The sequence below is a fragment of the Macrobrachium rosenbergii genome, chromosome 12, assembly GCF_040412425.1.
Source record: "Macrobrachium rosenbergii isolate ZJJX-2024 chromosome 12, ASM4041242v1, whole genome shotgun sequence".
Classification (NCBI taxonomy): domain Eukaryota; kingdom Metazoa; phylum Arthropoda; class Malacostraca; order Decapoda; family Palaemonidae; genus Macrobrachium; species Macrobrachium rosenbergii.
Genome location: NC_089752.1, coordinates 12,948,990 through 13,018,000, shown reverse-complemented (window position 1 = coordinate 13,018,000; position 69,011 = coordinate 12,948,990). Strand labels below are relative to the sequence as shown.

The following is a 69,011-nucleotide window of genomic DNA, read 5'->3' as shown; positions in this document are numbered from 1 at the left end:
TCATTAACATTACTACCCTCGTACTGTGTTTACAAATATGATAATCCTATTTTCATACATCTCTACTGCCTACCTTAAAGTTTAAACAATTTATAAATTTCTTTTGATATTAAAGGATCAAGTTTATACATTCCTTTGACTGATATTCATATTATGGTTGTAACTTTCTTTATGAAGCTTGATTCAATGATGTTCCTTTCCAGTGCATTATTAGAATATACAATCCTTTTGCCCTTCCCAGTTGATAGCATGATTGTTCTCACTAACATGTACAAATATACGCCACTGTTCCCTTTGCATATCTCACACATTTTATGTTGTTCAATTCTTTTTTCCAGTGCTTTCCGGTTTGGCCAATATAAAAGTTGTCTACAAGACTCATACGGAATTTTATATACACACCCTTTAATATTGTCTGGGGAGTTCTTGATAAGTACATTTTTCATTGTTGTATTGTTCTTAAATGCGACATTAACACCAAAATTCTTAAGAAGATGAGGGATATCTTCATACTATTATTATAAGGCAGAACAAGCAAATTTTTGTGTTGTAAGGTTCTTTCTGGTTTTGATACATTAGTCTTTTTGCCGCTTCAAATGCACTGTTTAATACACTATCAGGATATTTCAATTTTTGCCTGCATTCCTAATCTTATCTATTTCATCATCAATATATTCAGGCTACATACCCGTAATGCTCTTAAAACATAGATGAAAACACTGACTTTAACCTTATTGCTTTGTCCAGAATAGAAATGCACATAGGAAGAAATATTAGTGGGTTTTCTATACACACTATATTTAAACCCACTACTATTTCTTCGTATGAGGACATCCAGAAACGGTAAGCACCTATCATTTTCATTTCCATCGTGAATTTAATTGATGGTACTAATTGATTTAACTTAGCAAAAGTTTTTTACATCTTGGTTCCTGGCCATACACAAATTATGTCGTCAACATACCTAAACCATGTTACATTACGTGGGATTATGTTGTTTAATATCTTCTTTTCAAAAATTCCATATATAAGTTACTTAACACTGGGGATAGAGGGTTTCCCATTGCCATACCAAAATTTTGTGAGTAAAATTTACCATTAAATTCAAATTTACAATCTTACACATAATTTAATCAGTTCAATCAAAGTACTTTTAGAAAATGGGATATCCAGTTGTGTGTCTCTAACAATTCAGATAAAAACTTCATCAGATCATCTATTGGCACCTTTGTGAATAGTGATACAACATCAAAACTTACAAGCCTGGATTCACTATTAATCTCTACACTATTTAGTTTATTTATCAGGTCCACATTATTCTTGATATTTGCATTTGAGATGGTACCTACTAATGGGTTGAGAATATCTACTAAGTACTTCGCTAGCTTGTATGATGCGGAACCAACTGAACTGATAATTGGCCTGGCAGGAAAGTTTGCTTTGTGAGTTTTTATTGTACCATACATGTATGGTAGCGATGGAGAGGTCACACACAACTTCTTTATAAGGCTTTCGTTACCTTTTAACAGGTTTTTCACTTTCTTATTGAAACCACTATTCACATTGTCTATCGGGTTCTTATTTAATTCTTTATAGGTGTTATCATCACCTAAAAAGATTTTGCATTTTTTCTATATATTCACTTTTATTTAAAATTACAAGGGCGCCTGATTTATCTGCTTTTGTCATGTGTATATTTTTTATCTTTTCAGTTCATTAATAGCAACCATAAATCTTTTGGGGACGTTTGTGGTGTCTGATTTTTCATACTTCCATAAATAAATCACTCCCTTAATCATGTTCACTTCTTCATTCGTTAAATCACTATATTTTCCAAATTACACAGTCCTTTAGTTATTTCCACACTGTTCCTTCCGCCAGAGATAAAGCAAAGTTTAAAACCGTAGCCTAAGGCACTAGTTACATTTCTATCCAGCTGTTTGTTTGATAAGTTGACGACACATTCATGATTGGCGTTGTTGGTCCAAGGGCTTCTTTCAATCAACAGTTTCATTTTATTATCGTGTTTCCGTTTCAGTTTCCGATATACTTGATTCCCTCATCTTCACATGACAATATTCACGTAGGGAATCTCTCCAATCTGGTGGTATTGAAGCTTCAAAATGTCGTCTTTTCCTCGTAAGATCTTTCAAAATTCTTTTGGTTTCCAATGTTTTGATGTTGATATGTTTTCCAATATGGCACGTTGTATTTCACCGAAGGGTTGGTCTTCTAATTTCAGCAAGGAATTGGTTATGAACGATCTTGGTATCACTTGTTCATCCCGACATTCACGTAAAACCGCAGGTGTTCCTTGTTGGTATGAGCTTGAGGAGGGCGTCGGCAAATTCTCTGACGGCATATTCCAAGATGGGGAAAAGAACGCAGAAAGATCGGAAGGAGCGCGTGGTATCCATTGATGATTATTATCACTTTTGTACGTGATTCATTTATCACACATTACCACAGGTGAAAAATAAGAAACGGGGTGTAGGTCCTGACCGGTTTCGACTTTATTTCAAGCCATTGACGAAGGACTGATACAGAGGTGAGAAGTCACAAATATATATACTACAAGAACAGTACTGACGAACATACAAAAAACCGTTAGAGGCTCCATATCCCCACTCAGGCCGGTGTCGAGGTAGGAGTGAGTTCTAAAAACTCATTTGGCTAAAAATCACAATAGACTCTCAGGGACATTGCTGATAAACAGACCATACCCCACCTCAGATCCACACCTGACAGGTGTCATGGAGGCGGAGGTTGGAAACTCATTAACATTACTACCTCGTACTGTGTTTACAAATATGATAATCCTATTTTCCATACATCTCTACTGCCTACCTTAAAGTTTAAACAATTTACAAATTTCTTTTGATATTAAAGGATCAAGTTTATACATTCCTTGACTGATATTCATATTATGGTTGTAACTTTCTTTTATGAAGCTAGATTCAATGATGTTCCTTTCCAGTGCATTATTAGAATATACAATCCTTTTGCCCTTCCCAGTTGGATAGCATGATTGTTCTCACTAACATGTACAAATATACCACTGTTCCCTTTGTGCATATCTCACACATTTCTTATGTTGTTCAATTCTTTTTTTCCAGTGCTTTCCCGGTTTGGCCAATATAAAAGTTGTCACAAGACTTACACGGAATTTTATATACACACCCTTTAATATTGTCTGGGGAGTTCTTGATAAGTACATTTTTCATTGTTGTATTGTTCTTAAATGCGACATTAACACCAAAATTCTTAAGAAGATGAGGGATATCTTTCATACTATTATTATAAGGCAGAACAAGCAAATTTTTTGTTGTAAGGTTCTTTTCTGGTTTTGATACATAGGTTTTTTGCCCTTCAAATGCACTGTTTAATACACTATCAGGATATTTCAATTTTTTGCCTGCATTCCTAATCTTATCTATTTCATCATCAATATATTCAGGGCTACATACCCGTAATGCTCTTAAAAACATAGATGAAAACACTGACTTTTAACCTTATTGCTTTGTCCAGAATAGAATGTACATTAGGAAGAAATATTAGTGGGTTTTCTTATACACACTATATTTAAACCCACTACTATTTCTTCGTATGAGGACATCCAGAAACGGTAAGCACCCATCATTTTCCATTTCCATCGTGAATTTAATTTGATGGTACTAATTGATTTAACTTAGCAAAAGTTTTTTACATCTTGGTTCCCTGGCTATACACAAATTATGTCGTCAACATACCTAAACCATGTTACATTACGTGATTATGTTGTTTAATATCTTCTTTCAAAAAATTCCATATATAAGTTACTTAACACTGGGATAGAGGGTTTCCCATTGCCATACCAAAATTTTGTGAGTAAAATTTACCATTAAATTCAAATTTACAATCTTTTATATATATATATATATATTATATATATATTATATATATATATATATATATATATATATATATATATATATATATATATATATATATATATATATATATATATATATATATATATATATATTTTTACAAATATTACTGCTGTTCGTATCGTAACTTTTGATTGTAAAAATATCAGCCTGACTGAGACCGGGAAAAGACGTTGTCTATATAGAGCGTCTTCAGTTCAAACCTTAACGTCCGTTGAGAACGGAGCAGGTAAGTTAGGGCCTTTTACCCTATAGGAAAATCTCCCTATCAGCCTTAAGAATAGTGGTCCTAAGGTCCTTTTTTCCTTCCTACCTGTCTCTTGGCGAGATGTTTTTAACAAGAACGGACACCTGGGGTGACTGTTTTGACCCAGGGCCGGTCAGGAACTTCAGAGAGAAACTAGCCGCCGTCTCGGCAGACGCCTGGAAGGTGGCCCTGTCCCTTTCTTTTCTATTATTCTATTAGTGAAGTGAAGAAGCATTGCGAAGCCCCTCTCAGCGGTGTTGGTGCGCACAACGTTCGTCCTAAGGTAAATGCTTTTGTTCAAAACTTAGCCCATTCTTTTATCTTTTTCTGTATTTCGCGTTTTCTTTGTTTCCTCCTTCATCCCCACTTACTGTATATGTGTTTACGAAGTCTAGATTAAGCCCTAATTATTATATTGTTAGCTTCAACCCCATTATTCCAGTAAAATACCTAGGATTAGGGTAAGCAAAATCAGGTTAAATTCCTCGATGCTTTTGTATGCCCTCAAGGCGTCGAATGTTTGGAAGAACCGCTATGCTTAAAATCAAATTCATCTCAAATATTCTTTAAGGTTAATTACCCTAACTGGCGACCTTTGGCTAATTAACGATCATCTTTGGTTAACTTTTGGCTTCAAGTGGCAGGTTACGTGTAATCTTGGTTTGCAGGGCCGTAAAATTACGTAAATTGAATAATACATGATCAGCCAAGACCTCACATCAATAACATTGGCGACCTTGCCAGGATCTAAAGTACATTTTAGAGAAAGAATCTGGAAGAAAATTAAAATTACATTAATTCCAAAAATAAAAGTCAGATATCGAACTCCATTTCATTCTTCCAAACAAGGAATGAGGCATAATAATAAGCAGTAAAGAGAATAGTTATAACAAGTGTAGCGAGAATTAGCGTAGGGTAGGAAGGGTGCGACTTTCGAGCAGAGCCGTAATCACAATTTTGTAATCGTTACTAAGGCCGAGAAAAGCGGAGCCCAGTTCATACACAAAAAGTAATGTAGAAATCGCGTTGGCAATTCCGATCGTTATTGTTGGCACATAGCGGGAATCATTCAAAACCGTGTCAGCGAAGTAGCAACGAACTGAAATAGTAATTTTACAATAAAGGTACCGTTCAACAACGTAAATTTACGCAGGCAGGCTAGCATTTCTCTTTTCATTCTTTTGTTTAATGTCCGGTGAGGAGGTCGATAACAAAAGACAAAGTTGTTTGGTAATTTAGTTTTCCATCCGTGAACGTTAAACGCTATGCATGATTGGTATATTTAAAGTAAAATCTGGATACCTGCATTTGTTTTATACGTTGTTTTTGGTGGTGCTAGAAATACCTCATCTTGGATTCCTCCGCGTGTTCGCAGTTGTTTTGAAATTGTTCGAACTGTTTGTGAGAGAAACCGCCATTTGATGTTGTCGCCGCCAAGGTTTTATGAAATTTAGGCCTAACAGGACTTTCCGCCATCTTAAGACCTTTGTTATTGTCATCTGCTGTTGTGACCAGACTCTGCCCGAAACCTCTTGGTCATTTTTTCTTTTTCCTTTCGCAGTGAACCCACCTCCTAATGTCTTAGCTAGACGGACTTCGTAGACAAAAAACCAAAAGATAATTTAGGCAGGGAAAGATAGGCCTTAGTTAGAGAGTACCATAACAAGTTTCCTATACAACCTGCTATAAAATCATATAAAGAGAATTTAAAATTTTACGATAAACTTTTGTGACGCGCTCCCAGGAAAATTAAGATAATAAAGTAATCCCTAAAGGAAGCCAAGACGACGCATCTATATCATTTTATTAAGATCCATGCCATTGTGCATGTATAAAATCTTTGTTTTATGTTCTCGGCAGCAAGAAATTCACTTTGATTGAAATCTCTCTCTCTCTCTCTCTCTCTCTCTCTCTCTCTCTCTCTCTCTCGTCATTTCAAGTAAGCATTCCCACCTAAGTGTACATGACCCTCTTCAAAGAAAGAACAGCCGGAAACAGCTAAATTAATTCGAATACAATAAACCAAATAAAAGAAACACCTCTGTCCCACAATAGATGAGGACAAGTTAAGAGTAATTACAATACAGTGATAAACTCATGGTCACGAGTGAGGCCTGCCATTCAGACCGAAGCAAACAGTAGTTTTCACCCTCTGAAAAAGAAGGCTACACTGGGGCCGAGGTACTGGGACCAGCCACCACGAGGATCTTTGAAAAAAAAAAAAAAAAAAAAACTCACTTTATTCCAGTGCCAATAATTTGCAGCACTGTCATCACTTGAATAGCTTACTTCTCTCTCTCTCTCTCTCTCTCTCTCTCTCTCTCTCTCTCTCTCTCTCTCTCTCTCTCTCTCTTTACCTTTCCTTTCTCTCTCATTCGATTGTTGCACTCTGCAGGGTGTAGAGTGCCTTCTCCCATATAGCCTAAGTTGGACTCCAGTAGAGGTCCCTAGGAACACATTGGCACCATAAGTGCCATAACAAACATCCAGAAAAATAAATAAAACAAAAACAAAGGGAACACAGAAGAGAAAAGTTCTTCTGAGACCTAACCTGCACCAGTGCCTTGGGATACTGAGGCCACCAGTGACCTGTACACGCACACCCATAAACTACAGTGCCACCTTTTGAAAGTGGGTGCACCCGTCATTATTGAAGAGACACTTCCTCGCTGCCCAAGTACGCCCATCGACCCGGTTAGACGCCCTTCCCCACCAGAAACCATGGCAGCAGAGCATTATAAAACTTTCCTGGGGCTGGGGACAGCGTGGTAGGTCTCACGGCTTCGGAACTTACTACCTGGGCCAAGGAGCAAGTGGACGACTTGGCCAAGCGGGAGAAGGAAGAAAAGACTGAGCAAAGGCAATATGAAGAGGAAAGAGAAGAAAGAAGAAGACAGCATGAGTTAGCCTGCAAGGAAACTGAGTTAGCCCTAGCGGAAGGAGCTCGAGCTTGAGAGCGAAATGAGAATGCTTGAAGCTGGCTGTATCGACCTCCAGTCCTACACCTGCTGCATCAAACGCTCCAATTTCGAGCATCAATTCCCTAGTCCCCAAGTGGATTGAGGACGAGCCAGAAGCATGGCTGGAGGGGAGATCGAGGCTCTTTCGATAACTACAGCACCACGGAGACGGAGAAGGCCTTAATACTAGCCAAGCATGGAGAAAAGCCAAGGCAGCGCTCGCTCACTGGAGAAGAGCCAGAGAGGCGACATGGCGGAAGTTCGTGGGAGAGTCGTACAAAGGCCTACGAGATAACCCCAGAAAAATGGAGACAACGGTTCCGAGTCTTGCCAAGGAAGTCGGCTGGTCTTGGACGGAATGGGCATGTCACAAAACCCAGTCCGGTACGCAGCTGGTTCGACTCCTTGGCCTGCACGACGCTTGAGGATCTTTTCAATCGACCATGCTAGAAGACTTTTCCAATGTGTTGCCTGGGCCTTGCTGTATATCTTAATGATAAACAGCCCTCCACACTTATGGAAGCTTGTCGCATGGCTGATCTGTGGGAAACCTTCAATCAGTCGATAGCACCTCTCAGAAGCGAATCATCCTCCGCCTACCTCTCGAACTCCACTCGCCCGAAGAATGGACTATGTAAGACCCTGTGCAACTGTAAAGAAGGGGGCCACGCAGAACTGAATGCCTATACAAACTCGGCACTTAAGCAGCCTAACCCTACCAGCCAGAACTCTGTCCGATTCATCCGCTCAGCCCTCTCCTCCAACAGTTACTGCAGGCCAATCGAGCCATCCAAAAGGCCCGCGGCAAATCCTGTGGGGCTGCTAGCCACTACAATGCTGGATCTCCGGCCTGTCCACATCATGTCCCCACCACCAAATTTGTCACCTAATCAGCACTTCATTCTCTGCTGCTGGTCCGCTCGGATCCTTTACCCCAGAGACTGGAAACCCAGTTCATCCGGTGGCCCCTCTTCAGAGCACTAGCCTGCCCGTGACCCTTCGGTCACAGACACTGCGCAGATATTAGCCTGATTGCCAGGGCCCAGAGTGCCAGCCGGTGCTGTGGTTGAGCATGAAGAAAACACTGTGGGAAATGAAGTGGATAGAGGGCCACACCATTACGTTCCTACGGTCCAACCTCCGGTAATGACACCTTGGGGCACGATACCCCACCGCCTTGGCGTGGTAGGTGGAATTCCGGCCCGTGGTCTTCTTGTTGGGTCAGGATCTTCTCTGTGGAAGCCCGCCACCAACGCCACTCCGCAGCCACGTTGCCTCCTCCACGGAGGCCCCAGTTATAACTCCCAATAATGACAAACCTCCACCTTCCGCCCCACCAAAGTGGTCCCGTGGAAGGCGCCACCCAAACTATTCCAGGCCTAGCTCTCCAATTGAAGGGCTGGCCCACCAAGAGGTCTTCCCCTCCCAAGAGAGATTCAGGGAGGAGCAGTACGCTGCAGGACATGCAAGCGGGCAGACCACTCAAATTGGGAGGGCTGCCCAACAAGCAATGCCAGCGGACGCCTTAACAAAACTCTAGAGAGGCTACGATCTCCTGCTGGGGCAGGAATCTCTGCCGCAGCCAAACCCAAGTCGTACGAGGTATTGCACCTCTGACCTTGTCAGGCATGCCTGACCCTCAACTGCTGCCAGTGGAAAGGCCCCCATGCCGGGTCTAAATCATGAGGCGAATCTCCTCCGGGAGATTTAGGATTCCCCCATGCAGCTGATCACGTGACTGGAGAGCCTCCAGCACCCGAACCTTCTTCTTCGCAAATTTGACTCCAGGGATGAACTGGAGGATCGAAATGGTACCTTCCTTGGAAGACCAGGAACTGGCATCCTCGGATGCCGAAGTCGATCGCCTGCTCCGGTTGTCGCAGCAGCCTCCCGGATAGGGCGCCCTCCCGCAGCTTTTGCTGTTGCTCCTGACTTCGCGCCCTTAGCCCTTCTGGCCTGTCCCCCCGAGTCGTGCTCTCATCACCTGCTGGGCCAGCTACTGATAGGCCTTGGAGGAACCCGAAGAAGAAGAAGAAGGGCGGAAGGCCCAGTAGTTGCCAGCTATACGCTCATCCTGGCACTAGTGCCCTCTCGGCACAGTGCCCGAACATCTAAGAGTGATCCTGGCCCCTTGCCCAGAGAAGGTAGCCAGTGTGATCTCTTCCTTTTATTTGGTACCTAGCCTAGGCCGCCTTAAAGTAAAAAAATTACATCAATTTATAACCTTGTTCCTTCCACTTACCACCGTAGCCGCAGTAATCATGTGTAAGTAGCATAACTAATTTCAGTAATCACTTAACTATTGTACTGAACGAGCCACGATGCTCGTGACACGCATGGCCTAAGACCTCAGTGAGGCACTCCATTTATCATATGAGGCAACCCTCATGAATTAACTAGTAAATTTTAATTGTATTAAACATAAAACCATGTTGTAATTTAGTTAGAATATTAACTTTTATGTTGGTACTACGGTCAGTTAGGATAGGTTAGGGCTAGGGAATCTCATAGAATGTACCACTAGGCTAGGTCTAAAACACATCATGATTAGGAAGTAGCCTATAATAATGTGGCACCTTCCAGTACTATTAGAATTAGGTAAAGTAGTGAATATAGCTCGTATTATCCCTATCTAGGGTTAGGTAGTTCTGTAGTTAGGTAGGCTAACCAGGACTAATCTGCTGAGGGGAAGGAGAGTAACCTACGAGAGGCGAACAGCTTGTTAGGTATAGACCTTCACGCCGAAAAGGGGAGGAAGGCCCTTAAGGGGGAGCTTTTACAAATATTCCTGCTGTTTAGCCCTCAGAATCTTTTGATTGTAAAAATATCAGCCTGACTGAGACCGGGAAAAGACGTTGTCTATATAGGAGCCGTCTTCAGTTCAAACTCTTAACGTCCGTTGAGAACGGGATAGGTAAAGTCAGGCCCACACCCTATAGAAAATCTCCTATCAGCCTTACATAGGTGGTCCTAAGGTCCCATTTTCCCTTCCTACCTGTCTCTTGGCGAATGTTTTTAACAAGAACGTGGACACCTGGGGTGACTGTTTTTGGACCCAGGGCCGGTCAGGGAACTTCAGAGAGAAACTAGCCGCCGTCTCAGGCAGACGTCTGGAAGGTGGCTGTCCCTTTCTTTTCTATTATTCTATTAGTGAAGTGAAGAAGCGGTGCGCAAGCCTCTCTATGTGTTACAGTCGCACAATGTTCGTCCTAAGGTAAAGTCGCTTTTGTTCAAAACTTCCCATTCTCATCTTTCTGTATTTCGCATTTCTTTTGTTTCTCCTTCATCCCCACTTACTGTATATGTGTTTGACGAAGTCTAGATTAAACTCTAATTATTATATTGTTAGCTTCAACCCTGTTATTCCAGTAAATACCTAGGATTTAGGTAAGCAAAATCAGGTTAAATCTCGATGCTTTGTATGCCTCGCGTCCGAATGTTTGGAGAAGAACCGTTACGTTTAAAATCAAAATTCATCTCAAATATTTTGTTAAGGTTAATTACCCTTAACTGGCGACCTTTGGCTAATTAACGACTGTCTTTGAGGTTAATTTTGGCTTTAGTGGCAGGTTACGTAATCTTGGTTTGCAGGGCCGTAAAAATTACGTAAATTGAATAATACATGATCAGCAAGACCCTCACACGTAACATATATATATATATATATATATATATATATATATATATATATATATATATATATATAAATTCATCAGAATATTGTACGTTAGATTTAATGCACTTTTTATATAATTCTAAGCGTCAGATTTTTAGCAAGAACCGAGCAAAAGAGAAAAGCATTCGCACGTGAATGTTTAGTATTCAGAACAAAATATAGGCTGAAAATATTTTTGTTTTCCTTTTTAAAAGCCCTTGGTAAGAGTAAAAAAAGTTTAGTATTTATCTGATACTTTGTTATTACATAAGAACTGGTAATCCTTACCTTTTCATTTCATTTCCTCTTCAGATTTATTTATTTTTTAATATTGTTTTAAGAACAATTTTATTGTTGATTCTATGAAAAATCAACAAAAAAAAGAGAGAGAGAGAGAGAGAGAGAGAGAGAGAGAGAGAGCTCGCGGTGTAAAGAGAACGGCAGTAAGTGAAGCTACCGTTATTATATTGACCGCCTTTCCAATAATTTACCTTAATAGCTATATTCTCTGATTTAGGTCTCTCTTCCAACTTGATGGTACCATTAACAGTTCTCCCGATAACGTTCTTTGTAGCTATTTTCAATTAATTTCAAGACAGCTGGAGAGTCAAATATTTCCCTAGATAATTACTTGAACGCGTTGGACGAAACATGTCGTCCGTTATTTTCTGCCAAATTTCATAATCAAAATACGTGTATGGATGTATATTTACTTTGTACTGCCGTTCTCTCTATATTTACTTTGTACTGGCACACACACACACACACACACTCATGCTAATATACGTATGTTTACAAGAATGTATGCTTGTATATATGAAACCGTTCAGTGGGATGGAAACGAGAAGACGGAGGAAGAAAAATGGGTACCTCTCTTGAAACAGGGAGAGAATCCCAAAGTTTGGCGGTGGAGGGAAAGAAATATCCGTCAGACTGACCAGTCGTAGGGTTTATGACTTATACACAGTAAATATAGCGGACTGATACGGTGGAGAGAGAAAATATAGATAAATGATGGTGGAGTCTTTGATTAACTTGGACGAATTGTCTTCGATTCAAACAGCAAAAAGGGAAACGAAGAGAAAAAGCACTCCTGATAAAGTCGTATTTGAAGTAATGTGATGTTAGTTATTATTTTGTGTGTGTGTGTGTGTTTGTGTGTGTTTAATGGCGAAGCGGAACTGTACAATTGTCGGGCCAGAATTGTAAAGTAATCTAAACACCTTAAGCTAGGGGTTGGCAACTTTTTGAACTCAATTCCAGTACCAAAGTGAAGTCTTAATCTTGACTGTCTTGCGTGCCAGCTGTAAATTTCATTGTGTGTACTACACTCAGTAAATCAGTGAATCCTGATTGTGTATTTACTATTTACTAGATATTTGTTGGTAAATAAAATATAAAAAATTGTATGAAAAAGAAAATATATTCACAATTTCTAGTGTATATTTGGACACCTTGAGCTGCGAAACCATGTGAATGATCGTTATGTGCTTGCTGTGTTGGGGTCGTAGGATGTGTTTCATGTGTTTAGATGTCTATTCACATTGATAAACTTGAATACTGCGAGGTCACGTTTTACTGGCGAGGATCGGGCGGGCACAGAATATATTGGTTTCGATTCAAACATTGTATCAAGCTCATGCAGAATCTTTTAACATTTATTAGGAAAATGTTTTTCTTAAGGTTTTTCAAGTTGGCTTTCTCCCATTCATTCTTTCATTTATTATTTTTTCGGTTTTTTAAGTTGACGTGGCGTGCCATGGTCAGTAGCAACACGTGCCACTTTTGGCACGCATGGCCGAAGTTGTCGACCCTCTAAGTAAAAAGCTAAAGCTGGCAAGACTTTTAATGTATTCATCGGACAGTATGGAAGAAAACGATGAGAGAGTGGAAGAGAAAGTGAGCAGCAGGGTCCTTTTTCAGTTATAGTACGGTATGAAGCTTGATATTTACGGATAAAACAAGAATAATTCGTTGTAGAGTACAAATGGCGGAATGGCTAGGTAGCGGAAGAACAAAATCAGTTTAGTTAATAGGATAACCATGATGAAGAGAAGAGGCAGAGCGCAGAAGAACATTAAAATAAGGAAGGGAGTAGGACTTGAGAAAAGGCAGCACTTAAGAAGTACAAGGAATGGCGAAGCGTACAGAGGAAGCACCTTTAGTAACACCGGGTCCAAAGCCTGTTGATAATACTTTTGAGATGTAATACGAGAAAAGACTAATAAAAGCAAAAGGATGTTTGAACAACATTCCTCAACCAGTCTTATGCAAATGCAACTAAGACAACAAGAGTAATTACAAGTCTCTTAAAATACTATCACCCAGAGACGAAGACCTAACATTAACAAGCAAGAAAACTTGGATACTTCTTGGTACCAAGTGTTTTAGTTTTTCAGTTTAGTTTTCGTGGCTCCTAGTTCAGGTTGTCAGAATGGCAGGTACATAATTCCCGTGAAATGAACTAAAAAAAAAAAAAGCAAGTACATTAAATTATAGAATTAAAAAATGGAACTTATGATCAAAACTAAAACACAAAAAAAGAAACGAAGAGGATAATGCAAAACAACAGTGCTCCAAGCTTTATGTTTAAGTATAGTAGTCATTTATATATATATATATATATATATATATATATATATATATATATATATATATATATATATATATATATTTATTTATATATATATATATATATATATGTATATATATATATATATATATATATATAATATGTATATATATATATATATATATATATATATATATATATATATATATATATATATATATATATATAATACACACACATACGTAGCCTATATGTATATATATTCCAAATATACATGAAACGGCAGAGTGGAGAATTTTCAGCTTTAATGTAAGGCATTTTCAAGCAAACTTTATACAGGATTAGAAAGAACTCGATTTTACTGGAAAGAACCCTAACATTAATGTAATATAAAACCATTCAGTATATTTTAAGGGTCATGACATTTGAGGTTGATCGTTAGATGTGGAACAGCAGTCGTAGTTTAGCCAAGAGAGACTAAGGGCATTATCACGAATAACTGATAATCTGTAATTTATATTTTAAGCCCCTTCGGCCATCTGCTGAAGAATGGCGTCAAGCGTATGTAGACCTAGGCTTGAATTGATATTAATTTCATTTCTTAGCATTGTTAATGCAAATTGTAAGAGTTATAAATATAGTACTACATATTGTAATAATATTTCTACGCGACTAGTGAATTATAAGTAATTTGTTTTACTAAGGTGTATAAAAAGACCGATACTCTTTTGCACAGTTCAAGCAGAATATTTGTTTTATATATTCTGGTATTCAGTTCCTTATTTGCTCAGCTCAAACAAAATGAATCGTAACTCATACATGGGTTTTATAATTAATGTTCCTACTGTTTTCAGTGTTTTTATCGGAGAACATTACATTAACATTGAATATTTTTTCATTAATGTGATTGACTCAACCCGGCGAAACAAGGCAAACAAAGGGTGGTCTTAGGTTATTATTTCTTTCTGTTACTTATGTTATAAAATGTCGCCTCTGAATAACAATTCCCTACCAGTTTTTCTAATGTTTTCGTCTACATTCGCTGCTGTGCTTCTCATAAGACCATCTTCAGTTTTTTTGGAACTTGGGAGAAACATGGCTTGATTTTCATTCGCTGGAATCTTTAAATTAAAGTGAAGAAGTATGAAATTTCATCATATTCGTGATTAGGGAGTGGCGCAAAGGTTTAGAGGTTCTTATTGTTCAAAATGCGATTCATGTTTACTTTCATTTATAACTGTAAAGTTATTCCTGCTCGTACCATGTATTGTAGTGCAACACGGTAAAAGTCTTGGACTTAACATGTTGAGTGCTGTATTTCTGTACTTAACTGCAGTAAAGTGGGAGAGTGTATTCATAAAATTATTCTGTAGTAGTTTTGATAATTTAATCTGCTTGTTAAGAGTCAAATCCATGTGTTTTATTTTGAAGGAAACGTTCTCCAAGTACAACGTTGCACAAATATACATGCGAGCTATTGACGTTCCTTAGGGGATGCTTCCTATGTCTGATTCGGTATCAGGCAGCTTCTAGGGAGCAGGAAGTTAAAAAAGCAATTTGAAAGTTAGTTAAGAACTTATTAGAGTCCCAACCAGTGCTCCATACAGTTATCGAGCATTTGGCAAGATTCGTTCTCTGCTTACGGTCGTTGACGTGTCATCCAACCTGTTTGTGAGGTATATGTGATAAGTTTTCAAAGTGTATTTATGACATGTTTTACTGTAGTGTGGACGGACCCATAGGTAAAATTTATTTAAAGAAACAGTCTGTCACATACAACGAAATAACAAATTGACACATTTTTTTGTATACCTCGGGAAGTAGTGACGGCAGATCCGCTTCGTACTGACAAACAAGTCTTGAAATTCTGAACAGGAACACATTCCAATAGTTGACTTGCGTAGTTGTGAAGGTGATTATATATGTTGGAGAGAGAGAAGTGGATGGTTACATGTAATTAGTAGTCACCTCCGTACGCGAAAAGAACATTTTCCCGAGTAAGCTGAATTGCAACGGAGAGAGGAAGGTAAAGGGTGACATAATCATCGTGATACACTACTTCTGTGAACTACTTGTAACAGTGATCCTTTATAGGTAAAACATAGATACAGCATTATAGAAAAACCAGAACAGTTAATAATTTTTGGATGAGAAGAGGAAGGATAAAAGAAAAGCACAGGCAACTAAACGAGGGGAAGGGCCGCTGCGAAGGAGTAAAGCCTTTCAACTTCATTCCTGGAGCTAGCAAAATAGGGTCCTTTCACACCAAGAATGAAACTTGGGCCAAGTTCCTGAATAAGTTGGTTGAAGAGCTTGAGATGAGGTAGAATGAAGGGCGAGGAAGAATCTGTTAATTTCGTTAATTCATATTGAGGGACTGAGTTACTTCAAAAGTGGTGGGGAATTGTCATTGTTTCATTACGTAGCGCTGCCAGAACGTCAATCCTATGAAATTAATTTTATGTCTAAATGATGCCTTTGCTTTTATGTTTATATAGAAGCATTTTTGTTGTCTGCGCGCCACCTCTTCTCACGTTTACCCCGCGGAAATCTCTAATTTTGGGATGGCACTATTGGTGATTATTTATTTTCCTCCACTGACGACATTGGAGTTTCGTTCTTGGTCCTGTTCTTCTTTACTGTTATCATCGTTCATTCTTTAGATGCCTTTCCCCATCCTGTTTCTTTCGCTGTGGCCTGGATAAGGGCATTTTTGCCCGTCTCATCTTCTGCATTACACCACCCACTGGCGTGCAAGGTACAAGTTCAATACTGTTGTGTTTACCAAGAACCCTCCTCTCCTGTGTGGCGATGTCTGAGTTTGCTTTTTTGTTTGTAAGTGCCAATGAGAAAGAAAAATTGTCCTCTCTCTCTCTCTCTCTCTCTCTCTCTCTCTCTCTCTCTCTCTCTCTCTCTCTCAGAGAGATGTCATTCTAGTAATTATTCTTTCAATAACAATACTTGCAACTTAGAGACATGGGATAAACCAAGGAAGATTCCCTATCATAAGCCATTCTAATTTTTGCAGCAAAATCAATGAGGAATTCCTTATTTTTCCAGCATTTTTGTCTGATATACGAGAAAAGACATCAAACCTGACACTGAGTTCACAAATGAAGATAACTGTAGGATTTGTGACATGGTTACCAACCATTGATCATGTGTGGTCTTGAGAGATATATCAATATGACGGTCCAGATTGATGCTTTGAAGGCAGACGTATCTCGAGAATCAGCCAGTGCATTAACGGGGTAGATTGGTTTTCGGGATGAGACTCCAGGTAGGTTATCCTGTTTGTGTTTCGAGAATGGGTCTGCAGGATTCCGTGGGACACTTGATCATCCCTGCATGATGGGCTCGCTCGTCTAAGCAAGGTTATTTTGTGCCTTGAAGATAGCATTGGTTATGAAGATTTGAAAATCATTACCTCTTGTGTCTTTATAGGAGAACTTCATAAGATGCTCTAGACTTTTTGTAATTCTTAAAGTATTACTTTCTCTCTCTCCTCTCTCTCTCTCTCTCTCTCTCTCTCTCTCTCTCTCTCTCTCTGAAACCTACAGGGACTGTAACGATAAGAACACCTGTTCTGCCGAGCCTCTTGACATTTCGGAGACAAGGTTATAACTCATAACAAAGTTAGAGATGAAATGGCGTCTACCTATTGTTTGATTTACACATAATGAAGAAATAAACTCAACGTGCTCTTAAAAGTGTAACTTGAGTCCGTTATGTTTATGAAAATTAATGATAGAAAATCGTCCGAGACTACTTCTTTGGCCCGAACTTACGGAATAGATATTATTGGATTTTTTCCTGTTCAGAAAATTATTTTAGTGTTTGGATACAGCCAGAAGAATGATCAGGTATTGGAGGTTTGATGTTATTGGAAGTAAACTTGCCAGAAGGAAGCGTTAAATTGTCATCACCTCACACACACACACACACACACACACCAACTTGAATATGTGTTTGTAGGAGAGAGAGAGAAAGAGAGAGAGAATCTTATGATGTAAGGATTAACTTACGAGGCCTTCCCGTTTTGGGTCTACTCTTTTATGGAGCAGTGAAACAGTCTAGAGTTTTTTTTTTTTTTCTTTCTCTTTTCTTTCTCTTCAGCTCTCTCATTTTCCACGCTAGTAGCGACACGAAACGAAAGAGGAACAGCCGGGTACTTAATTCAGTGCTTTGAACTTCAGAAACGTAATGGATTTTAGGGTAATCTTCCATTCGTCCTGTCTGTCCGGTTCGGGCGTCACGACAGAGTTCATGTCCACAAAGGTGGTGTATTTTTGACGTGAAATTTGAACACAAGGCAGCTGACTAAGAATAAATATTGGTTTGGTATATTTTATAAGGAGTCAAGGCTGCGTTCGATCATTTTAGGAACCCATGCTAAACGGATTGTGTAAAGCAAATAATACTGCAATACTTCCATTATGTCAGCCAACACTAAACCATACAAACGACCCGATGAAATACTAAATCTTGACTTGTTCTTCTTATAAATTAATGTCAGTTATTAAAGAAAACAATAAAGCTGTCACTAGAGGGTGTTCAGCTTAGTTCCCCGTAAGCAAAGCAAGCAAGCACAACGTGGAGAAAAAGTTAACATTTTTCCGCCGCATCAGCAAATATAGCCGTATTAGTGGAACCTCCTATTCATTATTAATCGGTTAATGCTGGTAAAAACGATTTAAGCCTCAATGGGACTCAGGTCATTGTTACTGTAGCGCCTGATATTCATACGAAGCTAGCAAATGCTGACAAGTGCATCCATTTGTTCAACATTTCGAGAAGAGCGCACCTTTTGAGATTATTCCAATTCTAAGTGTCTTTATTTCTTTATCCGGTACATTTTTTTGTACGGTTGAAGTTCCTACACACTTTCTCTTCTCTCCCTCTTAGCTCTTTTCGTATTCATCGTCCCACACTAAACTCTCTTTATCCCTGGCGGGAAAAGGAACGAGAGAGAGAGAGAGAGAGAGAGAGAGAAAGAGAGAGAAGGAAAAAATGAAGATGCAAACTTGACAAATAATTTTTATCTCGCTTGTGCGAAATCCCGGGCGTCTCATTTTCCCAGGCAGGTATATCTCTGGGAATCATTCGCTCGCTTATGGGTAAAGGTGCACGATCCTCAGGCGGGCCATTACCGTACCTTACTCTTAATCTGGAATATGAGACACAGCAATCAACACGCGCACGGGCTTTATCTCGAGATAGTGTTAGGCCTTAAGATAATGAAAAGAGCTTTCTACTAACACGCCGGAATTTACAGGTGCAACGGAACAAATGTTGACTTTTTCTCAACGATGTGTTTGCTTGCTCTGCTCGAAGGCCATTTAGCTGACCGCTTTCTAGCGACAACTGATGAAATTGTTCCCGTTGCTAATTTACATTGATTTAAAAAGGAAGCACGAGTCTCAAGATTTTCGTACTTCATCGAGTCTTGTGTATCGTTCAGTGTTGGCCGTGTGTCCGGTGACATAATGAGAAGAATTGCAGTATTATTAACTGCTTATTTGCATGATGCGTTTAGCATGGGTTCCTAATATTATCGAACGCAGCATTTACTCCTTATAAAATATACGTAGTTCAGTGTTTGAGCCGCATGGAAGAATACTCTTAGGTTTTACTTGAATCAGACCGTTAGGAATTGCCTTTGCCAGATAGATTTGAGCAGAGCGTTTTGATACACACACATATATAAAATATACATTATATATGTACTGTATATTTATATATATATATACACACACTATATATATATGTATATATATATATATATATATATATATATATATATATATTATATATATATATATATATATATATATATATATATATATATATATATATATATATATATATATATATATATATATATATATATATATATATATATATAATCGATGTAGAAAGTTGGAAAGGAAAATACGTGGACTATTGTAATGTTCGTTGTGAATGTGAGCAAAGTTTTGTTAGCGAAGCTGTTGGGAGGGAAACCGAGGCATGACAGCAGTGATAGCGAAGGAAAATTGAGAGTTTCTGTCTTTTTTGAAGGGTTTTTGAATTAAGCTGACACGAAAATGCACAAATTGGATGATGCATACGTTCAAGTGTTAAATTGAATCCAATAGCGGATATAGAAGTGATTTTTGTGAATATGATCTTACGAGAGCTAATTCAAATCGGAAAAAGCAAGAGATATCTTCATTAGGAAGGTTTCCAGAGATATGGAATTGTAGATTAAAGGTATCTTTCTAATTATGGAAAAACCAAGAAATGATTCTTTCATTTCAAGTATGCAATTCGTATCACTTTGATTAAATTGAGCTTTGATTGATGGGTGGAAATAATTTGCTAGGGGTGCAGTCTATTCTTTTACTTGCCAAGTCTTTGTCTTTCCTGTCTCATTACTTAGTTTTACCAACTTTCTTTGACCTAAAATTTTGGCCTTATTGGTATCTAGGTGTTCATTTGGTTTTCCATTCTTCTAGGAATTGTTTCACATGTCATTTTTTAAACCTCGCTTTCCTGTTTAATTTAGGGTTATGTATAATTTTCCCAAGTTTTGTTTACTGTTTTGGTAATCCAATTTTCTGTTAGAATAACTTCAACTTTACGAATTTTACAGCATCGTCGTCTATATAAAAAATAAAAAAGTGATTTGTAAACGGGTCATTTTATTTTTGCGCATTTTGTGTCAAGGGGACACTAGTTTCAACCGATGATATTTGGTGGCTAACAACGATTTTCAAACATTTCCATTTTGCCGTATCTCTTAAACTCTTGTAAGATGTATACTGCATCTTTCTCCCTTGTTTCAGGTAACATTCAGTGTGCTCCAGAAAAGTTTACATTTTTATAGTTGGTACTGTTTGTGAGATTTTACCGCCAGGGTTTATCTAGTAACTGGCCTTGTCTGTCTGGCTCTGTAAGACTTGAAACTTCGCACATTCAATCTATTATTGATGAATATTCAACATTCTGTGTTGGATCCAAGGGTTAAAGTCTTACTTACAGAGAGGAAGGTCGAATAGGAATTTGACAACGAAGGGGCTCTTGGCTTGCAGTTGTTTGCTTTATGGGGTTGTGGCCTTAAGCTGAATATTCAACTTCATAATAAAGTGGATTGAGGTGAGTGGTTCAGATTTTGGGGGGGGAAAAAACACCGTGGTTATTAATTTTTTGTAAATTCTTGTAATGTAAGGTACCATATGGAGGCAGGGCATATGTGATGATAAACTCCTACGCTACAGGATTTACGGCATAAGTGCAGGCTGATTGTACAGTTTTACTTGGGTTGATGTTTTAATTGGCGGAGATGTAAATTCTCTATCCGGAGTATTATGGCTGTTTGCCCAGTTTGTTTAAAGCTTTCAGTACTGTTCATAGTTGTAATGGAAAGCGTAGTACCCAGGGAGGCAAATATGGTAATTCATCCTTAAATATGTGTCACACACCTAAGGAAAATCTTATTGTAATTTGGTGTCCAGATTTATAGATACAGATTAGTGGAAATTGAAGGTTTTTATGATTCATCCCAGCACTTTAACTAATAACAGAGAATGAAAGGAAAATTACAAGGCAATACTTGCCATTTCATACTCGCCCGATGTTATTCTTCTGCTCCATTGGGACTTGTATTTCTTAATTTATACAGAAATAAAGGCACACCCAACAGGTTTCAGATGTATTTCTTAATTTATACAGAAAAAAGGCACACCCAACAGGTTTCACATGAAAGTCTTGGAATCATGGCAATTTGCAAAGATAGGAGACAGCTCTGTCATCTTGAAGTGGCTCATGGCCATAGTTTTTAAATCTAAATGACAGTATTTATGGGGAAGCAGGAAGTGGATTTCAACACATAATTTTTCTCTGCTTTGTTATTCAGTTCAGACACGAGTATTCTCTTTTACATCTTTTTAAAATTTTTCACGTAATGATATTTGCAGATGTGGGGAGTTTAGTTTTTAAGGAATTTTTTTGCTAGTATCTAAATCTGCTAATGACAATGAAGTCCCCGTGTTACGTAGCTTGTATGTCTTTATTCTCCTGCTGGGTATTTTGCCTCTTTCTTCTTGCGAAATGGAAACACACCCGTGCAAACAAAGGCAGAAGTTTAAAGTATGCAAGTAACAGCATACCTGGAATCCCACATGCCAGATGGGAATTCTGGCGGTGTGCCACTGCAAAAACATTTTGATTTAAAAAGCAATATCAGTCAGAAAACAGGTCAACCGTGTAGAAATATATCGCCAAAAACAACAGCCATGAGATTTTGGAAAGAGGTTTATATAGCGCTACATTTGAATGGAAAATATACATTTATCGAAAAAAACAAAGCATTGCTATTTATGGCTTTTATGAAAAAAAAGGGAGAGGAAAAACACTTGTTACGTGGTCTGATAACAGTGCTTTCAATTAGTGAATTTTGTTGAAGTGCTATCGCGCGTTTTTGCTAAGCTAATGGATAATGGTTATTTCATAACAGCAATCATTATGTAAGTGAATAACAAGGTGTTAGTGGTACCATGCTAGTGATTGTCTTATTATGAAGTCCTTCTTAATGTACTATGTGTCTTCCTCAACATGGGATGAGATTGCTACCCTTACGACCTGCCCAGCGATGTTCAGGGTTTATATATACCGAAGTTGTCTAGATTTTCAGCTTAACTTTGTCGATATACTTGAGCACACACATACATATATATATATATATATATATATATATATATATATATATATATATATATATATATATATATATATATATATATATATATATATATATATATATGCATATATTATATACAATATAGTCTGTAGAAGGTGTTAACCCTGGTTCTTAGCATGCCCTTTTTTGGGATGATGTTACTATCCCATAACCTACCACAGTTGATTAACCAGCACTTACCTAATTCTCCACTTAAGTTAACAGAGTGCGTTGGTTTTGTAAGAAAGTGTCCCATAAGTGTTTAGCGAGATCAAATTCAGGTATCTTCCTGGTGAGACAAGTTGTTAATCATTGAGCTACCCTAACCTTGTATGTTTCTATGTAATATGTCCTTCAAGGGCATAATTTCGATTCTCCATACGATTTCTTTCTATTTTCTTCGTTTTTCAATGTCGATAGAACATCTTACACCAAGGACATTAGGGACAGTATAATTTTTGACCTAAGGCAGTACTTTTTCATCCATTATCAAAAATTCTTCAATGAAAAATAATAAGTTATCAAAATGTAAGATTTTTGTAGACTGGGAACAATAAAGTTTTTTCTGAATGTCAGCTATCTATTGATTTGCAAGGCCTGGTCATAAAATAATGTAATACATTTGGAAAATATCAAATTTTAGGAGGTCAAAATTGAGGTTACCCCACCTTTGAAGTGTTAAGTGATACAAAGAGCGTTTTAAGAGTTGAAGGCAACACCAGAATCTAAGTTCAGTGATTTCTCTTTTCAGTGAATCAGTTAGCTGGCGGCTAATTAATAAAGTATTAGTTTCACTTGGGTTTAGGTTCTTGCACTAGTGACTGTGCCACTTCGGATCCAGTTTAGATCTGTTCAGGCTACAAAACGATTTCATTTTGCCTTTTTGGGAGACTAAAGATCGTTATCTGCATGATATCTTATTTTGATTTGTGGGCCAACAGTCATTCTCTTAACAAAACAACAAATGATACCAGAAGACTATCCTATGGAACACAGGTTAATTAGATACTTAGATCACAACTTCTGACACGTTTGTTACAAAATTTACACAAGCCTTAAAGTTGACCAAACCAGAGTCATCACTAAACTGATTTTGCAGAAGACTGGACTTGATTACATTCGTCATGGTTGTCCTGGATATAACAAGTTTGTCTAGAGGCTCATCATTAAAAAAGAGTTTAAAAGAATAAAACAGAAAGCACTGGAAGGCTTGAGCAAGCAGCGTATTGTACAGTTAGTTTGTATAAGATATACCATTTGTGAAACAAAACGAAAGAAAATACTCAATAGTACTCAATTCGAGTACTGTTTGTATTATAAAAAAAAAATAAAGATGGGTAACCCATCTGGATCTTCTCTGGCTTAAGTGTCTAGATCGCCTAGGAATTTTTGAAATCTCTTGGACAAAAATCAACAATGATAAAGAGCTTTGGATGTGTTTAGAAGGGAAGTGCCATCTGAAGAATATTTATTTTGAAATACTATGCAAAGTAGTTCTGTTTGTGGACGTATAGTTTCAAAGTTAGTCCTAGAGAGGAGGGTAGTTATTTTACTTTGAAAATTGGTCAAATCACCGTTCCCTCTGGTCTTTCAGTTAAGCTCTGGTTGTCGAAGTTGGAGGTATTTCAGTATCCAGATATGTTAAACATGGTGAGTTTTTTTTAGAATGCCTGTCTTTATGGCCAGTCATCTGGAATTGGTAAATTTTCTTGTAGTGGGTTCATCCAAAATCTGTTGTAGGGACTGATTTGATTTTTTCTTGTACTCCCGTCATATTTCCAATTTACATGAGACTTTAGGCTGTGTTTTCAATATACTCACTTAAGGTACATACACATATATGTTACTTTGATGATTTGGTAACAAAGGGACAGTGCCTCATTGAATTCAAAAATAAGCGATAACCAGTCTCTTCATTTAGAAAATGTATTGGAAAATCACAGAAGAGAACAGAAGTAAAGCAATGCAGCTAAATTTGTCGCCACCTTTGATTTTCCTGATGTGGGATTTCCTGGTCAAGACGCTGTGGGGAGTTGGAGTGCCTTTAGTGTTGCCATTTGCATACATATTCCCTCCTTAACGAGCATCTCATATCGTTGAATTTTTTCCATCTAGGTTTGAGGGCTATGCAGTCTTCCAGGTAAAGGTTGTTTGGCTCTCCACTCCCCCAAGGGATCCTCCGCATGCTCTCCCCCGAAAGCCACTTCCATGTACCTTCATGCTCTCGGTCTGTGCCGCCAATGTAAATCTCTGCGTCCTCTGCAAGGAAAAAAGTTCTTCATGTTTTGCTTGTACAGGAATTAGGTTAGTGGGATATTTTGCGGGAGAAAATCTTTGAGAATTTATATCTTCTAAAGAAGTTTAAGTTACATAGAAGAGCATTTTGATGAATGGTTTTTTTGTCCTGGCATATTCTTAAGCTTTCCATAAATCCACACACACACACACACTCATCAGAACACCATAGGTTGAAGTGGATCACTGCTACTCTAGATTGTGTGTATTTCACTTATTTAAGTTGCTAATCGCACAAAATGCCACACGAAGTGTTTTAGCGACTAATTTAAAAACGTAGATATTTTTTCCACTGTGAAACAAGCATTGGACGTATGACCGAAACTCGACAGCTGTGGTCCAGCACTTTTTGTGTAGTGATTATTATTGTATTCATATGTCATTTCGAAGGCATAACCACTATCCTGCGTTTTTATTCTTGCATAGTACATGGGAATTTAAAGAAGTCGATGCACTGTAATAAGGAAAATGATTTATTCAGCCATTTGAAAATAATGAGCACTTTTGAGTCAGCTGTATTTAAATTGTAATTGGCACTGAATGAGTATAAAAGATCAATATATAAGTTAGACTATGATTTATAACTTCATTTATCAGTAATTCAGATTATGGTGATGGCCAGAGATGCTGTGTACATATTATTTTGCAAACCGTGGAGACACAGATAAACCCTTTAGATATGAATTTGTTATGATGTGAAAAATTGTTAATTCTGCAAAGAAAATATTACTCCTTTTCTACAATTATGGAAAATCACGACAGGAGTATATATACGAAAGTATAAGAGCGGTTACACAAGGCCATTATGGGGTAAATAGAAGGGTATTGTCTAAAAGCACCCGTTATCTCATTCTCTCGTGGATTTGTGATTGTCAAGAAAATATATTTCTACTCTTCACAAGTACTTTTCTTTCAATGATCACTATAGGATTTGGCATCAGCTAGGAGGCTGAATATTGTAACAATTGTTGTTTGGTAGAGTTGTATGTTTTTCGGATGGCGTCTTTTTGATGCCCATAAATTTTCTTGATGCTGTCACAATTACAAAGCTGTTTACCATGTTTTAAACAGCCTTAAAGTTATTGTTATAGGGGCCTTCTGCTTTGCAAGTGTTCTGCACTATGCTTCCATGATGTCTTGTCATCAGCTGAATATTGTAACAATTGTTGTTTGGTAGAGTTGTATGCTTTTTGGATGGAGTCTTTTTGATGCCCATAAATTCTTTCTTGATGCTGTCACAATTACAAAGCTGTTTACCATGTTTTAAACAGCCTTAAAGTTATTGTTATAGGGGCCTTCTGCTTTGCAAGTGTTCTGCACTATGCTTCCATGATATCTTGTCTTGTCATCAGCTTCAAGAGTTTTATACATAACACTGTTCATTGGACAAATGAATCTGTTATACCAGCTGTTTAAATCTCTTCTGTCATCCTATTGTATCGTATTTAGTGCTTGTTCTCATGAGACACTAGACTGTGCTTGAAAAAAGGTAAAATTGTTGTTCATTGCTTTCTGGACGTAACAGGGGAATACCTCTTAGTCCTTCATAGCATTAATCGATTGCATGTTTTATGGGATATTGAATGTAAGACACTGGAATTAATTGGATTGGATGGAAAAAGTGAAGAAAGGGTTAAAAATAAAGACTTGATATTTTCATGCCGTTTGTCTACTGCTTATGGATGTTATAGGTGGTGTGCACTATCAAGTACCTTTCCACTGAGACTGTACTTCTGATTTTAAATTATCACTAAATAGAAAAGTTTTGCGAAGAGTAGGACTTTTGTTGGTTACTATTTGAATGCCCAAAGGCTTATTATATATATATATATATATATATATATATATATATATATATATATATATATATATATATATATATATATATATATGTGTGTGTGTGTGTGTGTGTGTGTGTGTGTGTGTGTGTGTGTGTGTGTGTATATATATATATATATATATATATATATATATATATATATATATATATATATATATATATATATATATATATATATATATATATATATATATATATATATATATCAGTTTTTAAAGTTAATGTGACTTACCTTGCAAGGACTTTTTCAGGAGCTAATGAGAAAGACTTTTAACAATACTAATGTTTTCAACGAAGTGGTAAGGCTGCAGGTAACTGCTGCAGTAACTGCCGCAGTACTTATTTTCCTTTGGGAAGAAAGTATTAGTTGGCATCATCAAGGAGGGGCTTCTTCATCTGTTGGCCCTAACCGCATTGTTGTCATTTTTTAAAAATAAGCTAATGTTCAAAGTTTAGCATTCATAAAGGTAAAACTCGGCACACTGCATCGGTTAAGTATCCAGATATCACTGCTTGTAATGTGAATTGAGTGTTTAACAAGACACTGAATTTTAGTGTTTCGAGGCTTGATAGCTGTACAGCACATCTATGTACATGTATCTTCATAAATAATTAGAATAATCTTGCAATGGGTCTTTAGGAGTGTTTGTTTTTCATAGACTATCAGTCTTTAAGGTAGGTATAATTTTTTGTAAGTTTTGATACATTATAACAGAAGTTTAATGGCTGATTATTATGGGGTCTCTTCAGGTTTTGCTCTGCTGAAGAAAAACCACGTATAGCACCTTTGCTAATGTAACTGCTACGGGTTTCTCATAAATCTCAGATGACCTTTATACTTATTGTGTATAACTATTCAGAAGTCCCTTGGGTGTGAGACTAGTTGGATCAAGCTACATAGTTCAATCCAGTCAGGGACGGAGGCAGAAGATGAAGTACTCCAGATGTAGATTTGGCATTTTTGATACATTAGATCTTTTCAAGACAATTTTGAAACATCCTACTATTGATAAAGATGACAAGCTCAATTTGTTTTTTTCTTGAAACATAATTGGCTAGCACACATGAAATAGGTAGAAACTTTGTGGCATTGAATTTGACTAAAATACAGAATTATCACTGGATGAACTCTGATCAGAATTGATAGATGAAGGAACAATTCGAGATTTAAGTGTAAACAGCAAAAGATCCGGAAATGACGGTATAAATGTAGAGCAATTCATTATAAATATAAAAATGTCTCTTCAAGTGGTTAAAAGACCCACAAATAAGTGTATATGGATAAGAAAGGAGCTCTTGGGTTCTTGTAGAGAAAGTTTTATTGAAAATCTGGTCTTCATAAGATACAGTAATCCCTTATTTTCCGTTTTCAGATGCAAGTTTATTTTTTACAAGGATATTATGGTTGTTGTATTAGCCTTTAATTTCTTAATCAGTCCAACCATGTTTTATCTGCATGTAGCACAATGCTGAAAAGGACTGCAACCCAAACCAAACTTTGTTTTTTTTACATTTTGAACCGGTTATTTTGGGTAATAGTACAAGAAATGGTCGAGGAAAGGATTTATCAATTGTAATGTGAATGCGCATTCGAAACAATTTTTATAAAGTAATGCGTCTCTGTCAAGGGTTTTCCAAATACCTATTTCAGAAATCATGTACCCCTGCACTCAAGTTGCATGATATCAAAACTGTTGCTTTGTCTTATGATCACTGGAATTTCTCTGTGTAAATGTACATTGTAAATATTTTTCAGGCAAGTTCCATACTGTGGTTTCTCTGAGTATAGCTATTAGAGAAGTGCAGTTTGGGTGTCATTTGAAGTATCCTTTAACGGAGAATAAAATATGTATCCTTTAACGGAGAATAAAATATGTTGTACTGAACAATTTTACTTGAAGGGAATTCCTGATTTACATTTTATTAATTATTATAAACATTTAGAGGAGGTTGCATACTCATTTTGTTTTATTTTCCGTCCTGTTGTTTAGTCCTTCCGGATGCAAGCATACTCTTTACGGAAACTGCATGGTATGTCATTAAAATGATTATCGCTTGGTCTAAAGGCCATGCAGTTTTCGCGTCCGTCGGCATTATTTGGTTCACCTGAAGCCCAAGGAATGGATTCTATCCTCCGTCCAGAGAGCCACCGCCAGTTCCCTTCACTATCTGCATCTGTCCCACCGACGTAGAGTTCAGCATCCTCTGTTGGCACGGGACACGCATTCAGATTAAGATGGGGTTTCTATCTACGTGCTTTAGTTCTACATTTTGTTACTTTTAAAGTAACTCCAGATGCATCTCGTTTTTATTACATGCTTTTATTTAACTTGACTTCTGCGTCTGTTTGGGTCAGAACTTTTAACTCAATTTTCAACCTTTTCCCTTCGTCCGATGGACTTGAAATTTTCCATGGTTATTCAATCCCGGTGACAATACAACATTACATGATCAGTCTGTCAGCAGTGACCTCTAGTGACCCTACAGTGACCTCTCCCAGAATCGAAGGATTTGTATGATAGTCTTCGGATTTTTCATACCTTCCTTGACTCTGTAGAATAAGTTAATAACTCTTTTTTGGCTCGACAGGATATCACGTTCAATTTCGTTAGCTACAATCATAAATTGGTTACAATTTGTCAAAACTAAAAAGTATAAAATAAAAAAAAATTTAAAACATTTTTATTAAAATGCACTAAAAAGTAAAAAAAATAATTTTTTGAGACACCGGGATTTTCTTACAGTTAACCATGTCTGCAAAAATAAAAGCGTGTTTGCCAAACATGGAAGGAAATAAAATTATATATTTATTTTCATGTAGTATATCCTTCCATGTTCGGTGCCCACGCTTTTGTATTTGTAGACATGATTAAATGTAAGGAAATCCTGGCGTGTCTCCAAAAATTATTTTTAACTTTTTAGTGCATTTTAATATAAGCGTGTTTTAAAAATGTTTTCGTTACATTGTACAATTTTTTTTTATTGACCAATGCCCCCTTGATCCCAACCCCATGACAAGGTGTGGGGCTTAGGGATCCACTGCAGAAGAGTATGCCCTTTTACGCTTACTCTCTCTGCTGTGGATTCAGTCAAACATTGGGACCTGTAAATCTTTTACTCCTCTTCCTATTAATTTTTCCCTTCCCTTCTTCCTCCTCTTTCGTTGACGACCTTGGCATGGCATTGAAGTATGGACACCACTGCTCTTGTAACTTTGAAGGAGGTTGGAGTGTGACGGCATGCCGCTCCACCCGTAGAACTAGAGTACCCGACGTGGTCGAGGGAGGGTAAAATTTTATGTCAAGTCCCTCAGTGCTGGGTCCGATGTCGACGGACTGACGACCCTTAATGCACTGTGGGTATGGTGTATATCCAGGTGAGGATCTCAGAGCGGTTACCACTTGAGGTGACATTGTTGCTCCTCCCCCCGTTGGGCCCCCTTGGTGAGAGGGACTTCATCCTGGACGAAATTTATATTATTCGTTGTATGGCGACTTACTCAAACCTCCCTACGACTTCTGGCATGGCAATGGACAATTACAAGGGTAGCCCAATTAATTAAAATCAGGGTGGTATTAAAACTTTAATACCATATAAAACACCCAAAAAGAGCAACAACTGATATGACCCAACCTTGACTCACTTTGACTCCCTCTTTGGGAGTGGAAGTTGGTCAAGGTTCCTGACCTTAGAAACAGACAAAAAAATGTCGGCATTGAAATTAGAAAATTTCCTATTGAATCGACACTCAACTTCTGAAATGTCATTCAGACAAAATAAAAGACCAAATATGGTTGATAGGAGCCACAATAAAAAATCAATCAGAAAATTACATGACCATAAAAAAAACATTGACAATATAAAAGTACAAATAAAAAAACATGATAATTTGAAAAGTGTACAGGGTACCATAGTACTTGCTTGATAATAATGAACTCAGTAGAAAAGAATATATTGCTGGATTCCCTTAAAAAGAGGTACAACAACGTACAAGACTGTGAAATATACAACGTAGCCAGTAGACAAAGTAATAGAAAAATATTGAGAATAGCAAAAATAAAATTTAAAGGTCAAGAGTTACCCTTAAAAATTAAAATTATGGGTCAAAACAGAGAACTGAGACCGTATGTTCCAAAACCACTACACTGCCAAAACTGTACTAAGTATGGACATACAGAAAAACTGCCAAAATACATCTGTATGTGCATATTGTGGATCAAACAAAGATGCCACACAGTGTATGTGCGGTGCACCAAAATGCGTGTACTGTGGGCAAAATCACCACGCAAGGTCTAAGGAATGCATTTATTATATATATATATATATATATATATATATATATATATATATATATATATATATATATATATATATATACAACACAAATTAAAATGACTGCAGGAGAGAACAGGAATGCCTATAAAAGAAGCCAAATTAGAATTGAAAGTTAAAGGAATGGCATGATCCTGCCAGAAAACGTACCTTTTCTACTTTAAGATCAAATAATGAAACAAAAATGGAAATAGATAAGGGTAAGAAAACCCTGATAGATAAATCTCAAGGAACAATAACTACATTGCAGGAAGAAACTAAAACAGCAAAGAACCGAAAGTTAAGTATACCTTAGTTTTACCAGACCACTGAGCTGATTAACAGCTCTCCTAGGGCTGGCCCGAAGGATTAGACTTTTTTTTACGTGGCTAAGAACCAACTGGTTACCTAGCAACGGGATCTACAGCTTATTGTGGAATCCGAACCACATTATAGCGAGAAATTAATTTCTATCACCAGAAATAAATTCCTCATTAGCCGGCCGGAGAATCGAACTCGGGTCTAGCGAGTGCTAGCCGACAACTCTACCGACCAGCCCAACAAAGGAACTAGCAAAGAACCAAGAAGCGAATACAAATGCTTATACTGTATAGATAATATTTGTTCAAATTTGAGATATTAAGTGAGATGGAAGCACAAGAAAATATTATATGTACTAAAGAAATATTAGAAGAAAGTTGCAATGAACTGGGAGCTAAAGATGAAAACGAGGCCTTTAGAGAGAACCCCACCCAAGATAAAAAGCCGACTATTAATAGAGAAACATGAGGTAAACTAAAGACATAAGACCCGAAGAAAGAGTATAAACCAAAAAATTATAAGAATTTACGTTTGTCTCCTAAAATAATGATAAAACCAATGGAAGCAGATATCTAAAACATCGAAGAAATAGTAGAGGAACAAACCATTGAGAAGGATGATTATGTGAAGGGAGAAGAGATTACTCCATCACCAGTAATTGATGCAGCAAGAGTAAACGAAAAAAAAGAACGACACATGAAAACACGTGTTGATGTAATGAATGTTTCATTGAGTTGTGTACCAAAAGCAAACACAGAGAAATAAAGAAACTACTAGTTTAGACACTCATGAAAAAGCCTGTATGTGCATTAGACACCTAATATTTTATAAAGCATAACAAATGTCGTACATAAAATTTTAATGCCCACAGCCCAATATGGAACTGTAATTGTACAACCTCAAATAGAGCAGGTAATAGAAGAATTCATGTATTCAAAGGATATGTGCTGTATAAATGATGATGAAACCAGCGCTTGTTATTCACAAAACACATGGAACGTTTTCCTCAGTAGACTTAACTCTGTGCCTTAAGTATATTAGACAGATTAGGTTGGAATGCAGTTGATGATTTGCTCACCAATGATCATTTCCAAATATTAATGTCCTTATTACAAAATAATCCTGCAAAACATGTCCCTCACTATAACACTCATAAAGCAGATTGGGAGGCATATGAAACTAATAAATTCCTTGTTAATTTCATTAAAAATGTGGCTGATAAAGCAATACCTAAATTAAAAGCTCATCCAACAAAACACAAAGTTCCTTGGTGGTCTGTTGAGCTAACAGAATTAATAAAATTAAAACACTCAGTAAGGAGACGATTAGATATTATTTTTAAAAAATCAATAAAATTAATAAAACATTACCGATATTAGAAGGGACTTTACAAAAAAATGACTATTGTTACTAGAAATTGATACATTAAAACCTCTACAACAAAATATCTGCAAAATTTAAAAAGGAACTAATTCAAGAAGAATAATTTCATGGAGGCAGTATGTATCAGATCTCTCTAATAATACTCCCATACAAAAAATATGGGAAAAATTCAGGAAAATAAATGGTTCCTTTTGTTAAACCACTAGACATGCCATATTAAAAGATGGAAAATGAATACTTAATCAGAAAGAAATAAGTAATGTAATAGGAGAAAACCTAGCAAATTTAAGTAGTGATAAAAATTTAAATGAATACTTTCGCGCAAAGAAAGATAATATAGAATCAATAACAATACATTTTGAAATAATAGGAGATATATATTATAATAAAATTTAAGATGGAAGAGTTGGAACATACTCGTACTCTCTTGAACAGCAATAAATCTGCTCCTGGAGGTGACAGTATTTGTTTTGAGATGATCTGCCACTTACCACCTTTGGCAAAGTCATAGTTATTACAGTTTTATTATAATTTATGGCTTCGAAATTTATTTCCTGATGAATGGCGTAAAGCTATAATTATTCCTATCCCCAAACCAGGAAAGGATCTGAGTAATGTAAATAATTACAGACCAAGTTCTTTAACAGTTGCTTATGCAAATTACTAGAGAACATGGTAAAAGCTTGACTAACATGGCACATTCGAGAAAATGATATTTTGACTCCCACTCATTTCGGGTCACAATGTAACAGATCTACATTAGACTCTCTATCTAACTTAGAAGACCATATGTGTAGAATATTTTAATGAAAACAAATTACTGTAGCTGTCACTTTTGATTTCGAAAAGGCATACGATACTACATGGAGGTATGCAATATTAAAAACTTTATATAACAAGTAAAAAATGAGCCGAAAGTTTTTTCACCGCAATCGAGTTTTCTGTACAGCCGCTACAGCGTATAACCAAGGCCACCGAAAATATATCTATCTTTTGGTGGTCTGTATGAGCCGCGGCCCTTGAAGCTTTAATCACTATTACAAGTTGAATGTGGTGAACTACCATTGTCTCTCCATAGAGAATTAATAACAAACAAAAGTGCAACAAGAACTCAGACAAGTGGTTCACCAACAAAAAAATTATTTGAATTAAGAGATGTATTAATGAACAGTCATTCACCACCTTTCCCTGTTAAAACTAGAAGGTTGTTTGAGTCAGTGAATATAAAAATACAATTGCCTTCAGTTGTGAAATTTCATCCTTCTTGGACTATGAATAAAGTGAGAATTTGCACACACTTAGAATATTTATCAAAAAGTTACTCATATACCCCAGAACACCATAGACAACATACAATAGAACATATAACCCGAAAAGGTCCACATTACGCAATATACACAGTCGGATCAAAATCACAATATGGAGTGGGATATGATGCAGTATCCCAAGACAAAACGTATCAGTTCTCTGTACCTGATAATGCCTCAGTATTTACAGCTGAATTATGTGCCATAGCATCAGCCATAAAAATAATTAAAGAAACATCATGTAATAATTTTTGTGACTTTTAGCTACTCAAGAAGCACCATAGAAGCCATTGAAAGTTACAAACCAAAAAATAACATTGTACAACAGATTAGGTTATTACTCCATAAGTTGTATAATGATGGGAAAAATATAGAAATATGCTGGATCCCTGCCCATGTAGGGATTAAGGGAAATGAGGAGGCTGATAAAGCAGCTAAAGAAGCAGCGTTATTACAAGATCAAATATAAATAACCCTATTAATGATTATGTCGCACACATAGGTATTGTAAATATATGGCAAAATATATGGAATGAAGAACCTGAAAATAATAAAGTATTAAAACAAAATAAAACCCGGTGTTAGAAAATGGAGTTCATCAAACCAAAGAGAGACATAGGCCTACGCTAGTATTACTAACACCTCTCCATACTCGTCTGACACATGGACACTTATTGAGCAGCCCATATAACCCTGCTCCCGAATGCTCAGAGTGCAAAGTGATAATAGCATTTAAACATGTTTTATGTTAATGCCCAAAATATAACCAACAGCGGTTATCAGCTTTTGGAAATAGGTCGTGTAATTTATCAGAATCTACAACATGTTCAGTTGTTCCAATTCTAATATTCATGAGGAGCTGTAAATTAATTGATAAAATATGAAAGTAATGTATGAAAATACAAAAGCACACGAGCAATTAAAAAAAATCCGAATTTTAAAAATCTTAACATTTTGGTTTTTATCATTACTTAGATTTTTTTTTCTATTGTGCAGATGGAAATGTGAGAAAATGTATTTAATGTGTGCATGTGTTCCAGTGTAGAAGTTTATGCCTTTCTGCATATTTATTTTTAAAATTTCATTCTCATTCATCATTTAGTCCTAGTGCTTGGGCTGTGGCCTAGACCTGGTACTCCATTTCATGTTAATCCTTCGGGGTAGCCCTATGAGAGCCGTTAATCAGCTCAGTGGTCTGGTTAAACTATTTTATCAATAATAATCATAATAATAATAACAGTGTAATACATCTGCAGTTAAGATTAGGTTTAGAAATATTTGCTGCACACCAAACATGGGTGACAGTCTTTGAGTACTGTGGACTGAAATGGGCATGGAAGCATCTCTCTGGCAGATGATCTGGTTTAGCGGAATTAGTCAGCTGCTCTTCATTTTATGGATGCTTACCCGAGAGAAACCCCGTGAAAATGCAACTGCACACTTTTCTGCATGCATAACTACTATTTTCTCTAGAAATGTTTGGTGTTCTTGGGATTGAGAAGCTCCCAAAACGTCAGGCAAAAATTGTTCTTTTGGAACTAAAACTGTTACTTATGCTGTATTATCAATGAGCTTTAAACAAAATCTTTCTGCCTGTTGGAGTGTGTATGCTGAAATGATGGAATGCTTTGATTTTGTTCATAACAGTGAGTTGCTCCATCAGCTCCACCTCATATATATTGCCACATGTACCCATTATAGATGTTTTTACTGTAACCGTTCATAAGGAGAAATGGCTGAAGAATTTTATAGATTAAAACAGTCTGAATATTCAAAATTACTTACTATTTGATTAGAAGTAAAAAGAACTCTAGTGAGTTTTCCTTCTTTAAGATCACTGCTGCTGTTTGCAGTTGAAAATCTTCACATAAACGAGTAGAGAAACATCTTAGCAGTTACAAAAAAGGCAGCTGTCACGATTTACTGCTTATGATCAACTTTGGTAAATAAGCTTACGCACTATTTGGGTTTGGGGTTGAATTATCAAGCATTGACTCGTGCCTGCAGTAGATAATTTGGAATGAGGTGTTACAATATGCAGATAATGCAATTCTCGTTGCAGTTTTTTCACTCCCCAAATTTCAAAATAAGTGGCTGCTTGCTTTGATTGAGATTTCAAAAAGGTCAGTAATTAGTGTTTTGCAAGGGGATTAGGTTTGAAATTCAGTCTTGTACCATGCCCCTGATCTGGGATTCACTGTGCATAGGTGGCGCCATGCAGTGATTTTGAATTTTTGATAGTGTTACCTTCTTCTTCAGTCTCTTCTTTTCCTCCGCAATTGAAAAAATTTTAATGATTCAGATATTTTGTATACCATTTCTGGCACATTTGTTTGCTGTTAGATGACTGTTGTGGGTACTGGAATACCTGGAGGAATTGACATGGATACTCATAATTTCAGAAAGGTTGGAAAGCTAGTATAAAGCACTTTAATCCTTGCTTTATCTTTTAATTTTATACAGTATTTATACTTTTGTCCATTGGTGGTTGTATATGTATATTTATCTTAAGGCAAATTGTAGTTTGCCAGTAAAATAATTTTCTACTTGGAAAAATTAAGAACACTTTTAGTGCGTTCTCTTGAAACTTGTTTAGCCCGTTTGGAGGCCATTTCAGCGTGTTCGATATAAATATTTTGCTCATGCTGAATGATAGAGGGTTCTTTCACAGTTTTTATTTCCATTGCTTTTGCCTGTTTCCTAATTATTCAAGTATTGTTTATTTCTTTATGACAGCACTATCATACGACTGTAACCATATTCATTGAAAGATTTTGATACTACATTATGCTTTCCATAACTGGTTGCCTATTTCTTTGGCACCTTATCAGTATATGTTCTTTTTCGCCAATTCAAGTCACTAGCAGGTTCATTTTTATTTTCCCTGTAACAGATTGTAAGGCAACTACATCTTCGGAAGAAGTAGGCACCGCGTATACAGGTTTGTTGAGACAAATTTGCAAAGCTCAGTGGATAAAAGTGTTGACAGTAATATTGGTTTTGTCATACAATTCCCCGATTCAGTCTTCTGAATAACTTGTCAGTCAAACTTTCTGGTATTCGAAAGGCTGTCGAAACTTGTATTATTTGTCTTGGCTTGATTGCTGCTTTCTGCTGTCTTATTTGTGAGGATCTAGATGGCAACTGGGAGAGCATTTCTCACTATTATTTAAATTTAACTAATAAAATGCAAAGAGTATTTGTCGGTCGTGGGCAGTGTAATGGCTACAAGTTAAGTATACCTTACTTTAACCAGACCACTGAGCTGATTAACAGCTCTTCTAGGGCTGGCCCGAAGGGTTAGACTTATTTTACGTGGCTAAGAACCAATTGGTTACCTAGCAACAGGACCTACAGCTTATAATGGAATCCGAACCACATTATACCGAGAAATGAATTTCTATCACCAGAAATACATTCCTCTTATTCTTCATTGGCTGGCCGGAGACTCGAACCCAGGCCTTGTAGAGTGCTAGCCGACAACTCTACCGACTCATCCAACGAGGAACTGTAATGGCTACAGAACTGTAATTCCTGGTATTCTTAAAGTAGTGTTATTGGCTATGACTTTATATTATAAATGCATGATATGTGGCTTAGCCTTAAATGTAGGCTTGTTGCTTATGCAAATTTGCATTGAGCCCATCTCCTTAGCACATATGCTTGGTTGTTGAATCTCTTCAGAATTTTATCTTAAATCGCGCTGTGGTGCAAGTTACAGGGATGAGGTTGAACAGTAACAAAAGTCAAATTATGATTGTTAGAAGGTTTATGAGATTGGATCCAAAACAAACCCCTCCCCCCCCCCAGATCTGTTCATTGTTAGTCTTTCATTACACGCAAACTCATTTAGAATAACGGGTATCATTCCTGATAGCAAATTCACTTTTGAGAAGCACATGCTACTTAAATATCCTTGCTTGCACAAGTGATAGCACTTGCACACTCATGAAATGGAACGGTGAAGTAACTGTTAGGCTGTATCAGACTTACCGTGCATATCCATTGCCGATACTGCAGAAATGAAGTGATCGTAAGTAGTGAATTCAGCAAGCTTGGCTCCCATTTCGATGCAGGCTTGACGGGCGGCATCGAAGTAGCGCAGGGTCTCGGTTTCAATGTAAAGACAATCCTCGCCCGCCAGGAAGAATGGCGCGGGGCATGGACCGTCATCTTCGAATACAGTCGCTGAAGACGATGAGAAAAGTGTGTTTTGTTAAACCAGTGTACCAGTTGAAATGTTCGTAAAATAGAAGTTTTATTGAGCTGTGAAGTGTAATTTTAGTAACGTTAATGAATTATATATTGCCAGTACTTTGTTTTCCTAATAAATGATTATTGTATCAATAAATAAGTCTCCGATATCGACTTCTGCCAGCAGTGTGTTTGTGGGTTGATACATACGTTAGGCGAACTTTGGTAAAAAGAATTCATAGGAGGCTCTGCTGGCATATTAAAGTTTTTTGTTTTGTAAAACCGAGTCAAATGAATTTTGCTTATGTATTTAAAATGTAGTGTCATGACCTATTCTTATTTTTCCTCTTACGAAAAAATAGAATTTGGAATACTGGTCAGAAAAGGAGTCGATAGTAGTTGATAATAAATGAAAGCCACTTGAAACCCTTGATAGTATTGTCTTGTTTATTATACACACGTGTATATACTGTATATACGAGTATTATATATTATTAGTATTATTATTATTATACACGTATGAATGTATGTGTAAAATGGGGCTATTTTAATTTCTTGTAGGCTACAAGACTACGATAATACCCCTGCTACTCGTTCATCCGGCAATTGCTGTATCGAAAGTTAACTCCCGTAAAAAAAGAAAAAAAAAAGCTAAGCAGAATTATTCTTGTCGGCGGGATTCCGACCGCCATGCATAAATGGCAGCGTGTGCTTACAGCTTGCGCACGAAGATTGCTTTCTTGGCTTTCCCCGTAATTCTATTACTCCCCTTATCATCTCATCTTATCAATTATTACATCTCCATGTCTTCGCTCCTGTCAAACAATTCTGAAATATGCATCCATTTTAAGCACATCATATTCACTAGTTTTCTCAAGATCTCTCGTTACCCTATTTTCCCACGTGCTGTTAACCTATGCACCATAATTTGTTCTCGTTTCTTCGTTCCCTGCCCCTTTAATCCTCTTTACTCCACATATCATGCAGTAGCAGTAATAGAGTTTCATCTTAATTACTTCAGCTATTTTCTTTCACTTTCACCTAAACCTCGCTTACACTTTAGTATATATATAACAGGCTATGGGTAACAAATATATATAACTCACATATCTTTGTTTCTTAATTCGCTATTCCCAATCCTAACATTCTCCTGTACCAAATTTCCTTGGTGAAATGCCAGATGTTATCATGTGCCCTTTCCTTTGGTGGGTCCAGACCTTACAGAGGTGTTGCTCTTCCATCTGCTGCAAGTTAACATTGCTAGGCAATGGACCCGAGTAGAATATAACCAAGTTCTGAGGCAGGAGATAGCTATATACTAACAGTTAAATGGAAAAAAATAACAGTGAACTGTATTCACAAAAAGTTATGCTTTTTATGTCTTACCTCCTGCGCTGGTCGTCCTTTTACTTAGGTCTTCATTGAAATGGCGCATGGTGGTGTTGAGGTCTTGGACTGCTCCAACTAAAACGGAGAATCCCTCCTTTATTGAATCGGTCAGTTGTTGTGCAGAAGTTCCTGTGCCTGTTCAGTCGGGAAATAGGTTAGGATATTGAATGATGCAGGGAAATTTTATTGCTAGTAAAATGTAAAACATTATAGTCCACACAATTTAATTGTTTTTATGTCGAAGAGTGGCCTTGAGTATCACCAGAAACATGGTTGCTGGCAAATTCATCTAAGAACTTGAAGACTTTCGACAGTTGTTTCGTTGCTTGGTGGAAAAATATGCATGATAAAACATTAGATTAATTTTTTTTCCAGATTTTTGTACATTTTTAAAATGTTTTTCTCGACAATGTCGTCAGTTAATTTTTAGAAATTTCTTCTCTTACATTCTAGAGATATTATGCATTGTATTCATAAATTTGAAATTAATGTTAAAAATATAAATCCACCTCAAAATACGGAAAGGTAATCTTTTTTCGGGAAAAAATAGTGCAACTAATTACCTTCTGATTTGGAAATTTCTGATCTTCAAATACTCACTTTAGAGATAGTTAGATTTTAGCAAATTATTTTCAGTTATCTTTTAGAGTACTGTTGATTGAAAGGCTGTCTTTTTTTTTTTTTTTTTTTGAATTACTGAGACCTCATATATGCCACGAAGTTTTAATGAAAAGTTAAAAGAAGCAAAGGAAAAAGATAAGACAGAACATGAGCAGACCTATTTTCCATATGATTGTACCTTGACCCCAACTGATAGTGATATTTATTATGCAGTTCTTTGCCCTGTTCATAAAAGTGGTTAATGTCTGAAAATGACAAGCAGAAAGTAGTGAAAGCTCATTGCATTGCAAAAAATATATGACTTTAGTTTGGTGAAGCATATGGCTAGGAGCATCATTGTTTGGGAAGGTGATTTTCTAGTCTGTAGATAATGAATGATTTATCTAGTTGGCTGAATGACATTTATGAAATTTTGCTGTGTACTCTGTGATAATTTTGGCTCATTAGAGGAGCGGATTTTGTGTTGTAATTCACTTCGTTTGGTTGAAAAAAAAAAAGTCAAGCATACCTTAGTTTAACCAGACCACTGGCTGATTAACAGCTCTCCTAGGGCCCGAAGGATTAGACTTATTTTACGTGGCTAAGAACCAATTGGTTTACTAACAATGGGACCTACAACTTATTTGGAATCGAACCACATGACGGCGAAATGAATTTCTGTCACCAGAAATAAATTCCCCTAATTCTTCATTGGCCGGTCGGAGACTCGAACTCGGGCCTAGCAGAGTGCTAGCCGAGAACTCTACTGACGCATCCAACGAGGAGCGTTTCGTTTGGTTGGAAATAAGAAATGAGATCAGATTATGTTGATATTCTCACGCCCACATTGGAGGCGACGGGAGAGTAGAGTAAACCATAAAGGTGATGAATTAAGAAAAGGCATTAAACGGAGCAGATTTTGTTTACCTAAACAGCGTTGATTTGCTGTTACTGTGACCATGTTTTTCATGACTTCTGCTAGCCTTCGTATGGCACTTGCGTTATCTTCAGCTTGCTGTTGCAGTCTTGTGGAAGGTTCTTCGTCCGCAGGCTCATCCAGAAGAAAACTGCTGTCTTCAGGGCTGTCTGGCTCTGGTAAAGCAGATCCCAGGGTGACTCCGAATATCATGCAGATGCTCATGGAGAGCATGAATAGGCGGATAATTTGATGTGCAGTCATCTGTTGTATGCAGAAAAAGTATTAAATGATGGGATTGATAGTAATTTACTTGATATACAAAGAAATTATATAGCTGACAAAAAAATACTAGTTTGAAAAGTTTACAGCAAAAATTTGTACATTTCCCAATTTTTTATTGTATGTATGTTCTGTAGAACTCAGGAATTACATATGTTAGAATCAGCAGACATACATGATAATGACCGGTAAAACATCACAAGTGAAATTCTAGTCCATGGAAAAAGAAAAGATTCTGCCCACATAATTATAAAAAAGAAAAATTCAATGCTAATTGATGTTGAGTGAAAAAAAAAAGTTAACTTTTACACACTGGGGGGACTGTCAAGAATCATATACTTGGCAACATCATGAGGCCAATTATATTCCAGATATCAATCCCCTTTCTTTGAGTAGTCAGGTTATTAACAAGATATCGGTAACTCTGCAATCGGATGCCATTTGTACTGATCACCAGCCAAAGTCAGTGGTCTGTAGAAGATGGCAGCCCCAGAAGTGTTATTGGTTTGATGTACACTCAGCAACACAAGTGAAGATACAGTTTTCATTAGATTTCGTTCATCGAATTTATCAGTTTTTTGTTACCGAAAACATAATCTCGTTAGATTGACGAGAATATGAAAATACAATGCAAAATATATCAAATAAGTTAAATCTGCAAAACAAAAACGTTCAGATACTTAATAACATCATATATGTCGGAATTAATTGGAATTTCTCAGATGGATTTATTCATAGAGATCTAGAAGATAGAGTGGGTACTGCTGGCTGTGTTACTCCATAGTACGACGACAGTATTTACTTATTTTCCTCTATGAACAAGATTATTATTGTATCATCATAAGTGTTAATGGTCATTATTATAGCTTCCACAAATTCATGTTTGTATTTCAGTGTTTAAAGTTAGCTGGAGTGACGGCTAAGGAGGGTTGAACAAATTTAGATCCACAAGAGTATTCTCTATGATGTGAGGAAGAGCCTGAGAACTTTGGACGGGAAAGCGCAAGACAATGGATATTGGCGTAACGGCTTTCACACTTTGATGACAGATGACACGGAACGAACGCTAGTACCTGTTTGCAAAGCTGCTGTCACTTCTAGGAAATCTTTATCAAGGTTAAAATAGCCTGTCAACTTGAAGGTTTTCTGGCTATGCTCCCATTACAAGTAGTCCAGAGTTAGCTTATACAGCTAACATGGCTGCATTACTTGCTGCGAGACTAAAAGATCTCCCAATACATCAGCATTTTTTGCATGATGTTAAACTTTGATTGCCTGTGCAGTAGATACCGAGTTATTTTTGTCAATAAATATTGTTACTGTGCACAGATTTTCGTGAATGATTTGTCGATGAAGTCGATTTTCAAAAGAAAAGGCTATATCAAGAAAGTAAGAGTGACCATAGCCTATGATTGAATTTTTCCACCTTTTTATAATCTGAATGTTACAGCAACTGTCGAATCAAATCAAGACTAGGGTATGAATTTCTTAGAATTAATTTGAGTAGTATGGTCAGTTCAAATTTCATCTAGTATAGTAAAGCACGGTCTTGGCAGCCGTACCACCTGGTATCTCAGGAACCTGTGCACCGACTCAACACTACCCCCTTTTCCCATCATAAGCCCAACACCAGTACTATAATCCTCTCATCATTCACCCCAGCTCTAGGAATCACCTACAGTTCATCACCAAGGGTGTGACATGCCAGTTCAGGGCTCTCTGTCTTAGCTTTACAACAGCACCACAAGTCTTTCAATGGGTCTCCTGGTCACATACCAAATGGTGGGGGAGCTGATCCCTGAGTCCTGGACCTTAGATTAGAAGCTTTCTCCAATCCTCCCTGAAGGACTTCGTCGGGGAGACAGAGTTGTTACTTTTTCTGGTGAGAGCCCTAAAGCAGTATCTGAGAAGGACGGTACCACTGAGGCCCGGGTGCAAGAGGCTCTTCATCTGTACAGGCAGAACAAAGGAGGTGGTATCTAAGAACACCATCTTCTGGCTGAGATGGGTTATCACAGCAGCCCACAACTCCGAGGAAAGATAAAAGCTCATGACATTAAGGCCAATGCCCCTTCAGTGGCATACAGAGGAACCACTCCTTCCTGCAGGTACTGAAGGCAGGGGTATGGAAGTACCAAACCACATTCATATCCTTCTACTTGAAAGTCTTAGCTCACGAGTCTCTAGATGTGTAACCCAGGGCCCCATAGCCATAGCCCAGAACTAGCCAAGACGTCGAGAAGGACTGGTGAATATAGGACTTTATGTCATTAGTTGGCTAGTGCCTAGGTCTGTGGCTAGAATGCCATAGTTAGTGTCTCCATTTATGAATGTGTAGGTTTGTATTCCCATTGGAATAAATAATTTTTAAAGGTAATTTGCTTTTCCAGGATACTGAAGCCTACGCTTTTCTGAGGTAGATTTCGCCTCAGCAACCCCCTGGTAGTCGAGCTCCCAGCAAGGACGGTAGACTGGCCGCAGAGGCTGCTTCACACAGCGGTGGAAGGAGACCTTACGAAGTTGGGTCAGGCCACATGACTGGGCATTAGGATTTTGTTTTGAGTTGTGACAGTTGAAGCGCGCCTTGCACGAGTAACGCCATTTATGAAAGCGTAGGTTTGTATCCTAGGAAAAATACAAATTACATTTAAAGGTTGTTATTTTTATGGACCCCAATTCTACCGGACCATTTATTCCAAGTATTATCTTTGACAGGCTAGAGAAGTTCAGAATTTAATATGTATTAACACAAAAGCTTTATTCTTGGCATCACATTAAAAGTCAGTAGAAAAAATAATAGAAGAATACAGTGAAGATAAAATAAGTAATACCTGGGACCAGTATACCTTTCATTAGAAAATAAAATGTAAAAAGAGAAAGAGAAGCGTGTTCCTTGTGAGGCAGTTCATTGCTTCTTTCTGTGCCACCCAACAAAAGACAGGAAAGGAGAGGGAAGCGCAAGCATGTACCTTGAGACAGGTTCACTGGCCTTCTTATGCCTTCCAATGAAAGATGCGACAACCCTGCGCCTTGAGATGCGAGCGCGAGACCGTATTTTAGGATAAAATTTCTTTCCCCTTTGTTAATAGCATGAAAGCTAATCCCTTGCAAATTCTTATCAAAGAGAAGCATAGTTAAAAATTGAGCCGTATAGGAAGAGTGGCTAAGTTTAAAGATAAAAGAATTTTCCGTTTCTGGAGTTTAAGATTTTCTGTTGACGCTAACTAATGCAGAAAAGAAATAGAGAAAAATTTTAAACAGTAACAAGGAATTGATAAATGTGATACATTTATATACATATATATATATATACACATATATATTATATGTGTATATATATATATATATATATATATATATATATATATATATATATATATATATATATATATGTATGTATGTATGTATCTTAATATATGTATGTATGTATAGCCATATACGTACATGCATTCGTACGCTAATGAGAATTACATCCTCTGGTACTGGTATGGCATCGTAACTCTTAAGCAGAATGGACGAAGGTATTCTGTTAGGAAAAGGGAATCACAGGTCGATGTACATTTCCGTGAAGGCCTATTCGCAGTTCCCCCGGATGTATGGCGTTTATTTATTATCAGGTGTTGTCGTCTTCTTGTGCTTCGAAAAGTACAGGCAAGGAGGACGTGACTATTCGTACGGGTTTGCAAGATTTAGTTTATTATGTTTCTTCATATCGCAGTTGCCTAATTAGTAAATATGAATTGCATAGTATGGCTACGTAGAGTGAAAATAAACTTCCAGTGGCTATTCGCACATTTTTTTTCATTCGACGATGTGAGAGTTAATAGGCAAAATAAATGGGATCACTTTTAAAAACACGTATATCCGGCTGAAGTGATCCTCTCCAATATTCCCCACCAGCAAAAGAATGAGGTGTGATCATATTGCAGGAGAAAAATGGCTGGGCGTTAATCATGTTTTTCATGATAACGTTCGCCCCCGTCGAAGCGAACTCATTCGCGGACTGAGGATCGGCGCTCCCTTTGGAAAATTTCAGAATGTATCCCAAATGATACCATACTGAGTGAAAGCGTATCCCTTACAAAAAAAGGTTATGGATTTAAGTTTATCACGTATTGTTTATTTAGGTACCTAAATATAATATAAAAGTCATGTCCCTTTCCGGTATTCAGTAACATGCAGTGCATCCATAAATGAGGCGATAATGTCAGCCAAATTCTTGTAAGAAATAATTTATTAATTTCATAGTAAATGTTTTAACTATTATAAAGGGATAAACACACCAGGAAGTTCAGTTTAATCACCAAATTTATAAAAATACATGGAAAGCTGGTAAAGTCTTGATAGATCTGACGCTAATATTTCTGTATTAAACTGAAAGGGATTAAATGGAAAGAGCTCAGTGGAATGTTGTATAAAGCTTCTTGGGATTATTTTGTCGCAGCAGGTTTTCGTTGGCAACTAAAGCAAGTTATGCTGCTAATTTTTTCTTCAGTTAAAATCAAACCAATCGGTGATAAGTTTTGGTGTCAGTTTTGATAAGTTTTTACTTGTGAGCACTCCTCTCAAAGCCAGTAGATGTAGCTTGAATTGAGATAATTTGTAAAATGTCTGTTCCCATGCCAGGTTTTTTGTACTTAAAAACCGAACACCAAAATTCAACAGGGTTTTCGTGTTTTTGACATTGTCACATGAAATAGGAGAGCTGTTCACTCAACATTAGAATGGTAAAAATCGGCTTCATGTATGACTAAAGGGAACTTGGAAAATAAATTAATTAAACTCTTGACAGAACATTCTCTCACTGCAGCTGGGTCGAAAAGAAATGAAATATTTGCAAGTCTGACTAGAGAGTTCAGTATTTAAATTTTTATATCCACCTCTGAAGCCTGCACTGTAATTGAAATGCTGAAATAATATCCTGATTATTCAGAGTATTTTCATCATGGCTGCCAAAGTACCATTCATTCTTGTCATGAAATTTGAAGGACTGATACAGCTAACTCTGAAAACATCAAGGGTTGAAGTAAGAAAATTTCTACAACAGTAATTTCAAAGGATGATCTGATAGAATCCGAAGACATTAGCATAAGCGGTTTGTGTCTTACATCCTGACCAAGAAATTCTTTGTTCGTCCTGTTGATGAAGGGTAAAATGTTACTTTAAAAAGAAAAGTACAACTTGGAGAGATTGATTCAAAGCATCGAGAATTTGATGTGCAGTTATCCCAGTTGGTCAAAATCTGTTTTCTCTGCGTCCTTCCAATTCATTCTTTAAAATTTACGACTTATAGTTAAAAAACAACGTTCTTGTTTCCGTTGAATAAGACTTGTCTTTATTACAACGAAATTAACCTTGGCCGTCGTTTTCTTTTAAAGTTCGTGGTAAAAGGGAGCCTGATTTCTTATCTTTTTGCTTACTCAGTTCAGTAAAGACAATTTAGCTTTTGGAGGCAAGAAAGCTGCCGACAAGAACAACATCCCTTAGGGGGATAGTGCTGTCAGTTCATCTCAGATAGGCACTGTAGGCATTACTAAATAGTGTTTGCAGTGTCCCTTGGCCCTTAGCTTCATCCATTTTTTAACCCTTTACTGTACCACCGTTCCTGCGTCCTTTCTTCAACAATCTTGCTGTCAACGCCTCTTAACTGTTACTTCTTAGTGCAACTGTGGAGCTTTCTCCCAGTTCCACCCCGAGATCCTTGTACTTCATATTCTTCATTTTCTGAATCTATTCATCTTGCTGTCCACCCACTCTAACACCAATAATTTCACTCATGACTGTAAAATATGTAGGCCTACAGCATGCAGAAGAAGAGCGCTAATAGGCAAAATTGTAAAGATCTGAGACTTAACAAGAACGAAACATGGTTGAAACTGCAAGGTCCTAACTTACTATACAAATCAACATAATTTTATTCCTGACTTCCTGTTGCTATGTCTCATAGAATGCTAGCTTTACAATGTCATAAAAAAAATCAAATGTTATTGTACTTGCGATTATAATTGTATGGAAAGGAAGTCTAAATATAGTTGCTATCGCTCATGACAATAAACTAGAACTCCAAAAGTCGGTTTTATTTCCGATGGTTGCATTGTACAAACTACTTTCATATCAAGTCATGTACAAAACTGTACCCTATTTTAATGCAGCATGACGGCCAGTTTTTCTTCTAAATCTTTCATTGACAGTAGTAAGCGGGCGAGTTTGGTTAGTGTTGTGTGCTTTATAGCAGAGCATCAAAGCAGCCAAATTTGGTACAGAGACGATCATGCATAGATGTGCAAAAATGGCGAATGTTTTTTCTGTGTGACAGTATGTCTGTGATGCTTGACCTTGCCACTGCAACTGCTCCTACATGCTTGAAGGGATTAAAGTGAAAGCAGACCGTGATGCTTAGAGTAGATGTGCTTGAAGAGAGAGCGTCTCGTATGTCTGTCTGTCAGTGCGCTTGTCACACCTTCCCCTTCGAAGTTATCACACCTCCCTTTCCAGCGCAACTTCTCCCATACTGTAAAGGACACACATATTTCTGGATGGACAATCAGGCAAACTCTCCATCAGTCTGCCTGATTGTCCATCCAGAAATGTGTGTCTTGCTTAACCTTGTCCTTGCAACTCTTCAGACAATGTTGAAGGGATGTAATAGGTAAAAAGATAGACCATCATGCATAGATGTTCATGAAGGGTGATCATCCACCTGTATGTCAGTTGTGTTTGCTACAGTTAACCATGGCAACTCCTACGAAGTTGAAGTGATATCAGTCAAAATTTTTTTTACAGACACCACCATGCAAAAATGGGCAATGAAGTGGATAGCTTATCTGTCCGTTGGTCTAACTGTCACACATATCTTTAGATAGCAACTTATACATTTGTGAAACATCTTGTTTTCGCAACTCTCCCATTTGTGAGACATCTTGTTTTCGCAACTCCTACCTATGTGAGATATACTGTTAGCTCAACTCTTACATGTGTTAGACATCTTATCATCGCAATTCCTACATGTGAAAGACATCGGGTTATTGCAACTCTTACATGTGTGATACATTTTTTTATAACAAGCCCTATATGAGTGAAGAGATTCACTTAAACTCTTTTATCCGCCAATTTTCCTAACCTTCTTGTAGAATTTTATTGCAGTTGTCCCATTCCTGTGTGTCTTATTTCCCATAGGTAATTGTGTCATTGAATAGATCCAAAGCTTTTTTCTGATGTCTTGCGAGGGAGTATTTCACGTTTGTTTGTTTTTAGTAAGAAGACAGTGGGGACCCATAGTGAGAAGTGAGATATTTGAAGAACGTCCCTTTTCTTGCAAGATTGATTTGCTCAAGGCTCTAAATATTTTTATTACCTTGAAACTGGTCGATGTTCTATTCGGATCAGTGTTACTTAAATATCACAGGAATGTAACCTTAAAGTTGCGTTAACGTGTCCTTACTTAAGCAGATATACCCAAGCTATTCATATCTACATATAAAATTGAGAGAAAAGAATACCGATGTTGGTATGGGTCTCGGCGAGCAGATCAAAGTGTTATCGAAGGTCTTTGGGTGACTTACAGACAGTAATTAACGATCGCAATTATATAATTATTCAAAGAAGGAGTCTACCGAAAAGAAATTGGAATCAGTGATTAATTATGCATACTCAAGAAAAGGGAATCGAATATGACCCGTTAGATTCTAGAGAGAATTAGAAGTCATTGGCTAATTATGTAATGATATTTTGTGTCATGTCATAGCAACTGGATGCTCCTTAAAGAAAATATAATATAGAAAAAGGATTATAATATAAATAGAATCTTTTTTTCCGTCCATAATAGTAATATCATGTAAAACGTATTTAGAGCCTCTTATTTTCTTACCAGGATAAAAGCAACATTTTTGTGTATACCGTGTATGCCGTACATGAATCTGGACAAGGGAATTCTTTTAAGTCCGAGATTTCAAAATGTATTTATAACAGTATTTCACCGGGGCACGGAAACGAGAAAATAGCTTTATTTCAAGACACTCCAGGAGCGTTACGTTGAGTTCAAAGAATTTTCTCTAGACAGGATTAAAATAGAAGGATTATCTTGCAACTTCTCAGTTGAACAGTTCCAAAAAAGAAGATAACTCTCAGAAGGCTGGGCATGACCTATGAAAAATTTGCTGCATAATCATTTACAATCACCCCCTTTTTGCCGTATCCATTAGAGAGAAGAGAGATCTCTGTAAGGCATTTTAAAAATGTTCTTTCTCATTTAGGTATTTGAAATTTTATTACAATATTTCATGTTGATAAGTATTTTAATAAAATCTTGAAAGTTATCGTCTTTTTTATTATAGAATCTTCTGAAAAAGAGCAGGAAGAATATTTTGTGATACCAAATAGTGTATAGCCTTCATTAAAATAATGACATTATTGGTGCTGCAAAATTGAAAGTATTACTGATGTAAAATTGAAATAAGTTTGAGGAATAAGTGCCATTTTGTATCTAGAGTAATTAAATGAGCTGCGTTATTTTCATCGGGAAAGTTTAACAGCGAAGGAAACAAAATGTACAGGCATGGTGAGGAAAAAGTTTTGATTCTTCAGTGTGTAACAAATGCCCTCTATAACAGTCAAGTATCTGTACATAAGCGCCCCGTATAGAACGAGGGTATCCATATGCTTATCGTCAGCTGCAGAGAAAACAGTAAGGCTCTTTCACTAGGTCTGACGCCATGTGTGTGTGTGTGTGTGTGAAGCATTGGGAATGCTTCCATCCATGGCGGCCCTCACCCCAGTCTTGCGCCAGAAACAAGGCTCCTTTCATTCAGACACTCGCTCTTGCCACATTAGTTACTGGCCTGTCCTCTTCGGCGTTCGCTAGTTGTTTGGCCACTACATACGAAGTAGTTTTGATAGAAGTACTAGTTTGAATTGCGGTTTAGGTATTTGGCATCCAAGCGTTTAAACGAGGTTAAGTAAGACCAGGAACAATTCATAAAACACGTTAAGGACAAATCAACTAGTAAGTAGCTCGGAAAGAATTATGTTTATTATATGGGTAAGGATCCCAAACCAAAGCGTTCTAAACATGCTAACGTCCAGTTCTGGTGTGCTTTGTTTAATCATATTATAGATACTATGTACCACTTACACACCTATATATATATATATATATATATATATATATATATATATATATATATATATATATATATATATATATATATATATATATATATATATATATATATATATATATATTGGCATAACAAAAAAATGAGATGAATTAAAAACAGTAGGGAATATATGAGGGATTTGGTGGGTAGGATGAACGAACAAAAACTATATAAATAGAGAAATGATAAATATTCAGAGTTGGCGGAGAAAAAAAAAATATCTAGTTAGCAATGCAGTTGTAGAACTAAAAATAATCATGTAACGGTATCCAGAAATTGATTAAGATAGCTACATACAAAGTGAAAGGTTACGGTTGTTAAATTTATGGGGGCTATTTCAGATCTATTACACCAAGCAAACAGTTCTGTATGGAGGTAAATTTAGACAGAAAATTCAGTGAGCAAATGTATCTTAGAATGATCTTAGATAATGCAGAATAAATGATGCAAACGGAGAGATACTGTCTAAAGATAATACAGTTCCATGTCGACTGAGCGAGTTGTTTGAGGATTGTTGAATGTGGCTGGTAGAAGGAAGGTTAAGTGAATAATGAAAGAAAGTGTAAATTTGAAAATGCTTATAGGAGGGGGTTACTGAAGACACTGAGAGTTAATGGTATTACGTGTGGATTACCAGCGGGCAAGTTATTTATGATAGCGAAAACAGGAATAATGTTCCACTTTTACATGGGTAAAGATTATACCGGGGACTGCAAGAACAATGGGAGCATAACATATAGCATATAGTAGGAATATGATTATTAAATAATTGAGGCATAGTAAATTATTGGTTGAGAAAGTATATAAAACATTTGACGAAAGTATTGGTCGATGAAGAACAGCGTGGGTTTACAACAACGGATGGAGTCTTGTGTGTAGGGAAACAACTTGAGAGAATAATTGACAGTTTTCATGATAGCAACGCAAAGGGTGCTCGAATAAGTTGACAGGAGGGGAACTGTCATTGTGTAAAAGTGGTATGTTAGGATGTGTTAGGTCTCCGTACTTGTTTGACATCTTTATGGATTGGGTGACTCAAGCGTGTAGAAAAGGACCATTTAATGGACAATGTGTATACATGCAAAGTTTTTAGATAAGGAAATGGATCATTGGAGAAGTGTGGAATGTTTAATGTTTATAGTGGATGCAGTTTTGATCTTGGATAGTGAAGGGAAACTGCAGAGACTAGGGAAAGATCAAATTTGTTTGCAAGATTAAAAAGTTGAATGTGAACGTGGACAATGGGGAAATTATGAAGGTAACTGGATACCAAGGATGGATTATAGTGAATAGTAAGGAAGGTGGAAGAAGTGTTTATGGAAGCCAAAGTTGGAAAGTAGGACTGGATCGTGGAGCGAGCCTTTCTTATGTGAGGAAAGTGTGGATGTTGAGTGTAAGTGAAAGAAAAAAAGGTTGGAACTGCTGGAATACATCGTTATCTAGTTGTATCTGGAGTAAAAAGGATGGAATGATTATGACAAAGTATATCCAAAGGAGAAGGTGTTTTAATGTAAGCTTAGGTGAAAAAATTAAATCCTAATGTTTTGAGATGATCTGGTCTTACGGAGTGAATGAAGTACAGGGGGTTGATGGAAAGAGGGAAGGAGGGGAACAGAGAAATTACTAAATAAATTAGAGAAAGGATTACTGAAGCAGAAGGGAGCGACTCTATCCAGGAAGATAGATTGAGCTTTCAAGATAAAGGTCATCAGTGGGTGGGATGGCTTGCTCAAAGCTGACAAACTTGCACCTTTTTGTATATGGATATATGTATATATGTTGATAGATACAACATATTAGAAAATTATATGGAACAGCTTCCGTCTACAAGGACCTTTTTTGGAGCAGAAATTTGATTTTTGTTTCGATTTATACATTCGAAAAAAGAACGTAAGCATTACTACTTTCATGAAGCTAAATAGTAATTTCACAGATACAACGAAGAAGAAGACACATATATAATATAGACACACCCTAGAGGTGGCGGATCCAGAAGATGCTATGCTTTCTGGTTATCAGCAAGTACTTTGAAATGAGGTCGTTACATTTGTGCCATTTTCTACAGAGACACTACGGGTTTTAATGGAACGTGGTTAAAGCGTTCCTCGCCTCTTAATCGAATCCGTTCTTCTCGCCGGTGAGGCGAGTATAATTATCATTAGACCACAAGGTAATTTTATATCTATACACACAGTTTAGATACATAATGCACTTTAATTTTCTAGCGGACGCTCTCAAGTCTTTCGACCCAACTGTAAAAGAATATTGTTACCTTGTTTTCAGGTACATTTAAATGTCTCGCATGAGCATAGAATGTAAAACTTGTCCATCAAAATTCGTTCTTTCCTTTGTCTGTTAAATTTAAATTTGAACTTCTAAAGTAGCTCATGCAGTATTACTTGTAAATACCGTCAAGTTTTTTACATTTAATGCATTACAAATTGAGGGTAATTTAATTTCAGAAGCAAGGTATCACCAGTTAAAATGTTTACAGCAGTTAATAGTCGAGTGCGGAATTGATATATAAAATGTGAATGTGGTTACGATAATAGATAGGATATACTTCTCTGTGTAAGAAAAAAAATATTTTTAGCTATTTCTCGTATATAAGATGTAATTAAATATTTTTAACCGTTTTATGTTCATGTATATCTACTTCGAGCGTCAAAGGTTTTCTCCTTTCAGTTTACAGGTAGACGGTAAAAGTTAAAGATATCAAAAATTAAAATGTTTAAAATATGTAAATAGTCGAGTGGGGAAATTGATGTATAAAGGGTGAATGGGGTTACGATAATAGATAGGATACATTTCTTTTGTACAAGGAAAAAAGAATATTATTAGCCACTTCTCGTATTGAAGAAGCAGTTACATATTTTTTTTAAACAAAAGGAAATAGGTTCCGTTGTGTTTTCATGGATATCTGCTTCGGGGGTCGAGGGTTGCTCGTTTCAGTTTGCAAGTAGAGGGGAATATTCTAATGCTAATCTCTGCTTCAGGGTCAGTGTTTGGAGTTTAGTGATGAGGCACGCTGCCCAAGGTCGTTGTTCTTTTTAAGAAGAGAGGGGGTTTGATGGAAGGGCAGGGGTGGGGGCCGGGTCGGGGGGTGATGTGTAGGCTCTTCTTGCATACGAAGTTGAGACGGAGGTGTCCGATTTGCGTTGATGCAGTGCAATAAAATATAAAATATTTTGCCTTTTGTCGCAGAAGTTTAAACGCCCAGACAATGGATGAATATTGAGTGCAGTTTATTGTGTTTGGTACCTCTTTGAAGCTTAAAAAAACGTAGAAGATTCAGATTAGCTGAATTAAATAAAAAAAGATGTTTATTTAAGTTGAAGAAAAAGTAAAACACATTTGTTAAACGGTCATATAACTTCTTGATTCCCGAGATATCATAGGTTGAATGTCTCCGGTGGCGTGCTATATAAAGTTCTTGGGCTGATACAAACTCAGAGTTAGGCTATCTCTGTGATCAGGAAGCTTTTAGGATTTGAGTGGTCTCGCCAGAACAACCATTTAGTACCGCGGATATTAGTATGTTTTGTAGGAAGTGGGGCTATTTTTAAGAAACGGAGATTGTGGTGTTCGTGTGTGATGGTCCCAAAAAGCTCCTGGGCCTTGAGGGGATTTATTGTTCCCCTTAACTGACGGTCTTTGAATCATGCTTCGGGAACATTGGCATATCCAACCAACATCCAAAAGCTTTCTTTCGTGGCAGTGCGCTGCTGTGTTATATAAGCACTGAAGTAGTGGTCTGCTGAATATCATCAGACCGTGCGGAGACGGGAACGTCAATTTCACCTCTATAGTCTTGGGGTCAAGGGGTCTTAAGTCCACGTATAACGTTAGATGTTCTGTAGATTTGAGAGAATGTTGCCATTGTCCTAATTCAGCACGGCAAGACCGAAACCTCAGGCACTAGGAATTTAGATACATAAAATAATGTTTTAGCGTACAGAAGTATTATTTTATTTTTTTTTTATATTGTCACCTATTATTTCGAATTATATAGTTGTAATCTTATTTTTCTCCGGCCTTCAGCTTTCTTCTCAAAGAAGAATGCGCCCTTAGAAATGGTCAAATCCCAATTCCTTGAACATGATGATGTTCATAAAGACGGCTTGAACTATTTGCAGATGTGTCTAGTTTTAAATCAGTAAAGAAAATTGCATTGTCATCCTGTGATTAACAATATTAGAGTCTTCAAGTTTATAAGTGAAAACCCTGTGGTCAAGAAAGTTCAAGAGTGAGTCTTATGCATTTGTTGTCAGCACAAAACTATTCATTTCTGCTGGGTTCCTTCTCATGTATTAATGAGGTATAAAAGATATAAAAGAATTGGGGACAGTGTGGAAATGTTTGAAGTTTTAGTTCGACTGGTTATCGGATGGACCTACCTCACACATAATTGAAATATAGATGGTCTCTTTACGACAGGTTACAGTCGGTTGAGCACATTCTGGTACGATTTTTAAGCGGCAGGAGAAAGTCAGGCCGTCACCAGAAATCTCCTAAGTTTTACTTTTGCCCCTTATTACAGTTTCACATAGAAATTCGTGTTTATAACTACTACAAATTAAATTATTTAAAATTAAATTATTTAATTTTGAATAATTTTTAAAATGTATGAATGTGAATGAAATTGCTCAATTAATATGTATAAGTATGTGCTTGTCTGTGATTTTTTGATAATTGTTTTTAATAATTCATTCATATCTTCATTGACATGAGGGCGTTGAACAGCATCCCCCGGTTCCAGGACGGGTTGCAAGATCGAAAGTCCGTAAATTCATTCAGAATCAAGCGATAAGAACTCTCACATTTAGTTCCTCACATCATGGAAAACAACTCTTGATTGGTTGACGTTTTTTTGGTTTCTTGGAAACTTTTATCGTAATTTTTGAAAACCCATCAAAATTAGTAATTTCCACACAACTACACAAGACCATATTATTCATGCATCCCTTTCATCTTTGTGCTCCAATCGGCTTGTTGGAAGTGAGCTGTTTATGACGTGCCATTTGTTTATGATTAGGATCTTCCTTCTTTGATATCTATAACTTTTCTTTTTTCCCTCTTTCCTCCTTATTTTTTTCAGACATTTGTAATCACCCCACTTCCAAGTGCATGGATCTGTTAGTGTATTTTATGAGGTTTGTACATAATATACAGATAAAATTGGTAATAACAGATAATGTTTAATTCTCTCCCAGGGAAAAAGATATCTCTGTGTTAGTTTGGTATGGTTATTTGAATTATACACGAATATCAGTATGCAGGGCGCGTACACAAGTGTCTGAAGATGCTTACAAAGAAACTGGATCTTCTGTGATAAATTCAGTGTAGTTGAAGGTCAATAGGTCATTGCGTCGTTGGTGGGGTGAGTCCCTGTTTGCTTATATATCAGTTTTGATTACAGATAAAACAGGTAAAAATTAAAGATGCTGAAGAATTGTAATCGTTTGCGTAGGCTAAATGCCGGCAGGGGTTAGATAAAACGAAAAAATAATGGCTATTGACCAGATTAATAACCAAATTGACCTAACTACAAAGTGAATAATTCCCCTGTTCGGAAACTGAAGTGGTTGTATTATGCTTTGACCACCCACTGGCTAATTAACTGTACATAGACATCTTTCAAGATCTGCTGTATCTATGATTTAAAAGTGCGTCCACCTGTGTTGTGTATGTGAATTTTAGTAGGCAGTTAAATAGGAAAAAAATGTATGTTTAACGATCGATCTTGTTTTTATTTGTACAGTGTAAGAGGCAGCTTAGAAGCACAAGACATTTCTATGTAGATAAACTTATAATAGTGAATGCATGTAGTTAAATACACTGTAAAGGAGAGGAAAGTAATGTAGTTAAAGGAGAGGAAAGTAATGTAGTTCCTTAATAACGAACCTTGTCCAGCCAGACGAGTTGGAGTGTCCTCGTGAATGAAATGTTCAAAAGTAATGCTATTATTTGATTTCGAGATATAATTAATGTTTATCTATCACATGAAAATGTGATGGATAAATCTTTAATATTTTAATTATGGGCTAATGGAAAACAGCTACATTCTCGGTGAAAATTTACTTTTGATCATTGCGACGTAGATAATTAACAGTGTTAGTGTCCGTAGGAGATAAGGCTTCAGAAAATAAATGATATTTCAGTAATAACTCTATTAAATGAGAAGAAACGAAATGGCCTTTGTACTGGACATGTCTATTAATGCTCGGCTCATTTGTAGAGTGAGAGTGTAGGTAGACGTTATAAATTACGTACGTATACTGTTTATAAACATAAACAGTAAATCTTTATTGCAGGTATTTGTTTATGTAGGCTGTGTTTTAGTTTTATTACAATTAAGCCATTGTTATTGTAAAGCTGAAACGAGCATCTACATATTTAAACAGAACGTAATGAAATGCAATTAAATGATTTACAGTAAAATAAAAATGATTAAATTACTCAAAAGTAATAAAGAACCGTGAGAAAAGTACATAAAAGATTAAGAAATTGATGCACTCGATCGTGCACTTTGTTTTAAAGATAAAGTACGTTTTTAAACATAATAGTTTTCGGTTCACTTTATCCGACTCCTTGAATGATTGGATCTTTCTTTTTGATCCTCCTTGGATCCCTTTTCTAATTCATATGTGATTAGATGAACATTTTCTCTTGATTAATTTATTCCCTCTGTTCAGTTAAACCAAATTTACCTTTGAATGTAATTGCTGTATTTTTTACTGTGCAATTTAATTAGATTTCGGATGATATCTCGTAGGTCAGAGAGGATATTTGTTCGTGGCAAGAAGAAAGCTTCTGTTCATCGTGTTTGCAAATCCTCCTATAAGGAATCTTTTACACATCGAACTGTAGTAGTTTTGTAAAGAATTTAGAAACATAATAAAGTAAGCTTAGCAATGTCTGATTTGGTCTAAAATACTTATAGATTTATATTATTGAAGACTTCGGTTTTTTGTGGTTTCCAAGGAAAATTCCCGATAAACAGATGTAGTTTATCCACTTTCATGAAGTTATGAACATCAATTCCCGATCATTTGGAAAACGCTCTATTAGGTAGTGCTAGGGATAGAATATGCACTTCTAGCCTCTAGATTCTTCTGTGATAATCGGCCTAGGTTTTCTCTGCAAATGATTGTCTCCCTGGAATTCATGGTTTGTTTGGTTTAAGTTTTTTTTTTTAATTTCAGACGACTGTCATTTTGCCACGCAAGTTTGTTACGAGTTGCATTAACCTTAGTAAGTTTTACTTGCAAACTGTTTTAAGTATGATTTTAAATTTAATGTTCAGTTTAGTTTAACAAGAATGGAGCTACGAAGGAAAACGAGACGCCTTTACCATCAGTTCATTCTTGGATTGGTGAATTAAGTATGGTCAACCGCAAAGGTCATCGACGCGGAACTCGTCAGTCTTAAAGCAATAATGTGGATTACCTCTATACGGAAAAATATTCGTCTTATAATTTAAGTGGGTTTACGAGTGTATCGTATGGAGAAATAGCGTACCTACCCAGTAAAAAATGGCAATGTTCAAGCAATTTTTCCCTTTGAATTTAAATTTTGTCAAACACGGTTTGCTCTGTATGTATTTTTGTTTGGGAAAGTTAAACGACGAGTTTTTTTACTCGTAGACTTCGTGTTACTGAGAAAATTAAAACAGTATCCGCCCTGCGTTTTATGTAGCTATTTTTCCAGCAGGATAGATATTGTAATACCATATACTTTGTTGTATTTTGGCAACTTGAACGTTATGATAAAAATATCAAGAAAAGGAAAGTTAATCATTCACAAATGACAGGATAGCTAAAATCATGATGTGCATAAAGAAATTGATAGCATATAAAGAAGAAAAACGGCCTTTTGTCTTCGCATAGATTTCTGTTCAGTTTTGAGCGTGACCTGCTTGTCGCAACTCATAGTCAGTACTTTGTTCTTATTACTTCTGTTTTTCGTGGACTGATATGTGATGTATTCTGTTAAGTAAGCTTTGTAAATCTCGTGGTGTGAGATAACATTCCCTTTTAACACCCCGCTATTTACCGCCAATTTACGTGACAACACCCCATCAACATTAAATGTACATCTACTTTGTTCAGTTATAATTTCAGTTATTTTATATATTTAGTAGGAATGCATCCTTGTAATCAACCAAGGCACCAGAAGGGAAATTTTAAAAACCATACGCTGCTTCGAAATAAGTCTTAACACTAATATATGATTAAATAATCAGCCTTATTTCATTTATCATCAAACCGCGATGGTATCGAGAATTATTGTTGTATGGGAGAATTTACAGTAAAAGTACGCACTCTTGTCTGAACGGATCATTTCTGTCAGAAAATCAGCAGTTGATAATAAATCCACAGGGCAGGACAAAACACTTAGCAGTCAGGTCAGTGGGTTCTCCGATGCAAGAGCATACCCGAGTGTCCATAATCCTTAAATGAAAAGTGCATGAATGCTTCTATTTTCCATTATCTAAAGTTTCAGTAGACCACACTTAGGATATTTTGAAAAGCGGTTCCTTTTAAACACTGGAAAAGTTTTTTTTAAGTTAAAATCCACAAGAAATGCAAAAGATTTTTCGAAGAAAACCATAATAAGAAACTAAAGATCTGGATCAAGTATACGGTTGTAGTATCCTTCATTACACTGCTTCGGAACAAGACCGGTTTTCTAACTTGCTCGTGAATTGATATTTATAATTTTATTCTAAACACAAGTATTTGGGTTGGGGGTGGGGGTCGGGTAACAGGATGCAAGGGAAATACACAGAGGAAGGACTTATTGCAATAGAATACTCACATTGACTGAATGCTTGTCCAGTGAGAATGCTCGAGTAGTGTGTGTGTGTGTGGCGTGACAGGGTAACGGAGCCTTCAAAGTGTATTGCAGGATTAAAGATACCTTCGGATACCCCAACGTCCACGACTGTTTGTCCCAGCCCTCGAAGCCCCTATATCCTTGAGAGACACACAGAGAGAACAAAGACCCTTTTGTCTCTCTCTCTCTCTCTCTCTCTCTCTCTCTCTCTCTCTCTCTCATGGGACCTTGTTGCTGGGTCTTGCTCCACTTGAAAGACAAACATACACTTGTTTGTTGCGTTCTTTCCCATTTTCTTGTATGTCAACAGTAGCTTATTCTCGGAACAGTATTATGAATTCATTTGATTAATTCTTCAATGCTTTAAAACTAAATTGTTTGTAAAATGTATGGAGTGCATTTTTCCGCACTTAGTTTGATAAATTCAAAACTTTTTTGTTCTGTCATACGGGCGTATGTCATGATATCAATATTTTTCAGCCAGTGAGTTTTCAGCTGTAACTAATAAAGTTAGGTTTATTGATGAAATTAGTAATGTAATTTGTTCCAAAATATATTTATAGCTTCCAAACTAATGGGATTGTTTGATTAGTAGTTATGTTGATTATTATATATATATATATATATATATATATATATATATATATATATATATATATATATATATATATATATATATATATATATATATAAATATATATATATATATATATATTATATATATATATATATATTATATATATATATATATATATATATATATATATATATATATATATATATTTATTTAGAATGTCTTTTCTTCGTTAGATAATTTTAATGTCAGTTGCTTAGAGACTGTCTTTCTTATTAGATGTTTTCCAATATTTTCGTTGTTTACATTTTATGGCTTATATGATTAATTTGATATTTATGAAATTTAGGCTCTGAAGCCAATCAATGGGGCACTTTCGGCCATTCAGCGCTTCAGACTGCGAAAAAAGAGAGCTTGTATGGTTGGACAGCAATATAAAACGATCTAGAAAATAAGAGAGATAAAGTACAAGTTAGAGAGGTTGGACAGCAAGATTGAAGAAAGGAAGCGGGAATGGAGATAGAGTAAAAGGCTAAAAAGTGGCTGCCCTTAGAGGCCGAAAAATCCCCTTTTGTAATGCCTACACTTCACCATGTGAGGTGTACTGACGGCACCATCTTCCTAAGGGGCCTTGCTGAGGTGGAGCCTCTGAAGCGGTGCTCGTCCGTAGGGATTTATCGCTGCCGCATCTCTTGAAAAGTAGATGACCTCGTTGTTTGTAGCTAGCGAAGTCGGCGTGTAGCTCAGATCTATAATCCATTCGCCTGCACTCGATTCTTCGTTTTTTCGAATACTTGAAAGTAGATTTCTACCCCTGCAGCCTCAGCTGGCTGCTGACAGACAAGTTCGAAAGAATGCCTAGATTTATAACTAATAATTCCCTTAATGGTGTGGTGTCAGTACACCTCACGTGGTGCCCTGTAGGCATTACTAAAGGTTGTTCGTAGCGTCCCTTCTACCCCTTGCTGCACCCAGTTTTCGTTTTCTGTAAAAGAAGACTATTGTACCGGCTTTGTCTGTCCGTCCGCACTTTTTTCTGTCCGCCCTCAGATCTTAAAAACTACTGAGGCTAGAGAGTTGCAAATTGGTATGTTGATCATCCACCCTCCAATCATGAAACATACCAAATTGGAGCCTTCTAACTTCAGTAGTTTTTATTTGATTTAAGGTTAAGTTAGCCATAATTGTGCTTCTGGCAACGATATAGGAAAGGCCACCACGGGGCCTTGGTTAAAGTTTCATGGGTTGCGGCTCATACAGCGTTATACCGAGACCACCGAAAGATAGATCTATTTTCGGTGGCCTTGATTAAACGCTCTACAGAAAACTCTTCTGCGACGAAGAAACTTCGACGTATTTTTCACTTGTTTAGCTTTTCACTTTACCTCCATTCCTGTTCCATCCATCTTGCTGTCCAGCCGCTCCAACTCCCTCATTTCAGTATCTTAAGCTCTGAATGGCTGAACAAGCCACAGTGCTTGGCTTTAAAACCATTTCATAAATCAGTCAAATAAAATGATTAACTAGAAGAGGGAATTAAGAAAATGAAGAGGAGAGAGTTGAGTATCTTCTGTTGTTATATTTTGCGATTTTGTTTCTGTTTTAAAAAAAATATTCAAGTATCCTGCATTGCCTGGGAAAGCCATTGCCCATGAATGAGCCAACGGGTCGATTCTCAGGGCCGGAAGCGCCATGAATAATCAGATCTAATCATGCATTCAGATACCGGGAAGCGGTGGCGAAGGTTAAGCTCGATTTTGATATCAACTCGTGTAAAGAAAGCAGAGCGGAATGGTGAAGAAGAATTGTAACTTTGCGTTAGACTCGAAAACGAAAATAGTGATAAGTTTTATCACTTTCTTTCATATAAATAGGTTTATATGAACGATGGGTTTTGGTTTTTCATCGGTAGTATGGTTTCAAGTGACAAAAAGTTAAGTTTTAAGTGTTCATAAAAAATTAGCTAATGGATCTGTCCTGTTGTTTTGTGGCATTAATTTTGATTTTTTTTATATTTTCTTCCATCTCTGAATGCTGCCCGCTCTTGTAGTTGGTTGAAGTGATTTGCTTAATTTTTTCTGACCTAGGCTTAAGTTAGGTTGTAGACAGTGGCTTTATCCTCAGGATCATAGGTGAATTGACAGTTATTTATTTTTTTTTTTTAAGATATTTTCCGAGGACGAAAGTTTCAAAAGCCCGCTAGGGCCCCCTGTCTACATACCATGAAGTGAACGTCTCGAGATTACAGATTTATAAATACTTAATTAACCAAACGATTCGGTAAAATGTGTTATTGGTTCAATTTAAGCTTCCCAGATATCGACCATGAGCAATTATAAATGCACGTAGCTACAGCAGGCAAGTGGGGTGCGGTTGGTATTTCTGATATCTGACACTCGGTGTCAATGGTTACGTAACCTCTTACCCAACGACATGGGCTGTATATAGATGGCTGAAGAAATATCATGACGTCTACGTGAATTTATTAGGCTATTCGCATATTTTCATTTGAGACAGTCTTTTGGAGTTGTTATTATCTGATGAAAATATGACAGCCAAATTCTATGTTATTTTTATCACCATTTCATTTTGTGTATTTGAGGATTATGATTATATAATCTTTCTGTTTTAGGATTTAATATATTTTCCTAGAAATTAAAATATATGAAATATATCCCTCTAGATTTAACCTATTATAGAATCATTGTCATTTGTTAAGTATTTTTTGTAAGTTGCATGGCGAAACTTAATTTACAACGTCCTCTAGCAGTGGTAGTCTTAGAAGACGAGATTTCTGAATTATGTTTACATATCTTGTTTTGCGTAAAAAAAAGATTCTTATGTAAATTGAGAGGCGGAAGTAAAATTCAACGAGAAGAGTTTTTAACGACCTATTCATGTTAAGCAAGCACGTATTTATAAAGCTCATGGTTATGAAACCTAATTGATGGAAAATCGTGTTTTGCAACATAATTTAGATTTCCTAACAACTCAGTTTATTAAATAACAAACTGGTAAGATATATTTTCCCTTTTTATTATAGGCTCATTCATGTAGTCAAAGCTAAACGCACAAATAGAACTATAGTCGTTGATTTTGCCTTTTATTTCTTTTTCTTCTAAATGTTAATAAAACCATAATACAAATAGATGGATGGCACTCATCTGTAGGCTTTACATTTTCCATAGATAAAACCCAAGCAGTTATGTTTTATAAAAATAAAACGTGGAAAAAAGGTGAAAAAATAGATTTAAAAATCAGAAATTGGCCAAACAGCAAAGTTTTGGATTTAGTATTTGATACTCACTTGAATTGGAAAGCCCATAAAACATTCATGAAATGAAAATGTAAAAGAGCAATAAATTTAATTAAAAAACTATCGAACACTACTTGGGGAGCCGATAGACATACCCTTGCTGTACTGTAATGTATGGGTCAGCATCTGACGCAACGCTGAAAACGCTGGATCCAATTCACAACAGAGGCCTGAGAATATGTTCGGGAACCTTTAGATCATCACCAAACTCATCTTTTCAAGTTGAGTGTAGTGAACTACCACTGTAGAGAATTAATAACATTGAAAAGTGCCCTAAGGATTCAGATATGTGGTTCACCAACAAAAAAATTATTTGAATTAAGAGATGTATTTACAAACAATCATTCACAGCCTTTCCCAGTTAGAGCTAAAAGACTGTGTGAGTCACTGAATATAAATATACAGTTACCTTCAATAGTGAAACTACCCCCCCCCCCCTCGTTGGGTTATGAATAAAATCAGAAATTGCACACACTTAAAATATATTTATCAAAAAGTTACTCACGTACCCCAGAATACCATAGATAGAACATATAAACCGAAAAGGTCCACATTACGCAATATACGCAGACGGATCTAAATCACAATACGGGGTAGGATATGCAGCAGTGTCCCAAGACAAAACATATGAATTCGCTCTACTTGATAATGCCGCAGTATTCACAGCAGAGTTGGGTGCAATTGCATCAGCCATAGAAATAATTAACGAAACATCATTCAATCATCTTGTGAATTCTAGCTACTCGAGAAGCTCTATAGAAGCTATTCAAAGTTACAAATAAAAAAATTATAGAAAGTTAGTAATCCATAAGTTATATAATAATGGGAAAACTATAGAGATATGTTGGATCCCTGCCCATATAGGGATCAAAGGAAATGAAGAGGCTGATAAAGCGGCCAAAGAAGCTCCCCATATGACAAGATCAAATGTAAATATCGCTATTAATGATTATATAACATATAAAAATTGACATTGTAAAAAAATGCGAAATTTATGGAAGAAAGAACCCGAAAGTAGTAAATTAAAACAAGTAAAACCCAGTGTTGGAAAATGGAGAACAACACACCAAAAGAGAGTCATACCCAAGTAATTCTGACGCATCTCCGAATAGGCCATTCTCGTCTATCACACGGACATCTAACGAATAACTCGCATAGGCTAACCCTGCTCCTGAATGCTCTGAATGTAAAGTAGGGATAACAATTAAACAATTACTGTGTGAATGTCCAAAGTATCATCAGTAGCGACTATCAAGTGAAATTTTGTCAGAAACTTCAACATTTGAAATTAATCCAATTATCAGGTTTTTTAAAAATTTAATTTAATTGACAAAATATATTAAAACATTAATATAAGTAAAAACAAATCCTTCGGGCCAGTCCGGTGAGAGTTGATAATCAGCTCAGTAGTCTGGTAAAACTATTTTGATAATAATAATAATAATAATAATAATAATAATAATAATAATAATAATAATTCAGAATAACGACATTGTTTTGTTAGTAGGTATAGTGATTGCTTTTGTGAATGTCTTTTCCTCGTTAGATGATTTGCATTTCCGCTGCTCAGAGGCTTCCTTTCTTATTTGATGCTTTCCAGAATTTTCAAGGTTCTGCTTTTCATGGCTACTAAGATTGAATTGATTTTTATGAAATTTAGGCAGTGAAGCCAGGCGTCATTGTCCCTAGGTGTAACCGAGTACTAGGACCTTTCCCTGAAAAAAGGTGTACGCCATATCTTAAAAACTAACCATAGAATTTTCTTGAAAACAGTTTCATTATGTTTCCCAAACCCAAATTACTATGTTGATGTCATTCTACCGAAGCTAACCTAGGGGCAGGGCAAAAAACCGGAATTGGTGCAATACTAGCATACATCTCAGGAATTTGCAGCCAGACGGGAACTTTTGGCCATTCAGCGCTTGTGGCAAGATAAAAAGAGATCCACGAAATAGAGGAGATGGAGTACAGGGTTCTAAATGTGGAACTACAAGAAAACCCCACGGTTGCGCAAAGTAGCAAGGTTGAAGGAAGGAAGTGGGAATGTAGGTAAAGTACAAGGCTGGAGAGTGGATGCAGCTACGGGCCGTAGGGACACTGCAAATACCCTTTATTTATGCGTTCAGTGCACCAGGTGATGTGCACTGACGGCCCTACCCTCCTAAGGGGTCATGCTAAGATGGAGCCTCCGAAGCAGCCTTCGTCCTCAGGGATTCATACCTGTCGCATCTCTTGTACAGTAGGTGACCTAGTCTTTTATACCTACCGAAGATGGTGGGTAGCTGTCGTTACAGAAAGACTCTCAAAATTACAATCCATTCACCTAGAAAGAAGGTCTAGATTAATAACTAACAAAGAGGGGAGTAAATGGAGAGGAAGAGAAAAAGGGGGAATAAAAGTGAGGAAAAGGAAGCAGTTACTGAGGATTTACCACCAGAATGGAAAACTACTGAAAAGTAGACAATAGCATATAAAAAATTATGTAAAATGCAACGCAGCTGTAATGTTAAATTTTGCTCTTTTGTTTATGTTCAATGCCAGGAAATAAAATAAGAAATATTTTGAACATTGGGGATCTCAGGGCCAGTAGCGTCATGAATAACCAGATCTTATCGTGTATTCAGAGACGGTAAAGAAAGCAGAGCAGAGTAACGAAGCTATCACTTGAAAGAATTTAAAAAAGTTTTAGACACATACAATGAAAATAGTGATAATAAGACTGATTTCACATCCATTTCAAATCAATTTATACGAACAATTAGTTCTAATTTCTCCATTGTATTTGCTTTTTAGTGACTAAAACTTGGGGTTTAAATGGTCTTAAAAATTAGATAATGGATCTGTCGTATTATTTTATATCAGTTTTTATTTTATATATTTTCTTCCATACTTGAATGTCGCCTGTTCTTGGTTGAAGTGATTTGCCTAATTTTTTTTTCTGACATGGACGCGAGTTAAGCTTTAGAGAGTGTTTTTATCCTTAAAATCCCAGTTGAATTGTCAGGTTTTTAAAAATTTATTTATTTATTTTTAGTTATTTTTCAAGTACGAAGTCTGAAAAGCCAGCTTGGGTCTCCTGTCTATAAACAATGCAAAGAACCTCTCGAGATTACAGATTTATATATAATAATTGAAAAGTCAAACGATTTTCTTAAATTTTTAATTTATTTTAGTATCAATAATTCCAGAAAATATAAGTTGCATAATAAAATTTTATGTAACATGAACCGTAAACAGGGCTTGAGCTGAGCTTTAGTTTTTTTTCTTATTTTATTTCGAGTTTCCTGAAATAAGAGGGGGGGCTGCTCAGCTTCTGGGAATAAAACTGCAGTGCATCTTGATTACTCCGCTTATTTAGTCAGTAAGAAGACTGCTTTAAATTGAGATATTTTTCCTTATTTCCACCTTGTCTTAAAAGGGACTCCTTGCCTTGCTGTGCCGTGGTTTTTCTTTCTCGCTTTCTTCTGGTTTCTGAATTGGTTTACTATTAAAGAATTATCTCCTTTGAATTATCATTTTCTTTGTTATGTCAGTGGAAGACTTTTTCCTTTTCTGTACTCATCTTGTAATTTTATAATTACATATGTAAATAGGATAAACTTTTTACACATGGGGTGAAATATCCTAATCTCACGTAAGTAGGAATCAAAGAATCAGATAATTTTATTTTTGATATACATTTTGGACTTAAAATAATTCATTTTAGTTCTAGTTGTAATGAATATGGAAGAGAACAGATTCTAAGGTAGAAGTTAGTTGAAACGAGCATAGTTTCACGCGTTAATGGTCTCCTGTTTGATGAATTTAGCATCCTAATACAGATTTTGGTTACGTTACCTTATCGTAGTAGTTCTCATGAGGGTAATCTGAGAGAGAATAATTCTTTCACGTTCGCCCTCAGACTCTGAGATCCATTTCGGCAACGTCAGATAGTGAGCAATATTTTCGTTGGGGTTCGTGCTATCTGACGCTTTCTTCGGAAGGCAGAGAGGTCGGTGAAAATATTATTCTGAGATACGATCTATGTAAGTGTTCTTTTAAATGCTGCGATACTATAAAGTCAGGTTCATGGAATTCAACTTGAAAACTGCATTTCGTAATCAACAAATGATCAGGATTTTTTGTAAGGAGATGAATTTTTCAAAGAAAGTATGCCAAATTGTATCTAATTTTGTTTATTTACTCTTTTTTGCGAGTTAAGATCTTATTCTTTCTGGAATCGAGTTGGAGCGAATGAGACTAATCAGGGATGAAGCAGAGTCATCGCTAATTCGTGATTGCTCTTGGCCTTATTTTCAATTTCTTAAGTGGATAATTTTCAGGTTGCAGCAGGGAAAGTGGAGACCTGAATGGTGTCATCTTTCTGTTCTTAAAGGCACATTTTTCCTTGAATGGAACATGCGCTGCTTACCTTTGTGCATATTTAGGCAATACATCTGCGTCTCTAAGCTTCATTTAGATTTTGTGCATTCATTTACATTTTATCAGCACAAAAGTCTGCAGACTAATAAGAACTTGCAGTATGTATAATGTCATGTTTGCATAATTCAATATGAAATCGTATGGTATATTTTTAGAGAAAGAAAACTAATACCACTAGCGAAAAAGTTCTGAATTAGTATTTATATACATCTACTTTGTATATTTATTCAGTTAGTATTTTTATGTCTTTATATTTATTCAAAACTAATACTTTGTATATTTATTCAGTATTTTTATGTCTATTTATATTTATTCAAAACTAAGAAGAGATTTAACCCATGTTCCAAAGGGAATAGATCTTCCAAAGAATATGTAAGTAAGCAAGCAACAAAGGATACTGAAGATCGTTGAGAGGTTATAGAGTCTGCATTGATATCAAAGAGTATGGAATGAGTGAAGCCAGCATATAAGGGTGTTCCGATCAAGGAGGTTCTGATATATCTGAAGATGGTTCCTTGGTTTTTACAAGTGCCATCTTAATCTAAAGTTACTGTTGGCTAGCCCACCTTTGTTGTCGTGAGATAGGATTTCTTGTTACTACAGTGCCCATTCTTTGTGTTCTTAAAGTTAGGCACTTTTGTTCTTGATCATATACGTTGATTAATATATAATGCTGTACTCTTCTCCTCTTGTATTTGCACATTAGCTTCTTACCTTCGACCTCCATTTAGTGAACACACATGCAAATTATTTGACAGAAGTTGGCATCAGTTATAAATGTTTTCGTTACGTGAGTACGACGCGCTCACTAATGAGTTTTATCGATCGTAGATCTCTAGGAAAGCTTTTAGGTGGCCTCTCAAAGGAATAAGAATTGTAATGACGCAATCTCCTTATTTATATAAAGTTTGGATGAGAAGACAGGGTACGTGAAATTTTTAAGAGGTGTTCAGTAATTGGTAGTGATAGTCGAACCCCCTTATGAAAATCTACCACCAAAAAAGTAAAGTCCAAATATCTTGATAGTTTCCGGTTTTCTGCCCTAAGATAAGAAGCATCCTTTTTCTTTTTTAAAATTTTTAATTTTTGAAGTTAACACGCACACACACCTAAGAAAAAGGTTAAAACAAGGAGCAAATATGACGGGCAACGATTGAAGGTATTTATGTTTTTGACTTGCTCTGACATTCAAGTCTTTTGTGCAAAAGTTTATGTAGAGTGGGATTAGTTTTCCAATGTTGGTAACACTCGCCAGCAGTACTGGTGACTATTGTCATTAGCTTTAGCTTTAAGGGAAAATAATTTAGTATGTATCCTATACTCACTAGTTTTTTAGTGTTAATAATGATTATTATTGTAAGGTTATTGTATCAAAAAGCCATACATTACGCACGCACACTACATATATATATATATATATATATATATATATATATATATATATATATATATATATATATATATATATATGTGTGTGTGTATGTGCGTGCGCGCGCGTGTATAAAATAGTAAATAAGACTGTGGGCCTTAATTTATTTCATAGCCTTTTCCAAGTCACGATGAAAGCTACTTTTGCTGAGTTTGAACTGAGAGGGATTTAACGCAAAACCATCAGGGCATTTGGGGGAGAGGTCTGCTCGCAATTTGCATAACTCATGACCCACCTTCAACACTTTTGCATACAACTTTGGCGTATAAATGGGATCTGGCAGGGGACAGAAAAAATGTTTTTTTTCTGGAGATCGATATTCTGCCACGATTTTAGCTCAACGCTCGTCAACTGAAG

At 36.5% G+C, this 69,011-nt stretch overlaps 1 protein-coding gene across 7 annotated transcripts; it reads right to left on the bottom strand.

Moving 5' to 3' along the window:
* Nucleotides 1–23,096: 23,096 nt before the first annotated feature.
* On the bottom strand, nucleotides 23,097–59,057 carry LOC136844394 (type-2 ice-structuring protein-like). 7 transcript variants are annotated; one of them, XM_067113521.1, is made up of 6 exons: nucleotides 58,896–59,057; nucleotides 40,650–40,902; nucleotides 39,120–39,257; nucleotides 37,533–37,727; nucleotides 28,176–28,422; nucleotides 23,097–24,341 (listed from the first exon to the last, which is right to left on the bottom strand). In XM_067113521.1, exons 2-5 carry the CDS (start codon nucleotides 40,900–40,902, stop codon nucleotides 28,205–28,207), a joined length of 804 nt encoding a protein of 267 aa, XP_066969622.1. In that variant the 5' UTR covers nucleotides 58,896–59,057; the 3' UTR covers nucleotides 23,097–24,341; nucleotides 28,176–28,204. The 7 variants fall into 7 exon arrangements, with proteins under 7 accessions (XP_066969622.1, XP_066969627.1, XP_066969625.1 ...); XM_067113526.1 differs by having other exon boundaries at nucleotides 58,400–58,902; XM_067113523.1 differs by lacking the exon at nucleotides 23,097–24,341 and adding an exon at nucleotides 26,450–26,564.
* Between the last annotated feature and the right edge of the window lie 9,954 nt (nucleotides 59,058–69,011).

Bases quoted from the DNA above. Each gene is read 5' to 3' on its own strand.
- LOC136844394 (XM_067113521.1), bottom strand. From the start codon at position 40,902: ATGACTGCACATCAAATTATCCGCCTATTCATGCTCTCCATGAGCATC. The intron at 39,258-40,649 runs GTAAACAAAATC...CCGACTGAACAG, and splicing joins AGCAAATCAACGCTGTTTAG to GCACAGGAACTTCTGCACAA. The intron at 28,423-37,532 runs GTAAGTCTGATA...CCGTGCCAACAG, and splicing joins ATCGGCAATGGATATGCACG to AGGATGCTGAACTCTACGTC.